At 43.2% G+C, this 72089-nt stretch overlaps 1 protein-coding gene across 1 annotated transcript; it reads right to left on the reverse strand.

Annotated features, from left to right (window-relative positions):
* Window positions 1-25923: 25923 nt before the first annotated feature.
* On the reverse strand, window positions 25924-30395 carry LOC133926744 (65-kDa microtubule-associated protein 1-like). The gene is made up of 10 exons (XM_062372803.1): window positions 30181-30395; window positions 29406-29466; window positions 29103-29306; window positions 28431-28688; window positions 28114-28329; window positions 27870-28025; window positions 27465-27776; window positions 27244-27331; window positions 26937-27085; window positions 25924-26552 (listed from the first exon to the last, which is right to left on the reverse strand). The coding sequence occupies exons 2-10, from the start codon at window positions 29448-29450 to the stop codon at window positions 26226-26228; spliced, it is 1755 nt and encodes a 584-aa protein (XP_062228787.1). The 5' UTR covers window positions 29451-29466; window positions 30181-30395; the 3' UTR covers window positions 25924-26225.
* Window positions 30396-72089: the final 41694 nt, after the last annotated feature.

Genomic DNA, 72089 nt, shown 5'->3' on the forward strand with positions numbered 1-72089 from the left:
ACCCCGCGAAAGCGCGTGCTGGTTCCTGAGCTGGAGGTCCCTGCTGGTGCTGTCTGGGCGCACCAACCCCCTGCCGAGTTCTACTCAGACGGACAGCTCATTGGCTACTTCGTCCGCACGTACCTGCTTTAGGGTCTGGGCTACCACGACACTCCACTCTACAAGGGAGTCAGAGTTCTGCTTGGAGGCCGTGATTACTCCTGGTCAGTGGAGGTGACCATGTTCGAGAAGCCCATCGACAACGGTCTTCGCCAAGTCCGCCAAGTCCACACCACCATCGCCCTTAGAGCTACCTTCGAGGCTGGGATCGAGGACGCCACCTGCCAGGCTCTAGCTATTCTCTGCAGGGAGAACAGACAGGATCTCCACCTCACTTAGTTTGGGAAGTTCCTGTAGCGCCCGTCCGGCAGTCTGGAGGTCATCTTCGCGCCTGTCAACAACGAGCCAGATCTCCGTCTGAGAGAGTAGGTCCGCCTCGCCGCCACCCTGTACGCCGAGCTTGACAGAGCCCTCGACGAGGTGTAGGATATGCATCAGTGTCATGCAGAGTAGGAGCAGAGCATCTACGAGCTACAGATTCTGTTGGAGGACCCCAAACCGAGGAGGCTCCTGTGCCACCCGTGGCTGCACCGCCCCGTTTCCCTCCGCGCAAGAAGCTTCATCAGGCAGATGTAGTAGGTCCTTCAGGCACAGTAGGAGAGGAGTAGAGTCGAGCTAGAAGGATGTCCCTAGCTGAATTAATCGTTTAGTCTCGTAGGTTCTAGTTGTCTAGTGTCGGTTGTGCTTGTGTGTGCTTGTGCTTGAGTCTGTAGTGTGAACCTTGTAATGAGTTGGATCTTTGCTTGATTGTTGGTGTGATGTGTGGGTTTTCCCTCTACATTGCATCAGTTAATAATATAATAATAGTCAGGAGTCCCTTTCTTTCTTTCGTGCTATAGCTATTCTTTTCTTGTCTTGTTGTCCTCCCTTATTCTTCCTTTATATTCCCCGCTCATGCCTTGGCTACCAACAGATGGTGAACACCAGGCGTAACAACAACGTCAACAACAATGTCAACAACGCCGATGACAATGCCGCCAACCAGCGCGATCTTCCACCCCCGCCACCTCTGATGGATGTCAATCAAGTGATGACCATCCTTCAAGGCTTGGTTAGGGCTATCAACCAGCGACCCCAAGACCAGCGAGCACCACCGTAGTAGTCATAGTCCAGGCTCAGAACATTCTTGAGCACTCAGCCACCCACCTTCTCTCAGGCAATTGAGCCTATGGAGGTTGATGATTGGCTGAAGACAATAGAGAGCAAGCTGCAGAGAGCTCTGTGCATTGGAAGGGAGAAAGTTCTTTTCGCATCTCATCAACTGATTGGTCCAGCTCAAGAATGGTGAACAGCTTTCACTACTGCTCATGAGGATCCCTAGGAAATCACTTAGGCAGAGTTCCGGGATAGCTTCCGTGCACACCATGTACCCACAGGTGAAGTGAAGCTGAAGGGGAGGGAGTTCTTCAGTCTGAAGCAAGGACCCATGTCAGTAAGGGATTACCTCACCATGTTCACCCAGCTCTCCCGCTACGCCCCCAATGATGTGGATGTTGATGAAAAGAAACAAGATTGTTTCCTGGAGGGTCTCAACGCTGGCTTACAGTATGCCCTCTTAGCCAACGAGTACCTCAGTTTCCAGAAGCTAGTGGACAGAGCGTTCATCATGGAGAAGAAACGTCAGAACCTGGGAGAAGAGCGCAAGCGCAGTCTGTAGGGTCAGTCTTCTGGAAGCAACACTCATCCCCGTTTCATCCCTCCTGTCACCGGTCCTATGTTCCACCGTGGAGGGTAGAATCAGCAACAGAGGCCACCACAGAAGATGCCTAATCAGGTTGCAGGGTCGTACAAGCCGCCAGTGTAGCCAATGCCGCAACAACATCAGCAGTCTCACCCTAATTTTCAGCAGCAGCGACTCAACAACAACCAGCCCCAGCAACAAAATTGCACAGGTCAAGGATCGGGCAACATTGGGCCATGTTTCAGTTGTGGCAACTTCGGCCACCTGGCCAATAAGTGTCCCAAGAAGCAGCAAGGCCAAGCACAGGCCCAGGGCAACAATCAACAGCAGTAGCCCCGACAGAATGCGATGCATGGTCGCGTCAGTCATGTTGTAGTGGAGGAAGCCCAGGATGCTCCTGACGTAGTGCTGGGTATGTTTTCTGCTAACTCTCACCCTGCTACAATATTATTTGATTCTAGTGCTACACATTCTTTCATATCATCTTAGTTTGTGAATGCATATAAATTTCCAAGAGCATTAATGAAAAATCGGGTACTAGTTAGTTCTCCTGGAGGAGGGAATCAAGGCATGTATGCCCTAAAATAAGTATATGCATAAGGATGGTAGATTTTCCTGCCAACCTCATCATTCTGGAATCCAAGAGAATTGATATCATACTGGGAATGGACTGGTTGACCAAGTACAATGGAGTCATTGGATGCACCACAAAGTCAGTACAGTTGACACACACAGATGGAACCAGGGTTCCAAGCCACAACAAAGTTAGCTATCAACTCCAGTCTCAACAAGGCCAATGCAGTGGAAGATAGCAGGGTGGTTGGTGAATTTCCAGACGTCTTCCCGGAGGATTTGCTAGGTATGCCACCTGATCGTGAAATTGAGTTCGTCATTGAATTAGTACCTGGAACGGCTCCTATATACAAGAGGCCATATAGAATGGATGCCATTCAGTTGGTTGAGCTTAAGGAGCAAATCCAAGAGCTACTAGACAAAGGGTTTATCCGCCCCAGTTCTTCGCCCTAGGGAGCCCCAGTTATCTTCATACTGAAGAAGGATGGAACCCAAAGGATGTGTATAGATTATCGAGCCCTGAATGAAGTAACAATCAAGAACAAGTACCCTCTACCCCGCATTGAGGATCTATTTGATCAGTTGAAAGGAGCAGGTCTGTTCTCCAAGGTTGATCTTCGGTCTGGGTATCATCAACTGAAGATTCACGACTCAAATATTCCAAAGACAACATTCGTTACTCGGTATGGTCTATACGAGTACATTGTAATGTCATTCGAGTTGACCAATGCCCCAGCTTACTTCATGTATCTGATGAACAAAGTCTTCATGTAGTACTTGGACAAGTTTGTCGTGGTATTTATTGACAACATCCTGGTGTACTCCAAGGACGAGGAAGAGCATGAGGAACATCTAAGAATGGTATTGCAGAAGCTCAGAGAAAATCAACTGTATGCAAAACTGAGCAAATATGAGTTTTGGTTAAAGGAAGTTCCCTTCCTTGGTCATATTAGTTCAGCAGGAGGTGTGTCTGTGGACCCATCCAAAGTAAGGGATGTTCTGAACTGGAAACCACCATAGAATGTTTCGGAGATCCGCGGTTTCTTGGGTCTAGCAGGATACTATCATTGGTTTATAGAAGGTTTCTCCAAGATAGCAAAGCCAATGAAAAATTGCTAGAGAAAGGAGCAGATTTCAAGTGGACAGCCACTCGAGAAGTTAGTTTTAATGAATTAAAGAAAAGGTTGACCTCAGCTCTAGTTTTGATCATGCCAGATACTCAGATGCCGTTTTCTGTGTATTGCGATGCATCTCGTCAAGGTTTGGGTTGTGTGCTCATGCAAGAGGGTCATGTTGTAGCATATGCCTCTAGGCAGTTAAGGAAGCATGAAGAAAATTACCCGACACATGACTTGGAGCTAGCCACAGTAGTCCATGCCCTCAAGATCTGGAGACATTATCTGATAGGTCAAAGATGTGAGATCTATTCATATCATAAGAGCTTGAAGTATATCTTCACTCAACCGGATCTTAATCTCAGACAACGCAGGTGGTTAGAGCTCATCAAGGACTACAATTTGGAAATCAACTATCACCCAGAAAAGACAAATGTAGTGACTGATGCCTTGAGAAGAAAATTTCATGTCAACGCTATAACTCTTCAAGAAGTGAGTCCCGAGCTATGCAAGGAGTTTGAGAAGTTGAATCTGGGAATGGTGTGTAATACCGAGATAGTTGCAATGGAAATAGACTCAACGCTTGATCAAGATATAAGGAAGGGTCAGCTTGAGGATGAAAAGATTTTGGAAATCAAGAAGCTCATCAAAGTTGGCAAAGCCCCAGATTTCACTAAAGATGAGCAAGGTACATTGTGGTACAAGCACAGGATATGTGTTCCGGACATAAAGGCTATTTAGGGTACAATTTTAAAAGAAGCTCATGATTTAGCATATTTCATTCACCCAGGGAGTACCAAGATGTATCAGGATCTTAAAGATCAGTATTGGTGATACGGAATGAAACGTGGAATAGTAGAATATGTGGATTTGTGTGATATCTGTCAGCGAGTCAAAGCCGAGCATCAGAGACCAGCAGGTCTGCTATAGCCATTGAAACTACCTGAATGGAAGCGGGAAGAAATCAGCATGGACTTCATAGTGGGTTTACCTCGAACTCAATCAGGATACAATTCCATATGGGTCGTAGTTGACCGGTTGACAAAAGTAGCTCACTTCGTTCCAGTCAAAGAATCCGATCGAGGTCCGAAACTAGCTGAGATGTATATGTCCAGAATTGTGTGTCTACATGGAGTACCTAAGATAATTGTATCTAATCATGGCAATCAGTTTAATTCATGGTTCTGGCAATGCCTACATGAATCTATGGATACAAGGTTGAATTTTAGTTCAGCATATCACCCGCAAACTGATGGACAGACAGAAAGAGTAAATCAAATCCTTGAAGACATGTTAAGAGCATGTGCACTGAAGAATGGTAACAGTTGGGACAAGAATCTGTCGTATGCGGAATTATCGTACAATAACAGTTATCAAGCTAGCCTAAAGATGTCTCCTTTTGAATCCTTACATAGAAGGAAGTGTAGAACCCTGTTGCTCTAGAACCAGACAAGGGAAAGTCAAGTTTTTGGTCCAGAAGTTTTGAGAGAAGCAGAAAGACAAGTGCAAGAGATCAGAGATAATCTGAAGACTACTCAATCAAGACAAAAGAGATATGCAGATTTTTTTATCAACGTCAAGAACTAACTTTTGAAGTATGAGACCTCGTGTATCTCAAGGTGTCACCGATTAGAGGTTTACACAGATGCAAGGTCAAAGGAAAGCTTTCACCTCGGTTTATTGGTCTGTACAAGATATTGGGAAGACGAGGAGAAGTAACTTACCAGCTTGAGTTACCACCTCAACTCTCAGGAGTACATAATGTTTTTCATGTGTCACAATTGAAAAAGTGCTTGAGAGTTCCTGAAGAACAGTTACCAGTAGAAGAACTGGATGTGTGAGAAGATCTCTCGTACTCTGAATATCCAATCCAGGTTCTTGACATATCAGAATGGGTTACCCGGAACAAGCGAGTCCGAATGTTCAAGGTGCAGTGGAAGCATCATTCAGAAGAGGAAGCAACTTGAGAAGATGATCTAAAAGCAAAGTTTCCCCATCTCTTCTCCAATCCTTCCGATTCTCAAGGGTGAGATTCAACCTAAGGGGGTAGGTTTGTAACACCCTAAATTTTAATCTTTTGCAATAGATTAAAATTTTGTTAGAAGTAAATAGGAGTTGCAATTTTGTTCAATAGAAAGAAATTAATTTCTAAATTTAATTTTGCCATAGGTTTTTATGTGTGGAAATTTTTTGCATAAATTCGCTAGAAGTCGCTCCTTTAAAACCCCTTTTGAAATTGAAGAAAAAACTAAAAAAGAAAAAGATTTCCAAATCTGGAAAATGCTATTGGGCCAAATCCTTCCTCCGGCCCACCTTTTCCCCCATCCCTCTCTCCTTTTCTCTCCCAGAGTGGGCCGCCTCCCCTTTCTCCCATGTGCTGGTCTACTAGGCCGAGCCGGCCTATGCCCACCCAAGCCAACCCCTCCCTGCCCAGTCCCGCTGCCATGTGGGCCCCTCCTGAGCCGGCTGGAGCCAAGCCACCCCTGCCGGAGCCGCGGCTCACCTTCTCCTTCCTCCTGCCGCCCGCCCTAATCGCCCCCAACCTCCACCAGCCATTCAAAATCTGAGCCGCTCCACGCCTTAAATTGCCAATTAAATCCTGTGGCCGAGTTCCTGCCCTCCAATCACTCAATCCCGACCGTTTTCCCCTCCAATAACCCTCTCAAATGTGAAAACTGTCGCATTTATCCCCATCAAGGTCGCCGGCCATTTTCTCCATTTCCCGGCCGATTCGCTTCCTCTCTCCCGCATTTAAGTCGCCATCCTCCTTCCTTGGGCCGCACCAAATACACTCTTTTCCCCTCTCTTTCCGCTCAGAAATCAACCTCGACTACGTCATCTTCATCATCTCCAGCGAGAGCACGGTCGCTGCCCCTTTTCTCCGCGACTGAGCCATCATTGATCCTTTTTCTTCTCTCTTCGGCATCGTAGGTGCTCAAGGTCCATTCTCTACCGCTCCTCGGTGCTTCTCCGCCACTGGACACCGCCCTCACCGAGCTCCAAGCTCGCCGGCCGTCCACCGCCCATCCCGGCCTTCGAGCACCCCTCGGTGATGATCCCCTCCGCCTCCTATCTCTTTTGCGCCGCTTCCCGTCGCATTCCATGGTCAGTAGCGTGATTTTGCACATCTCCGGAGATGCGCCAGCGATGCGCCGCTGTCAGCTGCCACCTCCCAGTGACCCAAAGAACCCCGGCCACCCGATCTCTATTTGACGGTTGAGATTAGATACCCCTTCAACCTCATAATTGGTCCACAGTAGACCTGTGGACCGGCCTCCCGGCTGTGGTTCACGGTCTCGTAAACCTATTTCGTGCACTTTTCCTTTAGAAATTAAATCAATTTTGATTTATAATGTCATAATTAGAATTTCTAGTATAAAATCAATTTGGGGTTTTCTCTGAAAATCAAGTAAAATTTGCACTTAAGCCCCTAAACTTCAAAAGCTTAATACTTTTTTGCTCGTAGCTTTGTTTTGGGCGATTTTCACGCTCAAATGTTCATAGCGACGTGTAGAATCTTTTTATAAGGTTTTTACCTAGATTCAATACTACTTGGTGTACTGTTATCAGTAGTTTCCGTTGTGTGCTTTTTCCGGTTTGTCGATTAGGAGGTGCGCAGTTTGAGAATCTTCAAGAGCAATTTTTGAAGATTTTGAGCAACCCTGAAGACAAGTATCCTTGACCATTTTGCCCCTGTTTTAGGATTCATGTGTAGTTTTATCCTTCAATTGCATGCTTGTCTAAATAGAATCCCACTTTAGGGTTTACTAGTTTTGTATGACATTTCCATGTCACCGTTGATGGATCATGGGGTAAAATGGGTAGTTTTTGCTAGTGCATTCATGAGTTGGGGAAATATTAATATTGACTAATGAACTATGCAACAAGAAATCAGGTAATGGTGATCTTGTAGCAACATGGTATAGGGATCCTACAGGATGGTTGGTTTGAGGTGGTGCTTTACAACAAGTTTGTGATTGTTCCTATATGGGGTCCTAAGGACCGGTTCTTAAACATGTAACCAAGTGAATCCGCACAACCATGAGGCTTATATGGGTACAGCCTGGTCAACTAATTAGCTACCCCTCTAACTCTGTGGGTACCGTTGGACGGTTAAGTGGCACAAGAGGGGGCTTCTGCAGTGATTTAATTATCTGTTAGCGGTGAAACCTCAGTGGGTGCCTGCAAGTTGGCAGGAGCTTTGTAAAGGCCTTGTAGTGAGACCCCGACTCTACACCCTGGAAGTGTGAACGGGAATCATGACTCGTGAGAAAAGTTGTGCAGACTCTGTAGAGTACCTATCTGGTCGATCGGCCATGCTCACGGACAAGAGCGAACTTGGACTTCTTCAGGATTAGATGGGATTAGGGTTTGGTATGGTTGGTTGGGTAGCCGGGTAATGGAATTACCAGGTGAGTCTTGGTAGTCAGATGAAATCCGATGAGTCAATCCTTTTATTATAACAGTGTCTCCACACCTAGTAAATAGTTTGCCTAATGTTGGAGTCGCAGGTTAAGTTTATTTAGTGCAGTTAGTCGTGTCTAACCTTTCCTTGACTTAAGCCCCATAGCATGTTTTTCCTATACTTGCGAAGTACATTTTTGTGCTTACACCCGTTGTCCCCTTCTTTGCATCCCCTTTGCTAATCAGAAGCCGTCAATGGAGCTGCTACCATCAAAGAGGACGACTTTGACCCAGAGTTGCTGTTCTAGGCTGGTGTGCCCCCGGTCGACGCCTGTGGAAGATGGAAGCCCCGCTGGCATTGAAGATCTCTTTTGTTCCACTGTGTTTTTGTTTAGACCTTTGGGTCCTTTTGTAATAAGTTTTATAGCGTTGTAATAATGGCACTGTGATGATACAGTGACGATGTAGCACATGTATAGAAACTTAATCCTGGCATACATGTGTTGTGCCCAGTTTTGTTCCTTTAAAACTGGGTGTTACAACAGTTGTACCACAAATATAAAATCAAGGGAGACAAAATATTTCCAAACTCTTGAAAAGAGGCTAGAAAATATTACGACAATAATTGGGCATGATACATTGATTGTCGGTTCCGGCCGAGCCATAATCATTCTCCCTATGGGTATTCAAATAGTAATCAAGAATACACTCATGTACCTTGATTCTGCACATACCCTATTAAATTACAAAGATATCTGTTAAAATTATTTCCATTAGAAACTCATAATGACAACAATGATGAATATTTCTTCATCACCATTACGGATATGACAAACAAATGCTTAAGAAAATTCCTTCATATTCATTAGAATTGTATCATACATATATTAATCATGTATCACATGTTACGTTTAAGATAATTTTTTAGAATCTTGATAAATCCAAGACTTGGCATGATCGCCTTAGTCATCTTGATTTACAGATGATCAGAAAAATTATCAGTAATTCTATTAGCACGATATCAATGTTGCAAAATTCCCAAAATCCTTAAAATTTTGTGTCACCGCATGTGCTGCAAAGAAATTAATTTTAAGACCTTCTTACCTTAGAATTAAATATGAGCCACTCATTTTCCTTGAACGCATTTAAGGAGATATATGTGGTTATAGTCAGCAATTATATTGACCATTAAGGTACTTTATGATGCTCATAGATGCATCTACAAATTTATTGCTCAAATTAAGAGCAAATTATCCTGAATAGAGGATAAAATCCATTGAAATGGATAATGCCATTGAATAAATTTCACAGGCCTTCAATGATTATTGTATGGCCTTCGACATTAATTTGGAGCATTGAGTACTGTATGTGTACCCAATCAAAATGATCTAGCTGAATCTCTCATCAAGATAATTTAATTAATTATACAACCATTATTTCAAAATTACAATTTACCAACCTCATGTTGAAAATCATAATGTCTTACACACTAGAGATTTAATTAAAATAAGATGAACTGCATATTATACAGCTTTTGCGTTGCAGTTAAGTACGTGGAAATGAAATAAGCATTTTTCATCTCTGATAATTTGGCTATATTGCATATGTACCGATATCACCACCGCAGCGTACATCAATTGGCCCTCACAGAAAATTTGGGATCTATATCAGGTAAGTTCTTCGTCAATCATGAAATACCTCATACCCCTAACAGCGGACTTATTCACAGCCCAGTACGCTGATGAGGAAAATTTATAGGCATGGGAGATCAAAAGGACCACAAAAAATGTCAAGAAATAAATTGAAATTTCACATGCTTTCAGTCCTTAAACATGGACATTCAGTCTATAGATCCAAGTACTAAAGCATCTGAAAATGAAGTTCAAAGATTCATAAATTTGCAACACATTATAAATTATCTGCCAGATACATTTACTGACAACAAAGGTGTCACTAAATCATATCTCTACACTTAATGCGCTAGAAAGAGTGGAGGTACATAATAAAACCACTCAACTCCAAAATGCAAATAAGAGGGGGACAAGTATGGTCACAAAGGATAATGCTTTTTATAAGCATCCATGAAAACAAAACAGCAAATACAAATCAACCTGAGGTTTATTGACATCTTATGGATACTCAGTATCCAAGGCCTATGGATGCTCAGTATCCACGACCTAGCACAAATGTGCGTACTAATTTAGGTGATGGGACATTAGAACACCATAACTTCATTATTGTGGGAAATCACAATGAATTATAAGGGGTAAAAGTAATATCCATACAATTATATTGATTTTGGAGAATCATACAATAGAAAGACTACAATTATCGATAAATATTTCTCCTCAAAAATTGTCAAAGATCTTCAACTGAATCCGGGCCAAAGTCAATGGCCATGGTAGAGTGCCTCAAGCACTCAGACTGGACTAGATAGAAGGAGGAAATTACGGTAGAATTACACTCGCTCAACAAAAGAGAGGTATTTTTACGACAGTAATACCTACTCCTCAAAATGTCCACCCTGTGAGATCAAAAGGTTTTTGTCCGCAAACGTTATAAACAATGAGATGGTGATACAAAGCGAAGCATGTAGCATAAGGGTTTAGCAAAGACCCGATATTGATTTTTGATGAAACATACTCTCCAGTTTTAAGTGGAATAACGTTTTGATATTTAATATCATAGGCAGAATCCAATCGCTTGCTTCGGAAATCTATATGAAAGTCTTAGAAGGGCTATAAATTCTGAATTCGAAAGTAAATCACAATATGTATTATGCAAAGTCACTCCATGACTTAAAAATAGTCGGATGAAATATGTACAAACCGACTGAATGATTTCCTTCTGCAAAAGGGTTACTCAAATAATGATGATTGCTTATATGTGTTTGTAAAGAAATCCTCAAATGGATTTGTATCATCTAAGTGTATATAGATGATCTCAATATCATCATAAATACACAAGAAGTATGTAGTCATCTTAAGACAGAATTTGAGATGAAGCATTTGGGTAAAACCAAATTTTGCTTAGATCTACAACTGGAACATATTCCTTTAGGAATACTTGTATAGTAGTTTGCATATACCTAGAAGATATTGAAGAAATTCAATATGGATATATTATAACCATTAAAACACCTATGATCATTCAACCCCTTGATATGGATAAAGATCCATTTAAGCCTCGGGATAATGATAAAGAGATATTTGGACCTAAAGTTCCAAATCTCGGTACCTTTGAAGCGCTAATGTATCTTGCAAATCGCACCAGATCTAATATTGTATTTGTAAATAACTTGCTAGCTAAATATAGCACAACTCCAATAAACGTTATTGGGCAGGAGTAAAGAATATCCTCAGATACTTCCAAGGTACAATAGAATCTTGGTTTATTATATCAGAAAAACCAATACATGACTATGGTTGAAAATACATATGTTGTCTATTTATTTGATCCCCACAATGCCAGATCACAGACAGACTTTGTATTTTTATATGATGGAAAAGCCTTCTAATAGAAGTCATTAAAATTAGACTCTCATATTCTGAAATAATGATATGAAGCATCACATGAATGTGTATGGCTTCACAGCATGATTAACCACATACAAAAATCATGCAGCATTGGTTCATTAAAATCTTCTAATATTATCTATGAAGAAAATGTTGCTTGTATTGCTAAAATACTTTGCAAACAATACCATGTGATAATCTTACATATTTATTCACAAAGTCTTTACCAACATATTTATTCCATTCATGGAATTGGTATGAGACGACTTCAAGATATGCAAAGTTCAGAGGGAGTAGATCCCTAATACATAACCTGTTATGATCCTCAGATCAGAAATATTACACTCTTTTCCTTTATGAGTTTTTCCAACATGATTTCTCATATGAGATTTTTAATGAAGCAATATCAATGCAAGCAGATATGCCACATCATTTTCTCCTAATTTTCCCATTGGATTTTTAAGGAGTTTTCGATGACATATTACAATTATTTCTCCTCATATTTTTCCTACAGGGTTTTGGGAGGAGATTTCATAGCGTTATATACAGATGACTAAATTGATCGAGGGGGAGTTGTCAAAGATTAGCCCTCAACAATATACCCGTAATTAAACAAGGGTACCTTTGAGATCAGAGATCGAGTAGAAAACAAGACACACGATGTATACAGGTTCGAGCCCCTAGTTGGAGTAATACTCTATATCCTGTGTGGATGATGTTGTATAGTGAAGGTATCGAGTACAAGCAATGTGGCTAGATCTATTACAATGGATGGGATTGGATCTAGACTAATCTAGGGCTAATGTTTACGACTAGCTGTGAGTCCCTTTTCACAAGTAGTCGTCTGATTTCAACTAACACAACTATACGAAGCCCGTTTACCAGTCCCTCGTATTCTGCAACATTGTTAGAAGCTTTAAATTCTAGTTGAATGGTGTACCTCAGTTCATCATCCATTAGACATTTGAGCACGATGACAGCCCCCGAGCCTTGAAGCATGAGAATTTTCTTGAGAAAGCAGGTAGCACTGATTATTACTTATTCGACTTGATTTGTCTTTTTGATTTCAGGTTCCGGTCTTCTATCGAGAGGGACAACATCCCCAAGGCCAGGGTCCTTGTTCTCGAGGATACCTCCTCCTCCTGTGCCAGCGACAAGGGGAAAGCACCGACCGATCAAGAGGTCGAAGGGTCTCCTTGATGCAAGAGATCATCCTCGCCATCCGACCCACCGCCCCTCAAGCGCGCGTGTGGAAGAAGTCAACTGGTGCTAAAACTGAGTCCTTAAAATGATCACTTGTGTAGTGGCTATTTTGATTATTGAGCGTATGCCGATTGATGCCCGGTCTGTATGGTGGCCCTTCATATAGAGAACAACTGAAGCTCCCCTTCAATTGCCTCCTCGAGTGACCGCCATGCCTGATGACTTGGTAAGAGAGGTAGCTCGTATCAAGTTGCCCCCTTACACTGGTCATTCCTCTAAGGATTCGCTGGATAAGTCTAGAATGATGATTAGTCATTGTGGGCGGGATTATTGCAGGCAATGGCTTTCATGGCTTCATCGGACCCCCAAGTTATCCCTTCGACACAACCGGTCCCAACTACCAGTATGATGAAGAAGAAAGTAACAATCAAGAGGCAGAAGTCGAACATCTTTTTGCACATTCTGATTGCCAAAAGGCTTGACTCAGGTATTAATCTTGACTTGTTGCCTTCATTTTCATTCCTTACCACGTCGATCCTAGGCCATTAGGTTTGGAGAAGTAAAAAGAGCATACGACAAGCGATTCAGCCATCCAACTGGCTCTGCTTCCTCTGACAGGCCGCTTCTGCCTCCTCGAGTAGAACAACCTCCCACAAATGCACCCGAACCAAGCCTGAAGGCCGACACAGCTGAAGCCCTTGCAACAACACCAACTATTGATATTTGGGCGGTGATAGAAGCTCATATCAAGACTGCAGGCGCCCAGATAGCAATTGCAAAAGTTCAGTATTTGGCGATCGACTATTCTAGCCTCTAAAAGGCCCTCGATGAGAAGGATGTCCTACTAGTCACTTGCCAAGAAAAGATCAATGGTTAGTTTTACTCACGGGTCACTAGTATATGATTCAAACATCGAGCAACTAATGCTAAACTATTTTTGTTTGCTTTCCTAGCTCTCAAAGCCAACTTGAATATCCAACTCGAGGTTGTCGTTGAGTCAATAAAGGTCTTCAAGAAGGATTCTAAACAACGAGAAGAACTCAGAGATGCTTTGAAAAAGGCAGAAGCTGATAAGGACGCCATGGCTGCCAGTCATGACACTGCAGTTTCAACGCTTCAAAAGCGGAGGGACAGACCCTCGACCGCATGAACTAGTTAGCTTTCGTTAGCGCCAAAATGATGCTTGGTCTCCTAAGAGCTAGAACCTCAACCTCGACATATCAGTAGTGACGAAAGGGTCTGAGTGCTCTGCGAAAGATACAACAGACATTATCCAAAACATTAGACCTCTGATCCCCGCCTTTGTCGAGTCCTTAGCACTTAGGTTGCCTCATGACGAAAACGAGGGCATCCCTTCTAGCTGTTTTCTAGTAGTTTTTGACTTGAAACATTTGAAACTTGATCCGCAATTTGGGGATGTTTGTAACATTACTTCTATTTTGCTTATCTATTATGCTATTGCCTACTATTTCCTTGTCAATGAAAAAGAGTTAGCATAAGTAGATGCAATATGGAATAGTAAATGTTATGACCATCCTCAAAATTGATTGACTGTATATCCATTGATACCTGAAAGCTCAACTAGAAAAATTACTAAATATGTTGGTCTTTGAGTAAACACTCGAAGTAGCCAAAGGAGTAAAGAAAACAAGACAAGTGTAGAACTAGGAATAGAAATAACATGATGGTTTTTGCAAACTTTAACCTACTTGCGAATGAGAACTCGATAGAAAACACATATGGGACCGACTTAGAACTTCATACCCTTATGGGCCATTAGGCGTGAGATGTCTGATAATCTCTGATGCCATTGTGCCTTATGAGGCGTAGTTGTCCTTCATCAACCCAATACATGCCTCTTATGGTTATATCTGATGTAGCCAATAAATTTTGCAAAAACATTTATTTATGAAATATGGTACTACTATGTAGCCCTTGACTCTTTGGTCGAAGAAAAGACTTCTCGACTGGAGAGTAAGAAAGAACATACATGTACCAAAAAAATACGTGGTAACCCCCGACTCTCTGCTTGATGACTGGATCGAGTGGAGAGCAAAGCCGTAGCATTGAAAGTATACGATGTAGGCCCTGACTCTCTGTTTGATGTGATAATCAAGATAGAGAATAAAATTGTAGCATCAATAATACAAGATGTGGACCCTGACTCTTCGCTCAGTGACTCGATTGAGTAGAAAGTGGAGCCTAAGTGCTGACATTATGCGATGTAGCCCTTGGCTCTCTGGCTGATGTGATCATTAAAACATAGAGTAGAGCACGAGCATCATAAGTACACAATGTAGCCACCGACTCTCTGCTCGATGGCTAGATCGAGTGGAGAGTAGAGCATAAGCATCGACTCTTTATTCTCGACCACATGCTGGAAGGTGTAAACCCACGAGCGTATGAATATAATTATTTCAAGGTCATTGAGTGAATTCGAACAGTTGGGTAGATGAATATGAAAAATCCACTCCTGTTCATGCTCGTTTTCACTACAACCTTTGATTTGACAGGCCATAATGACACAACATCCTGCTACACAGAGATTGGATGCGTTGCAATGCCTTAGTGAAGTCTCAGCTTCCACCTAATGCATCGGCCTACGAATGTCGCGCACCCGAGGCGATCTCGGAAATTAAACCGTCGTTATCGGATCTTGATAGCTACAAACCTTACCGTTTGACCCATTCTTGTGACTATAAATAGAGGGACCCGAGGCCGTATGTTTCTGACCCCTTCCCTTTCCTTCTTCCTTCCACATTGCTCAATAGCACTCGTACATTTTGAAATCATGGCCCCCACTTCACCGTTGTCTCTCAAGCAATACCTAGAAACTGAAGAAGTAGGATCTCTTGCCCTAAAGCCTCTCGCCATGGTTCTGCCAGAAGTCATCATCATCTCCTCCAACAAGGAAGAATCGAGCAAGAGACCTAGGAGAAGAGCGAATAGGTCCGTCAGAGATTGTTGACCCTTCACTCGGCACCTCTGGCTCTTCCAAGACGCTGATGCCTCAGAGGAAGCAGCACGGGAAATGGTAACACGGGCTGCATGGGAGGGGGGATGGTGATGGTGGTGATCTTGATAAGATCATGGACAAAGCCTCCGATGAGTTCTTCAGTGATGGATCCCCCGAGCCTCTGGTAGTGAAGAAAGTGTGGTAGTCTTCTCCATTGACAACCTCCAGATCGCTTCTGCATCCCATGAAGGGTCCCTCGGCATCACCGGCGCCGATCAGTAGCTCCAGCATGGCAGGATCCTCGTCTCGACCATTTTCTCTGGCCCTTTTGTTGGCCGGTGACTGATCTCTAGGGCAATCAGCTCCCTCCCCAAGGAGGAGCAGAGGAGGTTCCTCGACTCATTCCAGGATAAGTAGGGATCCACATACTTCTGAACTCTTGGAAGTGGTGGATGTTCACTATTTGCAAGAGCTAGGAAAATCCTTTCTGTCAACTATGGGCTAGCCACGCAGGTTGAAAACAAAAATATGTAATAGAATAGTCAGTCTGATCAAATGTAATCAACTTACCTTTAATTTACCTTATATATGAATGAAACTGTTAGAGTTGATCAATATTCCACAAGTGTTCGAGTATCTCACCGTTTGGAGTAGATAACTGCACTGATCTAGGTCGAGTGACTTCTACTACTATATAGGGCCCTTCCCACTTAGATGATAACTTGTGGCGCCTACCCAGTTCCTGCACCTTTCGTAGAACAAGGTCCTTAGTAGTTAGTTTCCTTGGCTAGATTTCCTGACTATGATACTACACAATGCTTGCTGATACTAAGCCACTCGAATGAATGCTCAATCATGGTACTCCTCGAGTAGATTGATCTCGTCTGCTTGTAATTGCTCTTGCATTTCTTTCGAGTAACTTTCCACTAGTGGCGATCCAAACCACAACTCATTCTGGAGCAGTGCCTCTGCTCCGTAGACCAAGAAGAACGGAGTTTCCCTGGTGGCTTTGTTAGTCAAAGTGCGAACGACCCATAATATCGAGGGAATTTCCTTCACCCTACGTTTCGAGTAGGCTTTCAACCTATAGAAGACCCGAGTTTTGATACTTAGCAATACTACACCATTAACGCGCTCCACCTGACCATTACTCTGAGGGTGAGCTACTGAAGTGAAACAAGTTTTGATGACAAATTCTTCACAGAACACAGTAAAGGTTCCACTTCTGAACTGGCTACAATTGTCTGTAATTATTCGATGCAGAATGTCGTATCGAGTAATTATGCTCCTCATGAACTTCTTATCCGCTTCTACGGCTATCTTCGCCACGGGTTCGGCCTCGGTCCACTTAGTGAACGTGTCGATCGCCACAAATAGGAACTTATAATTACATTGGGCCCTTAGGAATGGTCCCAGGATATCCAAGCCCCAGACAAAGAAAAGCTAAGAAAGAGGAAATGTTTTGTAGATCTTGGGCTACTCGAGTGGTCTACCTTTCGAAAAATTGGTAGCTTTCGCACTTTGTGACCAACTTGGAAGCATCTTGGAGGGCAGTCAGCCAATAGAACCCTTGGCAAAAAACTTTTCCGACCAAGGTGCGATAAGACACATAATTTCCACACATTCCTCTATGGATATCGAGTAATATTTTATTGCCCTCTTCCTAAGTGACGCACTTCATCAAGATTCTATTACTCCCCTTTTGATAGAGCTTGCTGTCTACCGAAGTGTATAGATTCTACTTAAGAGCAATTTTCTCTGCATACACTTCATCATCAGGGATCTCTCAATTTGCAAGATAGGCTCGGAATGGAGTGGTCCAAGTCAATTCACTTTCGAGTAGTGCAGCTCCCATGTCTGTGGGTTCTGCATCGCTAACCTGACCAGACTACTAGTCGGGTTGAGCAGCGTCTGTGCTCGAGGCTGTTGAGATAGACAATTTCAAGAGTTCCTCGATGAACACTCCCACAAGTGTTGGTGAACGAGATGAAGCGAGCCTTGCGAGTTCATTAGCCGTGGAGTTATCGCCTCTCTGAATGTGCGTGACTTCCAGCCCTTCAAACTTTTGCTCGAGCTGTCATACCTCATTAAAATAAGCTGCCATGTTGTCGTCCAAGCACCAGTACTCCTTTTGCACTTGGTTTACAACTAGTTGTGAGTCTCTTTTCACGAGTAGTTGCCTGATTCCAAGTGACACAGCTATGCGGAACCCTTTACAGGTCCCTCGTATTCTGCAACATTGTTGGAAGCTTTAAGTTCTAGTTGAATGATGTACATGAGTTTGTCATCCATTGGAGATTTGAGCATGATGCCAGCCCCCGAGCCTTGAAGCGTGAGCGATCCGTCGAAGAAGGACTTCCAATGGTCTTTGACCATGTTTGGCTTTATTTCTTCAATGTTTGTCCATTTGGTGATGAATTTAGCTATTAATCCCGACTTAATGCTTGTATGTGGTGCATAACCCACATCAAACTCGTTGAGTTTGACCGCCCATTGCGCAATTTGTTTAGTAACATCCCTATTGCGTATGACATCCTTCAGCCGATACGTAGCCACGATGGTGACCTTATGCACCTGGAAATAATATCCTAGCTTCTAGGAAGTCATTAGGACTGCGTACAACAACTTCTGCACTTGTGGGTTTTGTAACTTGGCAACGTGTAGTACTTCTCTCACGTAGTAACCCGGCTTCCGGACTATGGCCTTATTCTCAGGGCATTCCTGTTTGACCACCAGGATTGTACTTACAACTCGTGGGGTAGCAGCAATGTACAAAAAGAGCTCCTCTTTGTCGTTATATGGGGTTAGAATTAACGGAGATGATAAATACATTTTCAAGTCTTGGAAGCCTTCTCCGCTTCTTTCGTCCACTCAAACCGATCTTATTTCTTTGGTAGGTTGAAGAAATGCATCTCTTGCTCGCCTATCTTGGAGATGAATCAACTAAGGGTCGTTATGCATCATCTAAGTTTTGAAGTTCCTTCAGTGTTCGAGGTGACCACATCTGGTCGAGAGCCTCTATTTTACACGGATTGGTCTCAATGCCTCGACTTGACACTAGGAAACTGAGAAGCTTGCCAGACAGAATGCTGAATGCGCACTTCTCAGATTAAGCATCATAAGATACTTTCTGAGGTTGTCGAATGTTTCCTTGAGATCATCAATCAATGCATCTTTGGTTCTAGATTTGACTACAATATCATCGACACAAGCTTCAATATTACACCCAATCTGGGGTTTTAAACAATTTTGAATACACCATTGATAAGTAGCACCAGCACTCTTCAAACTGAAATGCATCTTTACATAACAAAATACAGCAAAGGGAGTAACAACCTCATCCTCTATTCCCATGCTAATTTGGTGATACCCTGAATAGGCTTCTAGAAAACGCATCAATGAACAACCCGCCATAGGGTCGATAATTAGCTTGATGCGAGGTAGAGGAAAAGGATCCTTGGGACAAGCTTTGTTGAGGTCGGTGAAGTCGACACACATTCTCCACTTGTTGTTGGCTTTCTTCACGAGGATAGGGTTCGCGAGCCATGTAGGATGACAAACCTCTCAAATGAAGCCCGCCAGTTTGTCAATATCTTCCTGGATGGCTTGCTTTCTGTCGTCCGCAAATCTTCGTTGCTTCTGCACCACAGATTTGGCACCGGGTTCCACAGCTAGTTGATGCTCGATCACCTCCTTAGGGACTTCAGGCATATCAGACAGCTGCCACGCAAACATGTCATGGTTTACCCAGAGGAAAATGATGAACTTGGGTTCCTATTTGGGGTCAAGGTTGCCTCTACCTTGACCGTCTTGGCCAGCTCAGATGAGCCAAGAGGCACTACCTTGACACCACCCTTGGCCTTCTTGTCCTTAGTGTCGTCGTTGGTCTTACCTTTGGTGGAGTCGTTGAACTTGGAAGTACCAGCAAGACTTATGAGCTCGGAGTCCCTGGCACTATTCTTGCTCTTGGCTGCGGCTTGATGCTTCTGACACTTAGACTCTGTATCTACTGAGGTGGTTGCTGCTCGGTAAAAGTGCTCGACCGTCTCCAGGCTCTGCTTGTCACACTTGACTGCTGCACGCTAGTCTCCTTTGATGGTTATGACACCTTTAGGACCTGGGATCTTAAGCACCTGATATGCATAATGCACCATGGACATGAAGTTACCTAGCATTGGGCGACCAAGGATCACATTATATGCCATCTCGAAGTCTGCAACGTTGAAGGTTAACTTCTCTGTGTGAAAGTTGTCCGGCTCGCCAAACGTGACTGTTAACTCGATCTAGCCAAGAGGCATGGTCGATGAATTCAGAGTTATACCATGGAAAGCTCAGCTCCTGCCTTGAGCTTCGACCTTTGGATTCCCATCTTGTCTAATGTTTTAGCGAAGATGAGGTTGAGTAAGCTACTTCTATCGACCAAGGTCCGATAAACCTTGATATTGAGGATAGTAGTCTAGACCACAACTCAGTATTGACCAGGATGTGGAATCGCAGCTGGGTGATAAGCTTGATTGAAGGTGATTGGAACTTCTGACCACTTGAGGTACCTAGGACGCCCGGTCAGAGCTAGGTTAACCTCCCTTCCGACTGCTTTGTACTTCCTCTTGGACTCATATGAGGTGGATCCTTTGAAGATGTGTGCCAAGTTCTGATCAGCCCAACAGAACTCGGGTTTATCATCGTTATTATCTGGTTTGGCATGTTTGCTATGCTAGTCGGCCCTCACGCTTCTCTTCAAGCTTCTTGTTGACAACCTAACCCTTATCGAAGTCGGGTTGGTTGGATCGATGTACCGAACACCACTTCCCACCACCGCGGCTCTGCCCTTATTGTCTCCATAGTTGCGTGACTTGCTTCTCTCAACCGCAGCTACTGTCATGTTTGGACCCTTACACTTGTCATCAGATTTTCCCTTCTTCCCCTCGTCTTCAAAGACTTGGGTTTGTCTTTGCTAAACTAAGGGTTCTTGGCATGTGCCTAAGCTTCAGCACGTTTCACAAACTTATCAGACAACTCAAAGAGTTCTTTGACCATATGGACCTTCCAGGTAGCTAGCTTTCCGACCAAATCTCTGTCCTTGATGCCTCTCTTAAAGGCAATGATGACCGACCCATCGGAGATGTTTGGGATCGTATTACGCCTGTCGTTGAACCTTCAGATGAAGTCCCAAAGAGATTCGTCTTTGCCTTGGTTCAGCTGATGAAGATTGTCTTCTGTTCCCAGACGCTCGAACATACCTTGGAAGTTGGCGATGAAATGAGCCTTCAACTCAGCCCACGACCGGATCGAATTGGGAGGTAGGTTCAATAATCAGGACCTTGCCGGTCCATTGAGAGTGGTTAGTAAGTAATTGGTCATTATCTTGTTGTCGCCACTAGCTGCTCGAAGAATAGTGGTGTAAATCTAAAACCACTAGTTAGGGTTGAGCTTCCCATCGTATTTCTGGATCGAACCCACTTTGAACTTCTTGGGCTATGATATCAACCGAAGCTCGGGTGTGAAGGCTTCGCAACCTCCGTCAAACTCTTCAGGATGTGATGGGGGAGGGCTATCATGTTTGTTCCTGGGGAGTCACGTCGACCATCTCATCCTGGAGATCTGTAGTTATTGTAACACCAGTCGTCCTCACGATGCTCCTCACTACGATTGTCGATCACTTCCCGTAAATTGCACCTGTAGTGAGGGATGCGGTTTCTCAGGTCTTCCTAGTTTATGCGTCTATAGACAGGGCAGTTGCAGTTTGGACTGCAAGGCTACGCTCAAGCTCAATCACCTGAGCTTCTCGCTTGTGATCCCTCACCTTCTGGGTGTCCACGTCTGTGGCTCCTTGATCTAGCGCCTTGCCATATGTGGTGCCTAGAGTCGCTAGGGTTATTTGCTCGAGCAGCTTGGATCTGAGTTGCATTGAGTAGAGTCTTCAGCTGGTTGACCATCGGGGTTAAGGGATTCATTGGATCCAACATGAGGAAGGATATTAGGATCATATGAGCACCATGATCTTTGCCCTCCAGAATGCTAAAGACACCACTGTCAAGGTTTGGGTGTGGTCAATCTGACGTCTCCCCATGATTGCTATCCCAAGGGAGTTCGTTCCTCGATCTTGAAGCTGTCGTTGGTGGGGGCATCACCTGTCCAGGAGGCATCCCCTCGATAAGTCATCATCGAATATAGGGGTTTACCTAATTATCTGCACTTTGTCGATGATGAGTGGTGTCAGGGATCTGAAAGGATCTAGCTGCGGATGTCCCTAGTGGTAATCCTTCGGTGTTGTCGGTACCTTGGGCATCGGTCGCCGCTGTTGGATCCTCAGGGATTCCTACATCATTGTTGTCCACAACGTTCGGATCTTCCACATTCTGCTCAACAGGTGAGTCACCAACTCCTCCAACCATGAACACAAATCGATCTGTTCGGTTGCTCTTGTTGTTGATGTAGTTGTCATTGTCACTCTCGTGACCTTCACCGTTGCTGTCGGTGTCCATCAACTAAAGAACGTTAGGCTCCTAGGGATCCCACTCGAGGTGTCCCATCTCACGGTATGCGTCCAATGGGTTGGACATGAGGATACCGGTGTGGATCAATCCACCTTGATTGTACCAGCAATAAACTATAGTTTCGAAGGTGATCTCAGAACCGGTAGGAGGTGATACGAAGATGGTTGTTGCCGACTCGAAGTGATCGTAGAAGCCGGTGTCGGAGAATCCAACATGGATGCGCACTTGAGACATGATCGGTCCTGAAAAAATAGATGAAGGTCCCTACCTGATGTGCCAACTGTCAAAAATTAGTGTCCGATAATATATCTGTAATTAAATAGGGGTACCTTCGAGATTAGGGATCGAGCAAGAAATAAGACACACGATATATACAGGTTCGGACCCCCGATTAGAGTAATACCCTACGTATTGTGTGAATGATGTTGTATATTGATAATCTCAAGTACAAGCAATATGGCTAGACCTATTACAATGGAGGAGATTGGATCTAGACTTATCTAGGACTAAAGTTGCCGAGTTTCTCTGATTGCTAGGGTCTTGGAGTCGCTTGTGTCGAGATGTGTATGCATAGATTGTTCTCTAGTTTTGTTGTAGTTGTCCTCTCCTGGGGTCAAGAACCTTGTCTTATATAGGGGTCAAGGCACCGTCTTAGTCCTGGTCATAGTCGATATCTAGTCTTTTATCTTGTCGGCCAAGGCAAAGAAGCCGAATCCGACCTGTATACTAGTCGTACTCGAGTTAGATAACTCAATCAAGACATTCCTGGTATATGTCTTCGAGATCTCCATGAATATTAGGTTCTGCAGATTCAGATCCGTAATATCTGAAATTACTAAGCATATGTACGATAGATCATGTCCATATAAAATGTATTTTTTATACGCATATATCTTATAGTTAGATATTCGACAGGAGTGTTACGACACAAATGATAATAATCAATTAGACATATATTAAAGAGAGATGTTTCTTCGAAGATATATGAACTTGTCTTTTTATTCTATATAAATTAGACATAAGTGCAATGAAAAAAAAAGAGTTCATTCTCTACCCTCTCGAGTTCTCTGTTTTACACTGTGTTACAACCGTTGCTTATATTTTTGCAGATGCCCCCTGCGCACCATTTCATTTCTTTTGTTGGGCGGGCCATCCCGTTGTTCCTGTTTACTGAGCACAAATTGGACAACGCCTTGAGTGGATTGGTGAGGCAATCGAAGGAGAATGGGCCATCGAGGACGACGGGACGAGTCGTCAGATGCTCCTCGCATGCCGGTGCATCAAGTGCATCTATGGCTTACGATGTTATTAGTTATCCGTATACGTTATTATCTAATATGAACTGTATACGTAGATTGAATAGAGTTAGATTTATTGAAAAAAATATTTGATTATTTATATTTGTTTAGATAAACTGAGCTGAGTTTTTATTTAATTGACTAAATCTGAAGTCGTATGAGCGGGTACAAAAACTGATATTTTGATTGGTACGTTATTATCTAATATGAACTGTATACGTAGATTGAATAGAGTTAGATTTATTGAAAAAAATATTTGATTATTTATATTTGTCTAAATAAATTGAGCTGAGTTTTTATTTAATTGACTAAATCTGAAGTCGTATGAGCGGGTGCAAAAACTGATATTTTGATTGGTTGCCCCTATAAAGATGATTTTATGATACTGACATGTGAGCCCGCTGTATGAGCGGATGGGCCAAGCTACGAAGGAAAGCTCGAATCCATTGGACCAAGCTGGAATAGTCCATACGAATAACTAAACACACTTCTCTATAAGATTATATGTATCCGTCGAGTCAGGATCTATTCATATAGGTAACCAATTACCCCCTTAGTGTTTAGTCCTTGTTTAATTTGAGATTTGGGGAAACTTTTAGGCGCACGGAGGGGCTGCGCGTGCTCGACCAGTATGGTCATTGTCGAGGAACATCTGGTTTCGATGTAATTTACTCTTTGGTATAATATATTGTTATAAAATGCCTAATGTAGCGAAAATATCTCTATTAGACTATAATTATGATTTTATGATTAATAACAATATAGTCATTGTGACTAACATGTTTGTCAAGATTATACGTTAGTATATCTCATTGATGCAATACATCAAGAAGTCACCGTAGCCGGAATAAAGATTGATTGAATTGAAAAGTTCCAAAAAAATTTGCCCTACCGAAAGGTCCAGTGCAGAGGGGTTGAATTTACCGGAGCATTATGTACAGAGACAAAGTGAAGGCTAATGACTTCACTGAAAGGTTTGGTGCTTTATGTGTTAAACTCACTAGATTATTTCTGACAAAGAGGGAGAAGGCTAGGGACCTCACTGGATAGTTCGGTGATAGACACTGAGTAACACCGGAGCATTTCTTGTAGAGAAGAATGAATACACCAGAGCATTTTACACAGAGAGACTGCAAAGGCTCGGATGGCTCAAGATAACTCATCGGAAGATCCAATGATGGATTTGAAGGCACACCAGAGTGTCATGGGTCCATAGAGATATTGAATAGAGTTTCAACGGCTAGTTTCTGAGTTATTACTCACCGAATGATTTGGTGTTAGTACTACTGTTCTCACCGGATCATCCGGTGTTAACAACTTTTCTAAGCCATTGAGAAAATGATTAGTTGATGGGTTTGAGGCTATAAATACCACTTCACTCAGTTATTTGAAGGTGTGACATGCTGCTAGAGTCTAGATGAAGCTCATACACACTCGAGAAGACATCTAAGCCACCAAAATACTTAAAGTGATTATCCAAGATGATTAAACACAAGATTAGAGAGTGTTTAGTTCTTATAGGTTTAGAGTGAGTTATAGCTAGGTGTTACAGCTTGAAGAAGGGATCAATGAGTGATCCTAGCTTGTACCAAGTGGTATATCAATGCCTTGGAGTCTTAGTGACTCCTCAGCATTTTACGCCTTGGTGGCTCAAGCTTGTTGATCCTCCGACTTGGTGTGAAGTGGCGGTAAGACACGTGTACGGGGACGCAGAGACCCTTGCTTTAGTGGCTCAAGCTTTGAAGGGATCACGACAGTAAGTGACTGGAAGAGAGGCTAGTGGTGAGACTTTGTCTTGATGGCTTATCGTGTTTGAAACCTTATCTTGGTGACTTGATAACTCGAGAGCTGTGACCAAAAGAGATTTAATAACCGAGAGTATATCCTCTATGAAGCTCCAATTTGAATTAAAATTGGCATTCATGCCATTGATATTATGGGATAAAAATCATTGTGCTGAGTTTGTCTCTTTACCCTATTTACGTTTTCATATTTACATACTTGTAATTTACTTTATTAGAGTAAGTTATAATCCTCTTAAACTATAGAGTAAACATACTAAGATAAACCTAAAATACATTTAGATAAAAATTAAGATAATTTTATATTATAAAGTTTTTAAAACTAATTTAGTTTATGTTTCTCAGTGTCTCACACCTCCTCTCAAGAGGTTACCGTTTCTCACACCTAACAATATCAAGTCACACACCATGTCAATTTCATAAACGATATATTTCAAATCAAAGGAGTACTGATTTTTTTATCAATTTTTCTACTACTGGATATGAATGTAATGTTCATAAACACCTTTGCATGTTAATTTTTCTAGGTACATATCAAAAATAACGAAAACATAAGCCATGAACTAGCGGGAAGAGTTAAATATATTTTATAACTAAAAATTGTCTGTGTCACAGGTATGCCTCAACTATTCCTGTTTAACAATCATTTTCAGGAGTTTGAAGTGTATGTATTATGCAAATTGCAACAAATCCATGTCTCGTCCCCGTGTGGCCCAATCCTAACTCGTGTGTCACTTGCAAAGAAAATGCGAAGTACGCTGTGTTCACAGGAGGCGGAACTCAAAGCAAGGGCACACCAAAGGCATTTTAACAACTTATACGTCTAGCAAACCGGTTAATAACAATACAGCCCAGTAAAGACTATACACCGTCTGATCAACCAGAAATAGTACGGCCGAGTGAACTAACCAAAACAAGAACACCGCTTACACCAGAAGTGAACAATCCTGGCCAAGCAGCAGCTGAAAGGTGGACGTCATAATTACTCCTCACTACGAAGGCACATTATATTACCACAAAACAATGGAAAGTATTAGGAAAAAAAGTCCCTTACATCTAATATCCGACGCTAGGTTAAAAGATCATGGTGTACTTGGAACCGGATCGGTGCCAGAAATGTAGGAGGCCGCGTCTTCCTTAGCAGCTGCAGCCGCAGATGCATTCCCAGGAGAAGCTGTCTTCACCGCGTCTTTCTTTCCATCCTTCCCTCCAGACCTGGTGCCATGGCCCCCGTTCTGTTGACCACCAATTGATAGCCTTCTGTTCGGAGGAGTGCCATTTGAGACGCTGCCGTTCAACTTCGGGCCAAGTACCTTCTTTGAACTGGCAGGTCGGTTTGGGCTCACTCTTGATCCAAATGGCCCTTCATGATCAGTGTTGAGTTGCTGTTCAATGTAGCGCTTTTGGTCCTGGCATGTGAAGGCACCATATAGAGAAAGAGGAGAGCTGAATCAGTAACTAGTACAAAAGCAACGGCCAAAACCATACACCACAAATTGAAAGTCTGGGCACACTCCACGAGTCCATTCCCCCAGTTATAATCAGGTGTAACACCACATTCCAAAATGAATAAGAATTCAAAGGATAGCAAAATGGCAAATTGGTGGAGAGGCAAATGCAAAATGAGTGAAGTTATATCAGACCAAATGCCAGTTGAAAAACACAATCAGCATACTGACTTCAAACATCGATAGAACGAAAATAGGTACAAACAGAATTTGATGGGACAGCACTTGAACATTCGGTATTCAGGAACCAGTGGCTTCTAGAGTTAAAGAACATGTCACACTTACCCGCATTCTTTTCTTCTCTTCTTCCCTTTCCTGTCTGAGCATAACATACTCATCCAACATAGCTAGAAGAGGTACACCATCATACATAAAGGACAGACCACGACTCTCCTCCCATGCCCTGGTCTTCGCCACCAGAGTTTCAACAAGTGCTAGAATGAAAGCAGTCATTAGATCAGAAATGAATAGAATAAAATGTATAACTACCAGAATTAGAAATAAGCGCCATGTACACAAATAGATCTTGCAAGGCATAAAATTATTCGCAGGTAAAGCAAAGGATATTCACTGTTACAATTTGAATTGGTACCTGGAATCTTGTTAACAAGAATACGAGCTTTTTCTGCACGTTTGAGATTCAGGTGGGCACCTCGGCTTGAGTTGTACCTGTTGTCATCCTGCAGAAGGATTTTTATCTTGTGGTGAGAAGCTATTCCACAACCAGCATACTTTGGTGTTATCACATAAATGATCACAGGATACATGTAGGAGTAAGTACTTTCGATTTGCTAGAACCAATCATTAACATACCCGGTTATAATCTTCAAGCCAGCTTTCTTCTTCACACGCAGACATCCATCTTTCAACCTTATCTAGTATATCTTTTCTACTCAATGCTTCTTCCTTTGCTTTTGCTATCTGGCCATCCATATCCGCAATTAGTTCCGATGGTTCTATGTTCCCTGCCTCAATCAGCGCCAATATTTTCTCATGGGCAGCAGCTGTGTCTATTACTATGTGAGCACCAGCGTAGATGTCTTCTAACTCAGTTTGCTTCTTGAAAGCTATTTCTTTCATCTTGCTGTATTTTAGCTGGTCTAGCCTTTGGACCTCAACCTCAGCCTGAATAATTGGGAAAGTAAATGTCAAATAGAGCAGAAGGAACCATTCATATCAAGCAGTAATCATACCAAACAATTTACTACTTAAACTCACTTGCTCAATTAAATCCAGGGCAAGGGCACCAGGTGCAGTGACTTCATCCACAGATGCTGATCTGTTGCAGGTGACATGATCAAACATACGCCTTTCTTCCTTGGGGGCATCCATGAGATCCCAAAGATCATAGAGTTGACTAGCAAGCTCTTGAAGCTGAGAATGTAATTGAGCCAATGGTGAGGTTGAGCATGCAAGAAGGGAGTGCAATTCACATCTATAGGACTAAGATATGCGCTTTTACCTTGCTTAGCCTTAACTTCTTATCTTCATTAAGTGTGGCTACCGCCTTGTCAAGTTTTGACAATGTATCATTACTAATGCTCTTACAGTTGTCACCAATGGAGTCATCTAAACTGGGATGAACTTCAGTCACTGTGTTGAGGAAATCCATCCCCAAGACAGTACAAAGTTTGTGTACGATGCTTACATACTCAAGAACCTTCTCCAACCTATTTCTCTGCAAACCAAAATTGAAGGCAAATATTTATAATGAAGCAATGGTAAAAAAAAAATGAAGCATCATAACAAATACGAAGGGAAGAGATTAATAAAAAGCACCTTCTCTTTCTCAAGCTCCTGGAGCTGAGACTGGAAATCTTCAAGTTTCTCAAGTGTCAAATCGTCCTCATTGACTTGAGGTGTTGCCACCTGCTCACCCACCTCTATGGTGCCAGCGATTTCACCACATATTAGATCAATTTGTGACTGTACATTAACAAATTCCCTTTTTCTTTCATTTTTCTTTTTAGTCAACTGCTCAAGTGTTGGCGCTATAGCAGCTAGCTGCTGCTTGATTGTTCCCATTGTCTTCTCAGGCTGTGTGGATTGAGTATACTCAATTGTACTTCCAGTAATATAGAAAACAGATTAAATCTAAACATTTTGAATGAGGCATCATATGATTTCTGAGCTAGAACATTACATTTTCTGCACAAGACATTCTACGGGCGAAGAATGTACAGGGGGTTGAGACTTCAAACAAACATTATAAGTAGGTGCCCAGTTTCACAAAGTTGGTATAACATGTGCCGATAAACTTTATAAGGGGTTCTCCAAAAAAATTATTAAGTAGGAACCAAGTTCCATTAAGTAGGCATAACATGTGATGAATAATATGTTGCGTCATGCATAGACATATACTAGTATTCGCTCTTACGATTCTTGCAACAGCATGCTTTGGATCAGAGTTACTCTAGGTATAAATCAAGCTATAAGCATATATTCACTTACGGTTCTTGCAATAGCCTTTTCTCCTAGAGCAGAAAGAAGTCTGGCAAGCTCTATCTTTGAGTCATCCAGCGCTTGGATCAGGAGATCCCTAGAGTTAGTGGCTTGGTCAACTTTCCTCTTGTAAACATCCAGGCACTCCTGATCTAGCTCATACAGGACCTTGTCACGGTCCTCCTCACTCTCACCCACTTCATCCCATACCAACTACAGTTGACATAGAGGTAAGTCATCATCAGTTGCACTGGTTGAGGCAAAAAAGTTTCACCCTTTTGCAATCTGTGGATCACAAGTACAAGCACATACCTGCAATTTTTGCAGCAAGGATCCGCATGTAATATCGCTGGCCATCACAGACCAGAGCAACCTGTAAGGATGCAGCATTACTTGAGAAAATTACAGCTTACACCAACTAGTACGAAGTCCAACACGAAATGTGCTTCCAAACTTGACAGCGCCACGCTAAATCAAATCAAACCACCCCCACAATCAAGTCGGTCTAAAGTAGGCATTAAGTACGCTACGCATCGCAAGCAAGACATCATGGCTGGCACTCTTGCTCCCTATGCCTCGTTAACAAACCGTCTCCAAATTAGTAGCACTACTGGTGATAATTAAACACTCAGCTAATGGCCCTACTGAGAATAAAATCCCCAATCATTGCCACTATTAAGAACTTTAGGCACCTAAACTTTAGGGAGGGTTCTACTTCTAAGATTTATCTAAAACCCAGCAAATAACTCCACTAACCACCCCACCCCCAAAAAAACCACACAAAAAACTACGTGAACCCCAAGTGTTTGACCACGTTTGACCGGGCATGAGAGCACCCAACACATCGCGATCCGCTCACGCAGCTCTCACCTTTCCGTTTTACCAGATCAAACCCCCACACCAGAACCCAATTGGAAGCAGATCCCCAGTCAAATCCACCTCCCACCGCCCCAAAACATAGAGAAAGCCCCGCCCGCACCACCGCATTTCATCGCAAGGCGCCTCGACAGATCTCAGCCTCCAGCAACACCCCACCACCAATTCCACCACGGAAACAGAGAGAGAAGGCAAGCAGTCCCGCGCTCACCAGATCACGCGGAGAAAAGGAAGGAACGCGGAGCGGAATGCGGGCGCCCAACTCGAAGCAAGGATCCGTGGGGCTTAGTCCTCAACTCCTCAGGATTCGTGGCCGGAGGAGCTCGCCAGTCGCCGGCCGCCGCCGCCGAGAGAGCCGGCAGTTTCGAGTGGGCTGAGCTGATGAGCTGAGACTGGTGTGGAGGCGCAGCGCTGCTGTTGTTGCCTCGACACGGGCAGCCGAATTAATTGGGGCGGGTGGGGCGGGTGGGCGCGCGGCTCCGCCGCTGGATGCGACCGGTCGGAGTATCAGACGGCCCAGATCGACTGGGGATTTACCGCGGCTGTCGGTGAAAAAGAGGTAGGGGGATGATATAAAGTGGGCCCACGTACACGTTGCAGAGTAAATTCTGCGAATTAAAAGTTTTTGCGTTTGGTGCCCTCGGGGCCTGTTAATTAGGCTCGTTGTGGGGCGTTGACCCGTCAAACCTGTCTCCTTGCGTTCTGGGTTCCCTATCCTGCGGTGTTTTTAATTGGGTTTTCCGAGATCAAGAGATTAGAAAAGAGCATAGATTTTGTGAACGATCCGACGGAAAATTATTTGAAATCTTCTGAATCGCAAATGCAAATGGGAAACGTGAGGCCGCTGCAAAATGCTTTGCTCTGTTTCCAAGGGCATTGGTGGGACGTGTTAAACGCCCACTTCTTCCTCTGCCAACGATCTCAATAATTTTGTCTCAGAGAATGCAATGTCTGTTTCGGGAGGGAGGAAACAGAAACCATGCCCAGTCCTAAAATACGAGTGCCTCCTCCCAGAGACCCAAACATCCTTTGGTGCAAACAGAGGAAAAGGCTCGCATTTTCTCTTCGAAGGGAGAGAGCAGACTGCAGGGGCAGATGGCAAATCAGTTATATAAGTAAAAAAAAGAAGAAAGAGCTGTCACGGTACTGCTCGTGTAGGTAAAGAATCCGGGATCAGATCCGTAGGCTTCTGTTACTGTTAGCACGAGATCAGTAGCCATAGCTGCTCCTTTATTCTTTTATCACAGGGCCAACGAGGTCTAGACTCCGGACCAGCAACGGCACAGTGTCGTCTAGAGCTGCACAGCACACAGCCAGCGTGGGGCATTCGTGCGCCGCTGCTCGGCTCGATCACCTCAGCCCTCAGCTGCCAGCTCCTGTTTTTTACCCGCCTCTGATACTTTCCCAGCCGATTCGCACCGGCCGGCCAGCTGCGACGGGAGCGCGTCAGCAGACCCCCGCTTTTGGCCTTTTGCGCGTGGCGGGGCCCGCGGGCACATGGCCGTCCACGTGCCGCTGCAGAGGTCTCCTCCTCGGCTCCGCGCGTCGCGGCTTGCGTCGGGCAGCGGCACGGCATCAGCCAGGTGGCAATTAAATGGGTTAGTTCCACTTAATTTTTTCAATCAACTATACGAGTAATCACTTTGTTATTATTTTTTTAAGCCGGTAGTGATTGTTTTTATTTTGTTTTTAGTTAGATTTGTTATAGATGTTGGAGGTCTTGTTAAATAATTTTATTGTTTTTTTTCTTTTTAGGTTTTTTTTACTTCTGATATTAAAAGAACTTGTGATCTTCTTGATGATATTTAAAGTATGTTATAGTAGATTTTTCTGTAAATTTCTTCATCATGTTAGTATGGTTATTTTGATGAGATTAAACATGGTTTTTGCCCTTTAATCTTATCAAGTCTTATGAGTTTTTCACTCTTGCTTGAGTTTATTATTTTTCTTGTGTAATCAGTTCTTTAGATAGTTCTATAAGAACATTCTTAACATATATCTCATTATAAATGGGTGAGTTAGATAAATTAATTAAATTATTAAAAAAGTGCAAGCATATACCTTATAATTGAAATTAAATAGAGGTAGATGCTTAAAAGGATCTTAGATTGAGATTCAATGCACTTAAATTTTGCTTTAAGCTCATCATGCTCCTTATTTAGTAAATTGAATTTGCTCAATAATTGTTCATAATTAGAAACAAAGATAACATGAATGTCATTAAGTATGTCGAATATCTAACTATATGGTATATGCGCATGAGGAGTATATCATACACAGACAAGATATGTACAATACATATTAGGCAGCTCTAGATATCACGGAACCGAATCAACGGTACCTGATATACCCGAAATTAAGGAAGTACATACTAGAAAGGTTTAGATTAGTTACCCAACTTAGAAAGATTAGTATCCAAAACAGATCTATCTACTTGGACGTCAAAAAAGACAACTCCCTACCTCACCCTTTATAAGGCGGAAAGGCTGGAGGGGGAGGGGAAGAAGGAGAGAGGCAAGCATCAAGACCCCAACAGAGGAACTACTCGGCAACTTTAGCGCTAAGTTAGATTAGATCCAATCTACTCCTTATAATAGTTTTAGCCACATTGCTTGTACTCGAGATCATCAATATATAGCAGCAACACCCCCACAAAATATAGGGTATTACTCTAATCGGAGGACCGAACTTGTATACATTATGTGTCTCGTCTCGTGATTAATCCCTGCACTCGAAGATACCCAGTCAATTTACAAACATATTATCGAAAACTAATCTTTGACAGTTGGCGCGCCAGGTAGGGGCATTCTTCTGTTTTGTAGGATTAATCACGTCTCGAGCTCACTTTTGCGTTGGATTCTCTGACACCGGCTTCTACGACCACTTCAAGTCGATGGCGGACATCTTCGAGTCCCCTCCCGTCGACTCTGAGATCATCTTCGGAACTATGGTTTTCCGTTGGGATGATCAAGGTGGACTGATCCACACCTGTACCCTCGAGTCCAGACCATTGGATGCGTATCACAAGGTGGGACATCTCGAGTGGGATCCCGCAGAGCCTAATGTTCTCAATTGTATGGACACCGACAGCGACGAGGGTGGTGACGGTGACTCCAACACTAGCCAGAGCAGCCGAACAAATCAATTTATGTTTATGGCCAGAGGCGACGACCCTCCATCGGCTGACCCAATGGCGGTGGATCCAAACACCATGGTTGACAACGACGCAAAAATTCTTGAACATCCAACGATAGCCATCGCTGCCAATGGTACCGGCACTGAGTTACACCCGAAACATCTGCAGCTGGAGCCTTACATGCACCCGACATGACACTCCACTAACGAACCATAGGAAGGCAGATGCCTCCTGGCCTTTCCCGATGACTTCCGGTGGGTATGCCTTCGCCCGTGACAGCCCACTGCTCAAGAGACAAGCTCCCTCCGAACAATCACCATGAGGCTTCATCGGCTCAACCGCAACTAAGCATTGGTAGCAATGTATTCAGTACTCCGGACGCTAACATGCAAGGAGCTCATCTGATTTTCAGATCCCTTCCAGAATTGGATCCGGTGAATCCACTAACTCCTATAGTCAATCAAGTCAAGATCCTACTCGATATGGCTCAGATCCAAGTTGCTCGAGCAAACAATCCTCGCAACTCCAGGCCCCCCAGTCAGTGCTGTCCCGGCTTGAGGAGCCACGGGCGGGAACGCTCTCGAGTAGAGGAATCTCGGACTGAAAGCTCAGGCGGTCGAGCCCGAACATGACACTATGGGCCAAACTGTAGCTGTCCTATCCATAGGCGCAGAAATCAGGAAGACATGAGGAACCATATTCCTCATAACCGGTATGATCTACGTATGGCGATCAAAAACCGCCGTGAGGAACGCTGTGAAGACGATCGCCACTACTACGACCATAGATCTACTTGACAAGATGGTCAACATGACTCCCTTGCTTGAAAAGACAAGCATGACAGTCCCTCACCACCTCTTCCTGAAGAGTTCTATGGGGACTGCGAGGCTTTCATACGTGAACTTCGGTCAATTTGGTGGCTCGAGAAGTTCAAAGCAGGCCCGATCCAGAAGTACGACGCGAAGATCAATCCAAATGAGTGGTTGCAGATCTATACCACTATCATTCGAGCAGCCAGTGGTGACAACTCGAGTAATGGCCAACTACCTGTTAACCGCCTTGATGGACTCGCAAGGTCCTGTTTGCTAAACTTGCCGCCCAACTCGATTCGTTCGTAGGCAGAACTTAAGGTTCAGTTCATAACCAAATTCCAAGGCACATTCGAGTGTCCAGGAACGAAGAACGACCTCCACCAGCTGCACCAAGGCGATGACGAATCCCTTTGAGATTTCATCCACCGGTTCAGCGACAAGCGTAACACGATCCCAGACATCTCTGATGAGTCGGTAATCATCACCTTCAAACGAACGAATGCTGCCCAATAGTTCGACGAACGAATGCTACCCAACTGGACCAGTAGTCTGGCCAGATCAGTGAGGCAAAACCAGCAGACACGGATGATGCACTACTCAAACGCAACCCGACATGGATGGCTCCATACCAAGCCCATCACGAGGAACGAGACACCCCTGATGATGATACGTCTGCAAAGAAAATTGCTCTTAAATCCAATGTCTACATTTTGGTAAACGACAAGCTCTATCGAAAGGGGAGTAACGGAATCTTGATGAAGTGCATAACTCAGGAAGAGGGCAGTAAAATATTACTCGATATCCATGGAGGTATGTGTGGTAATAATGCGTCTTCTCGCACCTTGTTCGAAAAAGTTTTGCGCCAAGGGATTCTATTGGCTGACTGCCCTCTAGGATGCTTCCGAGCTGGTCAAAAAGTGTGAGAGCTGCCAATTTTTTGGAAGGCAGACCACTCGATTAGTGTAACCTCTACAAATAATTCCTCTTTCTTGGTCTTTCTCCGTCTGAGGCTTGAATATCCTAGGACCGTTCCCAAGGGCCCAAGGTGGTTATAAGTTTCTATTCATGTCTATCGACATGTTCACCAAGTGGATAGAGGTCAAACCCATGAGAAAAATAACTACAGAAGTGGCCAAGAAGTTCATGAGGAGCATAATTACTCAATTCGGCATTCCGCATCGGATAATTACGGATAACGGTAGCCAGTTTAGAAGTGGGACCTTTATTGCGTTCTGCGAAGAATTCGGTATCAAAACTTGCTTCGCCTCAATAGCCCACCCGTAGAGTAATGGTCAAGTTGAGCGTGCTAATGGTATAGTCTTACAGGGCATCAAAACTTGGGTCTTCGATAGGCTAAAAGCCTACTCGAAATGTTGGGTAAAAGAACTTCCCTTGGAACTATAGGTCGTTCGTACTTTGACCAATAGGGCCACCGGTGAAACTCCGTTCTTCTTGGTTTATGGAGTGGAAGCGATGCTCCTGACTAAGTTGCAGGCGTTGCGTAGATATCAAAGTCAGAGAATTCAGCCCTGGAAACTCGTTGTTGGGGACCTCATCCTATGAAAGGTGCAGAAACAGGATCAAAGCCACAAGTTATCACCTAAATGGGAAGGACCTTACATAGTAATCAAAGTCACTCGACCAGGATCAATACGGCTATCTACTCCAAATGGCGAGATACTCGAGCACTCGTGGAACATAGACCAACTCTGAAAGTATTATTCATAGAAAATGTAGGTTATAGGTAAGTCGATTACATTCGATTCGGTTAGCTACTCGATTACATAATTTTCTTCTTTTTCCCTCTAATTTGTGTGGATAGTGCAAAATTAGCAAAAAGGATCCAACTAGCTCTTGCAAATAATGAAGATCCACAACCTCCAAAGGTTTGGAAGCGTATAGACCCTCATTCACCCTTGTACGAGTCGAGGAACCTTTTATACTCCTCTCTTGGGCAGTAGCTGATCACTCCAGGAACCGGTCGTCAACCAGCATAAGGATCAAGAAAAGTGGCCAAGGCGAAGACCCTGCTAGAGCTGCTGACCGGTGCCAGTGATACCAAGTGGTCTTCTGCTTGGCACGAAGGCGATCTGGCGGTTGTTGATGGAGAAGGCGACTGTGCCTCCTTAGCTAGCAATGACTTGGGGGCTCCACCACCGAAGACCTCGATGGCGGCTTGGTCCATGATCCGGTCGAGATCACCACCATCCTCATTCCTCTCCGGTGCGGAGTGCTGCGCCGTCTAGCCTGAAGCATAGGTGATGAGCCCATGGCTCCTTCGGATATGATCAATACCACTAATAATCCTCCAATTACAAGAGCACATGCACGATAATTAGACCACCAGGTGAACTCGTTCCTTGCTATTCGTGTTTCCTTGGATGGATTACCACTAAATTCTTGTGATGTTTTATTGCATAGGAACGTGGGAGAAGCACCACAAACTTACTCAAACGTCACTCCTTGAAGGCCAAGTCTACTCAGACTCAAGGCTGAGCTCTAGTCATGGTCGTGGTCGAAGTCGAGTTCCAGGATAGCACGTTAGTAAAACAGACATAACTCTCTCATACGAAGTCCGTTTTAGGCAATCTTGGACATTCTGGAAAGCTTACGATGAGCCCTTTCTAATGGATATGAGATAGACTAAATATTCCTTATAGTTTAGTTAGAGTCAAAGGAATAAGGTGCTGCATCACCGTTTTGAACCCTACCGGGTTTTGTAATCGTGTCGGTGTCGGAGTCCAGGTTGTGCACGCCTCTCTCTATGGTTGCACAACCCTAGGGCGACCTCCTCACGCCCCCTATATATACACAGTAGCCATCGTAGTTTAGGCTTAGGTTTAGCTTAGATTATTCTATTTAATATAGTTTTGTTGTTTATTGGTTTGTTGAATCCCAAACTCGAGTGCTTTATTGGTAATTAGCAATATTCAGATTGCATCTACCTGTTCTTGCTTGTGTTCTCGATTCGCTTGCAGGAAAAACCTTCTTGGCGAGGTCAACCGCATCTTAGCACAGTTGATAACCACAGAGTAGTGGTGTAGTGGTTGCGAGGGTTCTTGATCTGTTCTGATTAGAGCCCTGGGATCATCAACGTCGAAACTCCACTAATCGATTTATCATATTACCTTTGGAAGATCTGACAAACGCGCATCAATAGGTCTTGATGTAATGATGAACACGCTGAATGAGGGGACGACAACGATCTATGGTGGGTGCTTCTTCCCTCTACTTCTTAGGCCCGTCACTCAAGACCTTGTCATCGGAGAGGTGATGATGATGACCTAAAGAAGTACCATGGCAAGAGGCCTATGGGAGAGAATTTCTGGGATTGGCTCAAGAGGCGGAGATGGAGTGGAGGCCATGGCTTCAAGCTCTATGAGTCCTAGGAGGCAATGGGCAAAGTAAACAAAGGATACGACAGACAAATGGCTTCGAGTCCCCTCTATTTATAGCAGAGGAAATGAGTCATACTATGTACACGTAGCTGTCAAGATCCGAAACAATGGCGTTGCCTCGGGCGCGTAGCGTGTTTAGCGGAAGTCAAGAATGTCACGATGGCATTATGGCTTGTCTCGTCTCTACAAAGAGAGATGGGCGGCTATTACGACGTGTCAAATCAAGGTTGCAGTGAAAACAAGCACAAATGGGAGTTTACTCGATAGCCACATTGTAGTTAAAACCATAACATTCGGGGGCTTGCATTATCGAGTATTCGGTCGAGAACGAGCTTTACTCTTCGCCCGACTCCGTCATCGAGTACATAGTCAAGAATGAGCTTTACTCTTCGTCCGACTTTATATCGAGTACATAGTTGAGAGCTATAACGCTATTCTCCGATCAATGGTACATGTATGTCATTTTCTACTCTTTAATCGAGTAATTTCTTCCTCGACCATAAAGTCAGAGGCTACATTGCAATACCATATTTCTTTTATATGTTTTTTTGCAAAAATTTATCTGGCTCTAGGTCGATCACGTTAAATAGAACCAACGAAGGCATGTGTTGGGTCGATGACGGACAACTATACCTTAGGAGGCATAACGGCACAGAGATTATCAAACATCTCACGCCTAACGGCCAAAAGGGTTATGAAGTCCTAGTCTGCCTCGCATGTGCTCTCTATCGAGTTTATGTTTGTATGCTGATCGAATACGCAAGTTGATAAAAGTTCGTAGAAAATTTGATATGCTGTTTCTTTTTCTAGTTCTGTATTAGTCTTTTCCTCATTATTACAGTGTTCTCGAGTATTCGAGGGCTGCGTATCTAATGGCTTATCTAGTTAAGATTTCAGGTGTTGATAGATGCGTAATCGTATGGTCTTGAGAATGATGACAACATGTACCTATCAGTTATTGCATCTACTTATGCTAATCCTATTTCATCGATAAGGAAATAGCAAACAAAAGCATAATAGACTGGCAAAATGTAGTATTATTGCGAGCATTTTCATATCATAAAATATGTTTTAAAAGTGTCAGATCCAAATGGATCATTAGTGCGAGGAACTCCCCTCACTATCATCACTAGGCAGACTAAGCCTTAACGACTCGACGAAGGCTAGAACCACCGGCTAAATGCTTTCAACAAGTTTTGTGGCCTCCTGGCTAATATAGTTGAACCCGACTGTCACCAATGAGGTATTGAGTGCGGGATTGTAACTCTTGAGGATACCTAGCATTGTGGCGGCGCTTGCAGAGGTTGATTGGGACATGAGGTCGAGTGTCTGCTCCTTCAGCTCTTGAAGAGCAAGGACCGCAGCATCCCGTTGGGCGATGGTAGCATCCCATTCAATCATCATGGCCTTCATTCCAGCTCGCACGATGTTCACTTGATTCCTAAGTTTCTCTTGATACTTGGCATCATCGTCAATTTTCTTCATTGCGTCAGAAAGAAGTTTTTCTTGTTGTTATAGGAGGACTCAAGGCCTAAAGAATGTAAACCGGAAAAATAACTTTTGTTAGTCACCCAATAATCGAATCACGCACTTGTGATCGGGGATAGACTTACGTTCAATTTTCTCCCTCTTGGCTTCGAGCTTCTTATGGTGGTTGGCCTTGGCGGCAGCTACCTGAGCACTTGTAACTTGGAGAAGAACCTTTATCGCTGCCTATGGGTCATTGGCTGGGATCGATACTGAGGTTTCATTTCCCTTAAGCTACGAGTCTTCTTCAGGCCGCTCGAGGTAGGATCTTTAGTGTGAGGAATTGGAGCCGAGGATGAGTCAACCGGGGAAGTCAGTCCTGGATGACTGGTCGAGACGTTGGCAACCTAGGTTTTGCCCGTGTAGATAGTCTGCAATCAACATAATAAGGGAAGAGGAAAAGAAAGACTACCAATCGAGATTAGGATTCAAGTCAAACCTCTTCGAAATTGGGAAGTGCGAAATGATGCTTGACTTTGGCCTTTTGGTGGTCACCTTCTTCGTTCTTGGACTGGTAGGCGGAGCCGGTGGAGGAGTTACACATGGACCAGGCAAAGCCAAGGCATCTATAGACTGCAAAGAACCAGATGATAAAAATTTATTATCTTAAGTTTATCGAGGGAAAGTATGACCAACTAAAGAGCGATAATTCGACTGAAATTACCTCTCTGGTTGAGTCATCAGGCATGACAATCCCTTAAGTTGGCGATTGTGAGGACGCGCCAGACATGCCCTAAAAAAGCCACCCACGCAAATTCGTCATTAGTAGAATGACCGAGAGAAAATCAATAACTCGAGAAGAGTTACCTTTTCGGCCAAGTCATTGAGTGTTGCGGTTGCTCGAGGAGGTGATTCGGCGGGTACGCTCGCCGTCCCCTAACAAAAGGCCACTCATCCAAACCGAACACATTCAAGTATCCACTTGATAATTTGAAAGAAAAATAAGAAGATAATAAGAATTTTGATTTCAATACCCGTGGGCGCTTTCGTTTATGCTTGAGAGGGCTCGGATCAAGCAGCTGGTGAGAAGATGAGGACGATCTCTTCGATCGAAGAGACCCCTCGGCCTCCTCATTGGCTGATCCTTTCCCCTTGTTGACAGCATCAGCAGAAGAAGTGCCATGGAGATCAAAGACCTCGCTCGAAAGGATGTGCTCTTGGCAGAAGACTGGAGCCTGCAGTCATACAAATAGGTCATATCAAATAGACAATGATCGGTCCTAACTTTTTCATTAAGAAAATACTTACATCTGGTCGAGGATTCGTGAAGGAATAAGACAGAATGCCACATCCCAGTGCTTCGGAAGAGAAGAGCTTGTTCAACCAGGCAGTGACATCCTGGGCAAGCAGGGCTGAAAAAGAGAAGAAAGGTTATTCGACAAAGCTAGAAGGTCATAGCAAAATGAAAAGGGCAAAGTGCTAACTAAACCTTACATCTGGCCGCGTCCCTGGAAGCATCCTCATCCCCACTGTATTCCCAAGCCAAGCGCGTCCGTGCCTTCAAGGGGCTCAATCTCTTGCTAATAAAATCTTTGGCCACATGCCACCCAGTTAGGCCAAATTGCCTTAGCATGCAAATTTTGTTTGCGTAGTAGGTGGTGTGGTCGAACTCTCAGTGCTCTTGTGTCTAAGATAGATTTTGGACAGGTAAAAGACCTCTATACAATAAAGGAAAGCCAATTGGATTGGGATTGCAGATGTAAAACTAAAGTTTTTTCCAATCCTTCGACCAGGAGGAGGTTAAGGGAACCAAGATATAGGAATTTTTCATTCCATTCCTCAATTGGAAACCACACCCCTCGACACATTTATTCTCTGTAATCCTCTTCAGTTTATAAAAGTACTAAAGAAGATTTAAACTTGGCACGATGCCAAGGAAAGCCTCACACAGATGGACAAAAACACTCGGCATGGTGACGGAGTTGGGGTTTATGTGGTGAAGCTCAATTTGATATCAATCGAGCACATTGAGAAGAAATTTGGAAAGAGGGATATTAAATCCGTAACGGAAGAAAGATCCAAAAACTACAAACTCGTGCTCGATCTTGCAAGAAGGGAATCTCTCACCAGATGCCGTCCTCCATTCAACCAGGCTGTGTGGTGGCACGACTCCTTTCGCTTCAAGTTCTACCAGCCGAGACTCTTTCATCGTTGAGGGTGTCCAGCCTCGATCATGAACCGTGCTTCGTCGTACTAATCGGGCGAGGCACTGGTAGCTGCAACGTCCGATCGCTTCTCAGGCGAAGAGGAAGTCAGGATCTTCGAAGAAGAACCGGGATCCATGGATCTAAATTTCTTTTGGCGGTGGTGCGTGCTGGGGCGGAGAAATCCGAGAGGCTTGTGCAGGAAGACTGGTGGCAATGACGAGGAATGGCCGCTATAACTCCGGGTCATACAGGTAAATAATCAAATATTTACTATCTCTTCGACCACTCTCACCTTTACAACGCTTCGACCAGCGCGAAAAGAGGAATGATGACGACATGTGAATCTCTGCACGCCCTTCTTCCCGCATTAAATGTGCCTATACCCGTCGTTTCAAATTTTGAAAGATTTTTTTAACTCTACTCGGATTCTAGTGTCAATCAATTGAGTTCTTTAATCTTTTTCTTCAAGTCTCAAGTGTGGTTAGCCACAGGGCACTCGACCCAACTGAGCTTCCAGTCAATACTTGAGGAAGGATCTATCCATACTCAATTCTTTCGACTATAAGCCTGATCCATTCTACTCGACCAAGCTTAAACTTGATGGCACTCGAGTGGACACTTATGAAACCTCTCCTCCTGGGTAGAGTTAGGGGGCTACTGTCGAATATCTAACTATAGGGTATATGCGCATAAGGAGTATATCATACACAGACAGGGTATGTACAATATATATTAGGCAACTCTAGATATCACGGAATCGAATCAGCAGTACCTGATACACCCGGAATCAATGAAGTACATACTAGGAAAGTTTAGATTGGTTACCCAACTCAGAACGATCAGTATCCAAAATAGATCTATCTACTTGGACAAGGAAGACAACTCCCTATCGACTATGACTGGATAGGAGTCGGTACCTCACCCCTATATAAGGCGAAAAGGATGGGGGGAGAGGAAGAAAGAGAGAGGCAAGCATTAAAACTCCAACAGAGGAGCTACTCGGCAACTTTAGCCCTAGGTTAAATTAGATCCGATCTACTCCATGTAATAGTTTTAGCCACATTTCTTGTACTCGAGATCATCAACATACAGCAGCAACACCCCCACAGGATGTAAGGTATTACTCCAATTGGAGGTCTGAATCTGTATACATCATGTGTCTCATCTCATGATTAATCCTTGCACTTGAAGGTACCCAATCAATTTATGAACATATTATCGGGAACTAATCTTTGATAAAGTGTATTGAATTTCTTAAACTCTTTTAATTATTTCTTAAGGGTCATTTGTTGCTCATTGATCAAACGAAGAAGTTCATCATAGGAGAAAGAATCATGATTAGATTCATCATCATTTACATCACTATCCATACATTTAGCCATAAGACACTTGTGAGATGACTTGCATGTCGACTTACACTATGATGAACTTAAGGAAGAGCTTATCTTGGAGAAGTACGCGGTGAAACTCTCATCACTTGAGGTTGAATCTTCATTTTCACTCATTAATCTTCTCATGCTTGCAAATATTTTGGCTCTTCCCCTTGTCTCCCTCTTGCACTTAGTCTTCTTCTCTTTCTTGATGCGATCAATAGTTTTGACCAAGTCTTTTATAGAGATTCGATGGTCAATCATGGTATTGATCTTCTTAATATTCTTCTCCACTTGAGAGGTGAGTTTGGTAACTTCGGGGTCTATTTCTTCATCACTTGATGTGTTTTGCATATTATTTTCATTTCTCTCTTCATTTTCATCTTCATCTCCATTATTTTTGTTTGAACTTGACTCTTGCTCTTGCCTGCTCATCTTCGTCTTCATGTGTGAGCATGGTGCTTACTTGTGATAGCAATGTTCTTATGGATAAGGAAGAGGCTTTCACCCTATGTTTATTATCATCTCATGGGCGGTGATCTTACCGACCACTTGACTTGGAGTCATCTTTTTGATATCGTTGTTGTCATAGATGATGGAGACTATCAATTTGTACTTGGAAGAAGAGCTTAAAGTACTTTTCTCACGGCTCGATCATCATCAATTGGCGTCAAACTTAGCCCATTGATCTCATTGACAAAAATATTCAAACGTGAGTATATGTCATTAACACTTCAAAAATACATCTAGCCCCCCTATATGGGTTTTGGCTAATTGATGATAAATGATTAAGGGACTAACGTGTTTATTGAGGTTATGAACAGGTTTTAGTCCTGATGGAGAAGTTAAATGATGGTGATGTCCCTCAAAAGAAAAGAGAAGTGGCATGTAGTTATCCAATAAGTTTTAATTCGGCATGTAGTTATCCAATAAGTTTTAATTCGCTTTATTTTCGAATTTGAGTTTAGGAATGCCGTTCTATCAAGAAGGACGCGTATTGATAGTTTTGATGGTTTCTTAGTGCTCAAGTATCCTTTTACAACCAAAAATTGAGAGACACAATAATTCGCGGACACTGGGAAAGTGATGTTTTTGTCTGAACCCGAAGTCTCCTGGTTGGACTGGATACTCCGGATTCTGGACAGTAGCCCGGAGTATCAGGGTAGAGCTCCGAGCCAGGCTCTCAGGATGGGTTTAATGTTTTAACCCGGAGTTGCTGGGTGATCGAAGTCTCCGGACTATACTCCGACAGAGAGTCTTGGTTATAGCCTAAAAGTTTCACCCGGACCATCCGGGTTGTTGTGTTCATCCGGACCCTCTGGGTTGGGTTCCAGACAGACTCGTGGCTGTGCGATTTGTGTCAACCCGAAGTCTCCGGGTTGACTCGGATACTCCGGGTCAGTTCATAAAGCACAATATTGGCTAGTTTTTGAGGGAGTGGATATAAATACTCCCTCACCCCCTCCTTCATTTGCTGCTGAACAACTCGTGGACAATCTCATTCATAGTCATTCAATAGCCCTCCTAACTCTTCTGAACCTTAAATCTTAGAAGATTTGGAGAGTAGGGTTGTGAGAGTGAGACTAAGAGCTAGTAAGCTTAAATCCAATCTTGAGCACTTGAGTTCATCGCTAAGCCATCAATCCGCATTATTTACACTTGAAGCCTTGGGCTTCTAGACGGTTAAGCGTCGCCCGGAGAGAACCCAAGCTTGTACAGTGCCTTGGGAAGTTTGTATTACCCCAACGATTTGAGTAAGAAACTCTAGCTTGACCTTGGTGGTCGCTTAAGTAAGGAAAGGGTTGAAAGAGACCCTGCTCTTTGTGAGCTCCTCAACGAAGATGTAGGCACTTCTTTGTGGAGTTTTTGAACTTCGGGATATAAATTCTTGTCTCCTTTACTTTCTTGTATACTTTCTTGTTCTAGTTGATTTTGGGCGATTTGCCTCAATCTACTTGCATGTGAGTGTGTAGTTGCAGGTTGTTGGTCAATAGGTCTCGAGACATCTATTAGAACATGTGGTAACTCATAGGCCAAAGTAGATTTGCTTAAAATTTCTTAGTTTTTGATTTCCTGTTCAGGCCAGACTATCCTAGTTCACTCGGAGTATCCGGGTCTGTATAACCCGGAGTCTCCAGATTGACCCGAAGTATCCGGACGCTGTAATCCGCTGCGAAGTTTTAAATTTCAAATATAGCCTATTCACCCCCCTTCTATGCGACATCAAGTACTTTCACACTTTCATGGGAAAATTCTTTAATGCTATTGAGCTTAGTAACAAGCACATGATATTTCTCATTATACATAACTTTGTACCTTCATGTATTTCAATAAGACTATTCTAAATATCATGTGCATTGGTGAGAGAATAAATCGATTAAATGCATCAGCATTTAAAGATGATAAAAATATACTCTTTGCCAATACATCTAATTGCCTCTCCTTGTTTGTGATGCGATGTATCATCCTTTTCTCGGTAACTCTTCAAACATCTAAACCTTTAGCTTACAAAAACAAGTCATAATAATTTTCCATGGGAGAAATTAGTGTCATCAAAATATGGAGTGTTGTGGGTATCCATCTCAACCCCAGACATCACAACTCTAGGATGTTAAGCTTATCAAGAGCACGAGGCTCTGATACCAATTGAGAGGAACGTTGACGTTCTAAGAGGGGGTAAATTAGGACACTTAGAAATCTAAACCAAATTGGCTCAAAAAACTTCACAAGATAAACCTATCTTAATTTATATCTAAATATGCAACCTCAAGAGGATTGCAACATACTCTAATAAGGTAAATTACAAGTATGTAAATGCGAAAACATAAATAAGGTAGAGAGATAAACTCGGTACAAGTAATTTTTATCCCGTGGTATCAATGGCATGAATGTCACCACTAGTCCATGTCGAAGCTCCACAAATGGTATGTTCCCGGTCGCCAAGTCTCTTCCGGTCACAACTCTTCAGCTACCAAGTTATTAAGACAAGGTCTAGAGCATGATCAGCCACGAAGCTCACCAAGGCAAGGTCTCACTATTAGCATCTCTTCCGGTCACTTGTCGCTGTGATCACTTTGGAGCTTAAGCCACCAAGACAAGGATCTCTGCGTCCCCGTACACGTGTCTTGTCACTGCTCGACACCAAGTCGGAGGACATACAAGCTTGAGCCACCAAGGCCCAAGATGCCGGCGAGTCACCAAGACTTTAAGGTGCTGACATATCACTCAGTACAAGTTAGGATCACTCCTTGATCCCTTCTTTAAGCTGCAACATCTAGCTACAACTCACTCTAGGCCTATAAGCACTAAATACTATCTAATCTTGTGCTTAATCACATTTGATGATCACTTTAAGGACTTTGATGGTTTGGATGTCTTTTCAAGTATATATGAACTTCTTCTAAACTCCAGCAGTATGCCACACCTTCAAATAACTGAGTAGAGGGGTATTTATTGCCCTAAACTCACCAACTAGCTATTTTTCCAACGGCTCAGAAAAACTGTTAACACCGGATGATTCGATGAGAACAGTAGTACTGACATCGGATCATCTGGTGAGTACAAACTCAGAAACTAGCCATTGAAACTCCATTCAATATCTCTATGAACATCGAACACTCTGTGTACCTTTAAATCCATCATCGGACCTTCCGGTGAGTTCTCTTAAGCCATCCGAGCCTTTGCAGTCTCTCTGTGTAAAATACTCCGGTGCATTCATCTTCAGAACACGGGACATTCCGGTGGATTATTCTTCATTCTTCAATACTTGCAGTTGTCTTTGCAAGAAATGCTCCGGTGCTATACTCCGGTGTGCACAAACCAAACACCAGACCATCCAATGTTACCTAGTGCAGATCACCAGACTATTCGGTGAGATCCTTAGCATTCTCTCTCTTTGTCTGAAATACTCCAGTGACTTTAACACAGATAGCACTGGACCATCTGGTGAAGTCATCAGCCTTCACTTTGCCTTTGGACAAATACTTCGGTGAGTTCAACCCCTAAACACCAGATCATCCGGTAAAGTTAATTCTCCTGAGACTTCTCTAATTCATTCAATCTTTATGCTAACTGTGGTGGCTTCCTGATGTATTACATCCATGAGACCAACTAATACATATTCTTGACAAACATGTTAGTTTCAATAACTATATTTATATTAATCATCAAAATTATAATCATGGTCTAATAGAGTCATTTTCGCTATACTCAGCTGCTGATGGCTGATCGGAAATGCACATGTACGGGCTGCTTGGGCTTGGCTGGTGGCCTAGGGGTTGTTTGACTGTCGACTGATTAAATATTGGTTATAGTCAAATTTAAAATATGGCTAAATTTATCGAAAAAATAATACTTGGTTTTAATTGAGCCAAAGATAGGTCTCTGCTAAAATCAAAGGTAAAATTTATATTTGGATGCTACCCGATCAGAATATTGTAAAATTGTAAGTATAATATGTAGGGTCTATATGTTATTAATTTTTTTTTATATCAAAATATATCTAAATAGGGTCTTGTCTTGTAGATTAAATTATAAGGAATACAATAATATAAATGCATGACAAGTCGGATAGGTGGTTCTGAAAATATTGGTGTTTCAAGTTTGCGATTCCACAGACCAAATGCATTTAACACAACCAATCAAAAAGCACCACCTCAGCAGCTACTTGAGGAGCAAGGAGCAGTCAAGCCAAATCCCGACCGCCGATTTGCCAGCCCGTGTCCTGGCCAAAGATTTGGCGTGTGCTTGTATGGAAGAGGCTACAATTTTCTAGGCAATACCAAATGTTGGCATTCAAAATATCAAGGTAGGATCGAATTTTGGCTTAGCACAGTATCGCCTAAACCAAACAGGCCCCTGATGCCCCGTGCGGGGTTTTTGCTTGGTCGACCAGTACCGTGTCAGTCTTGTACTGTTCGATGCTGAGCTGACGGTGTCGTGGGTGGGCTCGGCGCTCCATCGGCTGCCTTTTCCTTGGCAGTGTCTGCCTGTCACCGCACGTCGATCTGTCCACGGGGCCGGCGCCGTGCCTGCAGGCCTGCTCTGCCTCGATCGGTCGGCTGCTGTGATGAGTGGTGCGGTGCGGCTTTGCTTCCGCTGTGGGTTTGGTTTCTGCAGGGCGGGGTACGGTGCCCTCTTTTGTTAGTGGAAAAGGAGGGTTCTGGAAACAGAGCTGGGTCGTGGGGAAAGCAGAGATGAATGTGAAATGTAAAGATCAGCAGGCACTGGTGATCTACGCGCAGGAGGAAACTGTCCGTTTGCTCGATGATCGGGCATCAAGATTCGAGGACCTTTTCAACAGCGTCAGTAGGTTCCCCCTACGACAGCGACGGGCAAACGCAACGACTTGCAAGTTGGAATGGAGATGGCTGGCCATGGGCCCAAAGTAAACGAGAATGTCCACAAGGGCGCCCGCCCAGATCCACTCACCATTAGGGGGCCCAGCCCATGCGTGTTATGGTATCATAAGGGGCCAATCGTGTTAGGAATGACAATTAACTCCATTTCTTGTTTTTGGAAACTAGTATGAATTTTTGGGACTGTCTACCGGATAGTTAGGTAATTTTCAAAACAATTGTAGTCGATTTTTGCACCAAAAAGAAACTGACACATAAGCAGACACATTAATGCCTCAGAATAGACATCGTCTGCTTTTTTTAGTTGTTTCAACTAGTTTTTCATTGGCAAAGCATAATATTTTTTTTTCATTGCATTAAGTTTTTTGTTTGCACACAACAACAAGGATCGAATGAAATCACTCATGAGCAATGAAAACCGTCACGCGTACCCCTCCTTTAACATCACGAGGGAACAAAGGATCCCCCTCTGACGTAGCCCCCAGCTATGTCACGGTGCAGTCAGCCTCCTATCCGCCGTCCAGACGATCGAACGACTCTCAACGACGCTTGCTTCGTTACTGGCCATAAGCACGGCCCCTTGAGGCCCAACAGCATCTCTTGGTGCATCATTAATACCTAGATCCCTCCACGTTGACATCGGAGGGTCGAGTTACACTTGAGGCCATCAGACAGTCCTTCTTTGCCAAGCCAGGACAGATGTTGTCTTTTTTTTTCTTAGAAGATATCAAGTGCTGTAGAGAAACAACTATATCAACTTCGCGATAAATACTTAATTTGCTCTAATCTAGCCCCCGTGTGGCGATGACATACACAAGCAATCAAGGAACCACGGTTCAAACGCTGCAAGATAAACATATAGTAAATCATCCGTGCATTGCAACGAGTTTTAAATCTCATCCTTAATATTCAGTTTGTTTCTCACATAATGCGAAAAAAATATGATGTTGAAGACAATACATAAGTCCACTCGCCAGCCTCATCGCAATAGTCTTGGGCTCCACAGTGTGCACTAGAGCTAGAATAACAAATCAAGCATCTATCTACTTTTGAAAAAAATAAGTAAACATATGGTGTAAGACCTGCAAGGAAGCTCTAACAACAAGGAATCCATCAACATCTGGCTCATCTGCAATTTCTTTGCAATGACACCTTTTTAAAAGGTAAGAAGTTGTCACTCTAATGACAAAGATTTAGGTTATCTCTCGTTTCAAAGTTCCACAACTAAGACTAGAGAGCACTTTCAAGATATAGAGATCGAAGACAATTACAATTGTCAGACCTGCATATATTCCCATCGTAGATTCAACGACTGCATCACATTAGGGTCTGTTTGGTTGCCCGAATGTACTCAGTCTGGTTCGTACGAGTCATACAGGCTGAGTTGAGTCAGGCTGAGTTGATGCATGAGGGTCTGTTTGGTTGGCTGTATGTGCTGAGTCTGGCTGAGAAAAGATTGTGTTTGGTTGCCCGCATGAGTATACGTTACATTACAAAGAAACTCACTTTTTTACCAAACAACCTAGGTTGAAAATATTTTTATAAATTAGTACATCACAGGATAAGAATATTAGTGATTTTTTTATAATTTTTGAAGAATTTTAATTAAATATTGACTTAGATTTTTTGGATCAAATTAATTAAAATGGGTTGCTAGTGAGCTCTAGTTTACTCACGAAAACGTTTAGAATTTTTGGATCACTCTTATACCACTAAATAAAATCTAAAGTTAAATAAAAAAATTATCACGCACAGTATTTTTTGCACCTGGCGAGCCAACCCCGACGCGTATGCCCGATTCTGGCGTACGCGTGGAGCCAGGCTCGCTCGATGCGTTTGCACGCGCGGGTGCAGGTAACAGAACTAGCTCAGGCAACCAAACACACGCTGAGCAAAAACGACTACACGCACTGATGCAAGTATGAGGGGGAGCCGACCATCTAAACACGCCTTTAGTGTGTGTAGTAGCCACTTTTCTTAGATCATCATATACTACCTAAAATACCATGCAACTTTCAAACATCAAAAAAATAGTAGAATCAAATTATCATTGTTATATTTTTGCAAAGCAAGAATAACTATCATCAGTTGTCATTGATATCTTTTTGTCAAGAAAGATGAACTCTCAAATAATATAGGGAAGACAGCGTTATCGAACAAAATAATGCAACATCTGAAAAAGATGTTCATCATTCAGTTATTGTTCTTATTTCAAATGTTATGCCTCCAGAACCTGTGCAAGGTTGTAACCATGTGATAGACCAAAAGCCCAAACTGGTTCATATGCCAATACAACATTTGTTTTCGTCTAATTTGACACCTTTTCTGAAAAAAAGAGAGACAGTAAATTAGTGAATGGGAGAAAAGGAAGGCTTTTCTGATTGCAGTGGTGCCATAAAATGCAAAGCAATATGTTCTAAAAAAAAAAATGCAAAGTGACAAGTTCTCAAAAAAGAAAAAAAATGCAAACTAAGCTAAAAAATGGATTCAACCAACCAAAATTGCTTTTGTTTCCTTCGGAATAAAAATATGCACCCAAGATTCAAACTTTACTCCCAAATCAATATTTATGATTACCTATTAAAAGCATGATAAATTATTTTACATGGCTTAAACAACATATAAGAGGCTGAAAACACTTACGGAGGGAATATGCAAACCTAAATATGTTACTATTGCGCTAGCAGGACTAAAATAACAAAATATGTGACAATGTGTAGAATATGATATTTCCACATAACCATAGTCCATGCAAAGGAATGTCATACTTAAATAATCATTTAAGCTTGGTAGCACTATTAGAGTATCAGTACAAGAGAGAAACTTTCCCAGGAAAAGAAAAGCCTAAATTTAGGCCTCGTTTTGTATGGTTTCATATTCTTCTAGAAACGTTCGGGTTTGGTTTCTTCTTAGAAACATTTCTAGGGTGAATCAGAATCAATTTATGCAATCGTTTGTCTTGTTTAGTAGATTTGGATTTCTGAAGATTGTATGTGAGAGGAGGGAGATGATTGTAGTGAGAAATACCATTTTGGGTGATTCTCGTGTTAGTATAAAAAACAGAAACATTTCTCTTGGTTCTTTTGCCGAAAATCAAACTACCTGTTTGATAGGGATTATCCTGTCTGTGGCTAGAAATTGGAGCGTTTCTCGCTCGCAAATGCACCCTTACACATGAATACTTTATTACTCTTTTGTTGACAACAACCCAATCTGCAGAGTATACTAATCCAGCCTACTCAAATTAATGTGCAGCAATCATTTTTATTTACCATTTAAATGGCAATGCAAATACAGAGCATAGATCCACTCCTATGTTTGGGCAATGCACACTACAGTCAGATATGCATCTTGTCAACTGAAAAGAAAAGAAAGTGGCAATTGTCAATGGGCAGTTTCTTACATGCCTACGAAAACAATTCTGTAGTTAATAAAGCTCACATCTCGCTAGATAAACTTTTCTATGATTCATTCATTTGTCTAGATATCTCTGCATAATCATATGAAGCATTGAATCATTACTCATAGGCATAACATCATGAACATCATAGAAAGTAAAGTTGGCCAGTTGGGTCGTGCCTATTGGGCTGGCTCAAGGTCCATTATTGTAGGCACAGCCCAGGCACAGCACGACTAAGCCCCACCACGGTGTCGTCACGCTGTCACCTAGCCTAGCCCTGCCCCGGTCGCCCCCAACGTGCCACCACCCAGCCCCGCCCTAGCCGGCCTCGTGTCGTGCCCCCATGCTTAGCACGGTGGCCGTGGGCATCCCTAGGCTTGCCCGACACGACACTGTGCTCCACGGGTCATGCCTTTGGTACACGGGCCGGCACGACACGACTCGGTTAGTTAGCCTGTCATATTCTAAATCTCATAGACATATCATTAAGCATAATAATGCATCATGAGCATTATATTTATTTGTTGAGCATTTGTTGAGTGCTTATTAATTCCAATTGTGGCTTAACATTTGTTAAGAGCTATGAAAATACCCACGTTAGAGTTTTCATTTAGTTTAAGTTCCGCATAGGCGTTGTGGGTGAGTCCAATTAAAATGGGTTCATCTCATTTGGTAATCGCTGCACAAAAATTCATAGAAAATTTGGAGCTCTAGAGCATCTCGGTTTGGGTTAACAAAAAGAGAGAAGGAAAACCTCTGCCAAAATGGAGAGACTCCCAAAACCTCCACAAGACAGAGAGTCTTACAAAACCTCCGCAGGACGGAGAGTCTTGCAAAAACCTCCGCAAGACGGAGAGCCTTGCAAAAACCTCCGTAAGATGGAGAATCTTCAAAAAAAAAAACCCCCGCAAGTGGGAATGTCTTCCAAAAACCTCCGCTGGACAGAGAGGTTCTAAAAAACCTATTAGACAAAATACCCCGACATATTGAAGGCAAGCGCCTCCCTACCGGAGGGGTGCAAAACCCATTAGCCCCTGACAGGCACAGACAATAGACCAAAGGGGTATAAATCCCCCTCCCAGTAGGAAGATGTATGACTTGCATGACTCAATCACGTATGATAAAAGGTAAAGTCATTACCCTACCGTCTCATCTAAGACATGATTCATATGTCGTTTATGAAGATCATGCTAATATTAAGTAAAAGCCCACTCTGCGTGGCACGGAAAATAGTATGGAATCCCCAACTATTTATTGCAGGAGCCGGGCAGCGGCTAAGGGCTAAGGGGGTCGAGGATCACCTCTCCCGTCTAATCTTCGACTTCGCCTCCGACACACCGTCACCAGGCTCCAGGTGGATTACTTTGGAGCTAGACAGCGGCTAAGGGCCGAGGGGGTTGAGGATCACCTCTTCCGTCTAGTCTTCGGCTCCGCCTCCAACACGCCGTCGCTAGGCTCCGGGCGGATTACCTCCAGAGCCGGGCAATGACTAAGGGCCGAGAGGGTCGAGGACCACCTCTCCCGTCTAGTCTTCAGCGTCACCTCTGACACGCCGTTGCCAGGCTCCAGGCGGATTACCTCTGGAGCTGGGCAACGGCTAAGGGCCGAGGGGGTCGAGGACTACCTCTCCTGTCTAGTCTTCGGCTTCGCCTCCGACACACCATCGTCAGGCTCCAGACGGATTATCTTCAGAGCCAGGCAGTGGCTAAGGGTCGAGGACCACCTCTCTCGTCTAGTCTTTGGCTTCGCCTCTAACACGCCGTCGCTAGACTCTAGGCGGATTACGTGAAAGTGCATCTAGATTCTGTAAGTGGGTTTTGGCTTATTGATAACAAAACGATTAAGGAACTAATATCTTTATCGAAGCTATGAACATGTTTTAGTCTCATTTGTGAAGACTCACGACGATTGATGCCCCTCGAAAAGAAAAGAGAAGCGGTGTGTAGTACTCAATAGGATTTAATTTGTTCTATCTTTGAAATTGAGTCTAGAATAGCCGTACTATTAAGAGGGTTGAAATTGTTAGCTTTTATGGTGTCTCAATGCTCAAAATAACCTATTAGAATCAATAGTTGAGAGACACATTCACCCACTGACACCGGAAAAAATAGGCAGTGTGTACTGAGTCCGAAGTCTCTGGTGTTCACCAGATACTCCGGTACTCAGTATTTTAGGCTGGAGTCTCCGAGAAAGACTTCGCCAGAGAGCCTTGGTTCTGAATATTTTTAATTGTCCAGAGTCCCCAGTATTAAACGGATACTCCGGTAGTTGGTGAATTTTTGGCCGGAGTCTCCGAGAAAGTCTCCGGCATAGAGCCTCGGTTAAGCTTTTATTTTTAATAGAAAAAGACCGGAGTCTGAACACCGGATACTCGGGGAAGAAAAAGTTTTTGGCCGGAGTCTCCAAGAGAGACTCCGCCAGAGAGCCTCGGTTAGCATTTAATTTAAATGACTGGAGTCTCCGGTGTTCACCGGATTCCGGTACTTGGAGAGGCCGGAGAGTCCGGCAAGTCTCCGGACTATTTATTCGTGGTGACTAAGTCTGGCCTGGAGACTCCGGGCAGATCAACAGAACCGTAACGGCTAGTTCTGATACTGTTCTGAGCCCATTTTGGATTTCAGGCCGGAGACTCCGGTATTCACCGGATACTCCGGGGTAGGTATGTCAGAACAGTAACGGCTAGTTTTTAAGGGTGAGCTATATATACCCTCACACCCCCTAGCATTTATTGCTTGTTGTTGCTGCTGAGCTCCAATTTCACAAATCTTCCCAAGAGCATTTAAAAGCCCTCCAAACATCTCTACTGCTTAGTTTTGCGCCAACTTTAAGAGATTGTGTTTGGAAGTGAAGTTGAGTCATTGAGCATTGAGTTCATCATCGAGCTTACATTTGTGATCATTTCTCTTGGAGCCTTGTGCTCCTAGACGGCAAGGCGTCGCCCGTAGAGCATCCAATCATTGTGTAGTGCCACGGGAAGTTTGTAATCGACATCGACTTGAGTAAGAAAATCTAGGTTGATCTTTGTGGTCGCTAAAAGAGGATAGTGTTGGAAAAGACCCGACTCTTTGTGAGTTCCTCAACAGAGACGTAGGCACTTCTTTGTGAGGTGGCCGAACTCCGGGATAATTTCTTGTCTCATCACTTGTGCAAGTTTTACTAGTTGTGTAGTTTTGGGATTTTTCCCATATATTAGTTTTTGTGATCATCTTGCTATTAACTCTTGTTGTTTAAGCTTTGTACTTATAATAGCACTAGTGTTATCTTTTAGTCCGTAGTTATACTTGTTTAGCTTCAGTTGTTCTCGAGATCCTGTATAGACCGGATATTCCGGACTAGACAAGATACTCCGGGCAGACCAGAGTATCCGACCTTCACCGGAGTATCCGGTATCTATTTAATCTGCTGTTTAGTTTTAATTTTTAGAAAAGCATATTTACCTCCCTCTAGGCAACTTTAAGTACATTCAATTGGTATCAGAGCCTAACCTCCTACAAGGCTTCACCGCTTGGAGAAAATCGATATGTCAACATCCGGAAGCCCGAGGGGTCTAAAAGATGATCCGTCGAAGAACGACGATGGTAGTGGTAAGCGAAAGGGAAGTGAAGTTCCTTTTAATTATGATCGTTTAAATTCCTCGAGCAATTACATCTCCGTGCCATCTGGGCATGCACCATTCTTTGATGGTACACATTATGCCGCTTGGAGGCACAAAATGAAAATACATTTAATATCTCTTCATCAAAGTATTGGAAGATTGTTTGCACAGGTTTTGACTTACCGGATGAAGATCAAGAGCTCACTTCAAATGAAGAGCAAAATATACAGCACAATGCTCAAGCTACAAGTGTATTGCTTAGTGCCTTGAGTCTGGAGGAGTTCAACAAAGTAGGTGGACTTGAGGAGGCTAAGCAAATTTGGAACACTCTCCAAGTTGCTCATGAAGGCACTACAAGCGTGAGAGAGTCCAAGATAGAGCTACTTGAGGGCAAGCTAGGAAGATTCGTAATAGAAGATCATGACACTCCTCAAGCCATGTATGATCGGATTATGGTGCTTGTAAACAAGCTAAGAGGGCTTGGGAGTGAAGACATTGATGATCACAAAGTGGTGAAAAGATTGCTTAGAGCTTTTGCTCCTAGAAATCCCACTTTGGTGACACTTCTCTGAGAGAGAAGAGACTACAAAAGGCTTACACCAAGCGATGTACTTAGAAGGATACTTGCCCATGAGCTCATGGAAGAAGAAGCTAATGAAGTGAAGATTCATGCCAAGCAAAGCTCAACCTCTAAGAACAAGGAGGTTGCATTCAAGGTAAGAAAAAGCAAATAAATTCAAGAATCAAGTACAAGTGAAGAAGAAAGCTCCAAAGATGAAGAGATGGCCTTCTTTGTGAAAAGATTTAAGAAATTCATGAGGAAGGGAGGGTACTCCAAATACAAGAGAGATATGCCTAAGAAGAGAACATCTAGAAGGGCATGCTATGAATGTGGCGAAATTGACCATTTCATAGCCGATTGTCCCAACAAGAAGAAGAAAAAAGACAAGGAAGACAATAAAAGCAAGCCATATAAGAAGGACAAATACAAGACCTACAAGAAGAAATATTCGGGTCAAGCACAAATTAGAGAGGAGTGGGATTCAAATTCCGACTCCGACTCCGATGATGAAGGGGTTGCCACCATTGCCATCCGTGAGCCTACACCAAGAAAATCACTCTTAATGAGTGATGATGATGATAACTCCCCCAAGTGCTTCATGGCTAAAGGCCGCAAGGTAAAATCTCCGGCCAAATCTCAATTCAAGCTCCTAGATAGCGATAGTGAGTATGATAGTGATTGTGATAGCTTGTTTAAGGGCTTAAATAAAAATGTCATGGCTAAGATAAATGAGCTAATAGATACAATAGATAGTCATGAGGAGACCCTCGAGAGACAAAAGGACTTGCTCATCCTTGAAAAGGAGAGAAACCTTGAACTCGAGGAGCTCTTTGATAAAGAGAAGGAGAAAGTTGAGAAATTATGAAATAATTGTGATTTGGCCAATTCCTCAATTGCTAATCTTAAGAGTAACAATTCTATTCTTCAAGAGAAATTATCATGTTTGGATAAAAATTAGAAAACTCTTGAAATGCAAATTGATACCCTTAAGAGTGACTCATCCAACTCTAATGAAGAAAACTTGCTATCTAGTGCATCCACTAGCAATGGATGCTCTCGTTATTTCAATATTGATATAAATACTTGTACCACTAATGTTGAATCTTTGCAAGCATTACAAAAAGAGAATGAGAGGCTAAATACCTTAGTCAAGTATGGATGCATCAAAACTTATAAATCAAAAGATGCACTCTACAAGACCATTCAAGCTAAAGACAACAAGCTAAAGAGAGGACTTGGATTTGACCAATATACGAGCAAGCCAAATGGTCGTGTGATAATAAATGGAGTGGAATGCCTCAAGTTTGTCAAGGGAGGCAAGCAAGATGGTCACATGACTCAAGCAAAACAATCAAAGGCTCTTGCTCCTCAATCCACATTTTATGCCTCTTATATGCTCAAGAGAAACTACCGTGGTAAAGTGGTTGCTCTCTATGTTGGTCTCCGCACAAAAGATAGAGTTGTCAAAAGGAATGTGTGGGTACCAAAGGTGCTTGTGACTAACGCTAAAGGATCCAAACAAATTTAGGTACCTAAAATAAAGGCATAACTTGTTTTGTAGGTATACTCCTCCGGTGGATCAAGTTGGGTCATTGATAGTGGATGTACAAATCACATGACCAGAGAAAAGAGTATGTTTTCTTCTTTTGAAGAAGATGAAGGACCTCATGAAAACATCGTATTTGGCGATAATGGAAAAGGAGAGGTAATAGGATTAGGTAAAATTGCCATTTCTAATGATCACTCTATGTCAAATATTTTGTTAGTCAAGTCTCTTAATTATAATTTATTATCCGTGTCACAATTATGTGAGATATGTTAATTGTCTTTTTACTAATGAGCGTGTGATCGTCTCTAGAAGGGAAGACACCTCAATAGCTTTCACCGGTAAGTTGAAAGGTAAAGTTTATCTTGTTGATTTTTCAACAGATGAAGTGAAGCCTAAAACTTGCTTGATGGCTAAATCTAGCATGGGTTGGCTTTGGCATCGCTGACTAGCCTATGTTGGCATGAGGAATTTGTCTAACCTTCAAAAGGGTGAGCACATCCTAGGACTAACAATATTTCTTTTGAGAAAAATAGAATTTGTAGTGCTTGTCAAGCGGGAAAATAAGTCGGAGCACCTCATCCTGGCAAGAACGTGATGGCAACTACAAGACCATTGAAGCTTCTCCACATGGATTTATTTGGGCTGATTGCCTACATAAGTATTGGCGGTAACAAATATGGTTTAGTTATTGTTGATGACTTTTCACGTTGCACTTGGGCGGAAGCAATCAACACCGCATGCCATGCCATCAATCGGTTGTATCTTCACAAGATTTTGAACAAGACCGCATATGAGCTCCTAACCGGTAACAAACCGAATGTTTCTTACTTTAAAGTCTTTGGTACCAAATGCTTTATTTTGAATAAGAAAGCAAAGAGTTCTAAATTTGCTCTAAAAGTATATGAAGGCTTTATGCTTGGTTATGGATCAAATGCCTACGCCTACCGTGTTTTCAACAAAACCACCGGTTGTATTGAAATTTCGAGAGACGTAACATTTGATGAATCTAATGGCTCCCAAGTGGAGCAAGTTGATCCTAATATACTAAGTGATGAAGAAATTCCAAGCGAAGCAATCAAGAAGATGACAATTGGTGAAATCAAGCCTCTAGAACCACAAAAGCTACAAGTGGCTCAAAATGATCAAGATCAACCATCTTCATCAATGCAAGTGGAACCATCAACATCAATTCAAGATCAAGGTGATAAACAACCTCAAGACCAAAATAAAGCCTATGAAGACTCAAATAAATTCTTAGATAATGAAGTGGAAGATATTCAACATCAATCTCAAGTGCCACACCCACGTGTTCATCAAAGCATCCAAAGAGATCACCCGGTGGACAACATACTTGGTGATATATACAAAAAGGGGTAACTACTCGCTCAAGAATTGCAATTTTTGTGAATTTTACACTTTTGTTTCCTCTTTGGAGCCTTTGAAGGTAGAAGAAGCCCTTGATGATTGGGTGATGGCTATGCAAGAGGAGTTGATCAACTTTAAAAGGAATGAAGTCTGGTCCTTATTGGAAAGACCAAAACAAAATGTGATAAGGAACAAGGCAAGGTTGGTTGCTCAAGGGTTCATGCAAATTGAAGGTTTGGATTTTGGTGAGACTTATGCTCCCATATCTAGGCTTGAGTCAATTCACATATTATTAGCCTATGCTACTCACCATGATTTCAAGCTATACCAAATAGACGTGAAGAATGCATTTCTTAATGAATCAATTTCTGAATTGGTATATGTGGAGCAACCACCGGGTTTTTAAGATCCTAAGTATCCTTCACATGTCTACAAATGACATAAGACACTCTATGGGCTAAAGCAAGCACCAAGAGCATGGTATAAATGCCTTAGAAATTTTCTTATTAAAAAGGGCTTTGAAATAGGCAAAGCTGATTCTACTCTTTTTACTAAAAATATTGATGATGATTTATTCATTTGCCAAATATATGTCGATGACATCATATTTGGTTCTACTAACCAACAATTTTGTGAAGATTTTAGTAGGATTATGACAAGAAGGTTTGAGATGTCAATGATGGGAGAATTAAAGTTGTTTCTTGGATTTCTATTGGATTTCAAATCAAATAACTCAAGGAAGTAACTTACACCTTACCTTGGCTTATGGTATCCTAAAGGGTCATCCTTCGACCTTATCGGCTATTTGGATTCCGATTATACCGGTTGCAAAGTGGATAGGAAGAGCACCTCGGGGACTTGCTAATTCTTGGGTAGGTCCTTGGTGTCTTGGTATTCAAAGAAACAAAACTCCGTAGCCCTATCCACCGCCGAAGCCGAATATGTTGCCGCAGGAGCTTGTTGTGCTCAACTCCTATGGATGAGACAAACCTTGAGAGATTATGGCCACAACATGTCCAAAATTTCACTTTTGTGTGATAATGAGAGTGCCATCAAAATAGCCAAAAACCCCGTGCAACACTCAAGAACCAAGCACATAGATATTAGACATCATTTCTTGAGAGACCATGCAACAAAAGGGGATATTAACATTCGCCATGTGAGAACCTAAAGACAATTAGCCGATATCCTCACTGAGCCACTAGACGAGCAAAGGTTTTGCGAGTTGAGAAGTGAATTAAATATCCTAGATTTTCGCAACGTGGCTTAAACTGTTGCATACATTTTATTGTTATAGTGTTATAGCTTTCTTAGCTAGGAGTTCGCAAAAATTGCATTTTGTGTGCTATTTTTTTCAAACAATTTGATTCTTTGATCTTTCGATCATAATTTGTTACTTGTGATCATGGTTATGTAATGATGCTTGTTGGCTGATCACAAGTGGTAAAATTGTCTTATATGTCCAACTATTAATCTCCCGAAAAAATTCCTTCTCGAATCTCAGCTATTTCTCAATTCTGTCATAGTTTCAGGTGCCGGAATGTCCGATGTTCATCGGAGTATCTGGTACCTGATACTGTTCATGTATTCGTTGATTTCTGTCCAGACTCCAGAACTCGGAATGTCCGGTCTTCACTGGAGTATCCAGTAAAGTGTCAGGTCCGGAGTCTCCGGTCTACACCGGAGCCTCTGGGCTCTCCAGATGTTTTTATCCCTATCCTTCCCGAACAATTATCTTTCTTCTTCACACACATTTTCTCTCAACCTCTCTCTTCTCAAGCAATCCCCTCTGGTGATTTTCAAGAGTAACCAAGGAGTTTCATCATCTCTTGTTGTTTCTATCTCAAATCCAAGGTCGGAATCTCCAGACTTCCCTATTCATCGAATCTCCAGAGTATTTTGCCCTAAAAGGTACTTTTTTGAAAAATCTCCCGATCTCTCAATGCCCTTCTGTAGAATCAACATCCTTTGGTAGACCAGCTCATTATCCATCTTAGAACTTATTGCTCCAACAGTTTCATCTTTTGTTGGACGAATCTCCTAGAACACCGGATACTCCGGCCTCTGTCAGAGTTTCTGGAACAGCCCTTTCTTCAATCATATCTTGTGGCCTCTTAAATCCTTCTCTCTCATGTATCTCAGGGATCTCAATATGGTGGGAGATAGATATGTGCAAGGTCACACATTTGAGAGAAAGAAGAAGCAAAGAAGTGATCTTCGTGCACAAGAGCAAAGTGCACCGGCACAATCTGAGGATAGTGGTAGCGGACATGCAAGCGGCGAGCGAGTTCGGAAGGTGGTGAAGAAAGTGAAGTCACCTCAAGCCACTCGACGTGGCATTCGTCTTGAAGAAGGCACTTTTGATGAAGGGTCACAAAGAACAAGTGTTGGTCCAGGCAGGACCAAGAATCAAGTTGGCAGAGGTCGAGAAAGTGGACGAGGAAGGGGATCAGCCCCTGTGACAGTGGGAAGAGGTGGAGGAAGCATGCCTTCTCGAGAAGACAGAGGCGAAGGTATTGCCATGGGGAGCAGCTCTGAGTCTCCTGATGCTTTTGAAGAAGAACATGAAGAGGAGCGAGAAAAGGATAATGTGATAGGGCCTCTGAAACTTCACAGACCCCTCAAAACAGCTTCACCATTTTATACTCCAAAGCAAATAATCAACTACATGAAGCATGTTTCGAAGGTGAACTCTGAGAGGCATATAAATCCATTTGAATATGAGAAGAATGTCACTAACTATCGTTTCTGGAATGACTTCCAATCGGATTTTTACGAGATGGTCATTCTCACCAAGAATAAGCCTATAACCCATATGCAATGGATAGATTGGGACTATATGGCACAGAAGGATGATTCTGTGTTCAATGAGGTTATAGCTGCATGTGAGAAAAAAAGGTGAAAAACATCATGGCATTCAAATATGATTGGTGTGAAGAAGTAATTGCACAATTATATGCCACAGTCTGGTTTGATGGAGCAGAGAACCCCTTCATGCACTGGATGACAGAAGGAGAGCAGTACAAAGTGAGTTTTAGAGCTTCTGCTCACCACTTTCGGTTTGATACTCATGACACTTATAAAGATCAGATTCACAATGAGCATCAACTTACTTTGGAAGAGTTAGGCTTCATGTATCTCAATCATGGAAGGGTTGAGTTTGGAAAACTCACCAGTATGAGGCCTTTCTATAGATGTTTGAACTCTCTATTTCGACTCACGCTGGCACCCAAAAGCGGAGATGCAACCACAGTGCAGAGTATCTCAAGGAATCTTCTCGCAGCCATGTCCAATGATCATGCACCTTTTAGTGTTGCATACTTTCTATGGGAAGAAATAGTCTTTACTTCAAAATCACCTGTCAAGAGCTGTGGATACGCTCCTTACATCATGTCCATCATCGAGCGTGTATCCAAGAAGACTTTTGTGAAAGAGATCAAACACGAGCCATATTGTATGAGGCCTCTGCATATTAAAGCTCCATCTCCTTCGCCATCTCCTCCTCGTGTCCCACCGAGCACTAGAAAGATTGCTTCAAGACGTGCTCCACCACGAGGATCATCTTTTATAAAGAGCGCTCTCAAGGCCATCTTCAATGTGTGTACTCATAATTCCACTCAGATTAAAGAGTAGAATGCCAAACTAAGGAAGATGGAAAAGCGCCAAAAGGCAATGTATGCTTCAATGAACCTTCAGCCACCCTGCTCTCCTATTGCATCAGACGAAGCAGAGAGTGCACCTGTTGAGTTTGAGAATCCATGGGCTTGGTATGATGAAGCCCAAGAGGCTGCTGAGAGCTCTCAAGTGCAGCATGATAATGATTCCTCCGATGCCGAAGACGTCCTTGCAGCGAGCTCTTCTCACAATGGTGAACACGATGGAAGTGGGGATGACGACGATTAAAGAGCAGTGATTAGTCCCTCTCCTCTTTTTGGTGCTTGATGCCAAAGGGGGAGAGATGTCAGTTTATTTCTTTTTTAGCTTTGAACTCTTATCTTTTCATCGCAGTTGGACATTGAGACATATCTATTGTTTGTGATGAACTATGTTGCTTTTAAAAAAATTTGTAAGACATTTTATGTTAGTGTGATGATTGTCGAGTTTGTCGTACTTAATTTATTAGATTGAGTGATATATATCTTGTCATATGCATCTTGAATACTTTTGTATACTCAATCTTGCATCTCACGGATCCTAGGATATAGGGGGAGCTCTTGCAAATTTTTCTCTTAAATATGTGCATTTGAGCTCAACTTGATTCTCAATCAATGCATATATTTAGGGGGAGCTCGCCATATCTTCTAGAATTCAAAATCCTTTTCATTCAGCTATCTTTTGTAAGCTTTAATCGTGTTGTCATCAATCACCAAAAGGGGGAGATTGAAAGTGCATCTAGGCCCCCTAAGTGGGTTTTGGCTTATTGATGACAAAACGATTAAGGAACCAATATGTTTATCGAAGCTATGAACAGGTTTTAGTCTCATTTGTTTTATCTTTGAAATTGAGTCTAGAATAGCCGTACTATTAAGAGGGTTGAAATTGTTAGCTTTTATGGTGTCTCAATGCTCAAAATAACCTATTAGAATCAATAGTTGAGAGACACATTCACCCACGGACATCGGGAAAAATAGGCAGTGTGTACTGAGTCCGAAGTCTCCGGTGTTCACCGGATACTCCGGTACTCAGTATTTTAGGCTGGAGTCTCCGAGAAAGACTCTGCCAGAGAGCCTCGGTTCTGAATATTTTTAATTGTCTAGAGTCTCCGGTGTTCACCGGATACTCCGGTAGTTGGTGAATTTTTGGCCAGAGTCTCCGAGAAAGTCTCCGGAAGAGAGCCTCGGTTAAGCTTTTATTTTTAATAGAAAAACCGGAGTCTGAACACCGGATACTCCAGGAAGAAAAAGTTTTTGGCTGGAGTCTTTGAGAGAGACTCCGCCAGAGAGCCTCGGTTAGCATTTAATTTAAATGACCGGAGTCTGCGGTGTTCACTGGATACTCCGGTACCTAGAGAGGCCGGAGAGTCCGGCAAGTCTCCGGACTGTTTCTTCGTGGTGACTAAGTCTGGCCCGGAGACTCCGGTGTTCATCGAAGACTCCGGACAGTTCAACAGAACTGTAACAGCTAGTTGCAACACCGTTCTGAGCCCGTTTTGAATTTCAGGCCGGAGACTCCGGTGTTCACCGGAAACTCCGGGGTAGGTATGTCAGAACAGTAATGGCTAGTTTTTTAGGGTGAGCTATATATACATTCACACCCTCTAGCATTTATTGCTTGTTGTTGCGGCTGAGCTCCACTTTCACAAAGCTTCATAAGAGCATTTAAAAGCCCTCCAAACATCTCTACTGCTTAGTTTTGCGCCAACTTTGAGAGATTATGTTTGGAAGTGAAGTTGAGTCATTGAGCATTGAGTTCATCATCGAGCATACATTTGTGATCATTTCTCTTGGAGCCTTGTGCTCCTAGACAGCAAGGCGTCGCCCGTAGAGCACCCAATCATTGTGGAGTACCACGGGAAGTTTGTAATCGACATCGACTTGAGTAAGAAAATCTAGCTTGATCTTTGTGATCGCTAAAAGAGGATAGTGTTGGAAAAGACCCGACTCTTTGTAAGCTCCTCAACGGAGACGTAGGCACTTCTTTGTGAGGTGGCCGAACTCCGGGATAATTTCTTGTCTCATCACTTGTGCAAGTTTTACTAGTTGTGTAGTTTTAGGATTTTTCCCATATATTAGTTTTTGTGATCATCTTGCTAATAACTCTTGTTGTTTAAGCTTTGTACTGATAATAGCACTAGTGTTATCTTTTAGTCCTTAGTTATACTTGCTTAGCTTCAGTTGTTCTCGAGATCCTGTATAGACCGGATATTCTGGACTAGACCGGATACTCCGGACAGACCGGAGTATCCGACCTTCACCAGAGTATCCGGCATCTATTTAATCCGCTGTTTAGTTTTAATTTTCAGAAAAGCCTATTCACCCCCCTCTATGCAACTTTAAGTACATTCATTACGTCCGGAGCTGGGCAGCGGCTAAGGGCTGAGGGGTTCGAGGACCACCTCTCCCGTCTGGCCTTCGACTTCGCCTCTGACACACCATCGCCAGGCTCCGGACGGATTACCTCAAGAGCAGGGTAGTGGCTAAGGGTCGAGGGGGTCGTGGGCCACCTCTCCTGTCAAGTCTTTGGCTTTGCCTCTGACGTGCTATCGCCAGGCTTCTGATGGATTACATCTGGAGCCGAGCAGCGGCTAAGGGCCAAGGGGGTCGAGGACCACCTCTCCCATCTAGCCTTTGGCTTCTCCTCCGACACGCTATCGCCAGGCTTTAAACGGATTGCCTCCGAAGTCAGGCAGCGGCTAAGAACCCGAAGGGTCAACTACCACCTCCCCCAAAGGTTCTAGATGGACTTTGTTAGGTCAGAAATCTGGAACAAATTTGGAAGAAGGCCCTACCAACGCCGAACCCGAGAAGTACGCAATGACCGGGAACGACGAGGTTGCCCCTGCTTCGCCCTGCCCTCCCTACATGTCTACCACCACCAGATTCCCGAGGCCACCTCTCCCCTGGAAGGAATGAAACCGGCTATGATCTATGCGAATGCTCGGTACCTCAGTCATCTGAAAAACTAGCCATCGCCTACAAAGGGGACAAAGAAGCGTGGCTTGAAGGCACAAAGGCACACAGACATACGATCCCCTTACACTTCGGCCCAAAAAGAAATACAATCGCCCCTAAAGGTCCAAATTATATTATTAAACAAATCGTGCATCCGGAGGAAACGTACAAAGAAGCAAACAGTACAAAGGCCACTACGGAGGAGACAGACCCTGAAAGAGCAAACCAAGGGGAGAAAGAGTACAAGGTGGCAAAAGGCAACAATGGCCCGTGGCAGGGCCATAGTCGAACAGCAAAACAGGGATGCCCATGAAGCACCCCTGAAGGCCACTTTCGCCTCCGATGGATCCCGGCAAGGGCCGCACATGGAGCGGCGTATGCACTTCATCCACGGCCTGTCGCCACAGAAGCTGATGCAGTAGCCAGCCCCAGAGATGTCGGAAGATACTGAAGGAGACAACGTCGAGGCCTCCTCCCGCTCTTTCCCAGCCCCTTCCCTTGACGCCGAAGCTTGCTCCTCCTCATCACTCTCCCTCCGCAGGAGATCCCAATTGATCTCCTCATCATTGTCGGAAATATTGAGGATCTCGGCAGGCGTGGTCTCCCAAACCAGGGATTGGACAGGAGCGACAGTCAGCTATCCATGCCGCAGAGGATGAGGAAGAAGATGATGCCATATTCAAAATCAAGGTTGAGTGCTCGCTCGTGGGGCAGTGGTAAATCCAGCCGGGTGACCCCAGCTTTATATCCGGGCCAAGCAGCCATGTACACCCAGGAGGTGAGGCGGAACCAATGTGACATCGCTCCATGGCGTGCCTCATTAATCTCTGGGGGCTCGTGGCCATATCCCGGTCACTCCACCGACACATGGCAACATCCCATGGTAACGCCTCGTTTTCTTACACGAACATCACGTCATGTTAATGACCTAGACTCCTTTTGGTGCATGCCAGAGGCGTGGGCACAAGACCCTAAACGAACCCACGCATTATCCAGTCAGAACGTGCCAGTGACACATCCCATCCTATCATCCTCAAACTGGCGAATGTGGGGATTCCTCGATCCCACACGTAATCCTCAACTCTGACAAACTCAAATGGCGAGAAGACACATCACCAAAAAAGTTCGAAGAATCTAAATCAGCATCGGCATGGACCCCAGAGCACATCACCTCCACTGACGCCCCTCTGGCCTCGGGTCCCGATACCGCATACAGCAATTCCAACAGGCTCCGAAGCATGCCTCCTCTGCTAATACATCTTTAGTATTTGACTTCAACTTCGACGCCGACCGCACTTCCGACCTCAGCATAGCCCCAGGGTGTACCGCCACCACCAATGCATCGTCAGCCTTCAGCTTCACCATCAATGCCCACAGTTCCCGCCGAAAAACTCCTCAAGGACGGGGAATGGCCTTCGGGCATTCTTGTTACAAACCCAAACTGGAGTTGGTTTTCCTATACATCCTCTGACCCCTCCAAACATCGAGACCAGAGAATGAGGGGGTACTATTGGGGGAAAATAGACTAGCCCGAGGATAATAGTTGATGATCGCTATCAAAGGTCCCTCCAGAGCCTTCGGTCTCTGGACCCTCAGCGGGAGGCCTGGCCCTCGGAGGCTGCGGACCCCCTTGGGCCACCTCTTCGGCACGTACGTGGCCTTCCGAAGACTCGAAGCTACAATCAGTCCCTCTAGAGCCTTAAGTCTTCAGACTCAGGAGGAGGCCTTATCACTGGAGGCTGCGAACCCCTTCGGACCACCTCTCTAGCACATACGTGGCCTTCCGAAGACTCGAAACTACAGTAAGTCCCTCTAGAGCCTTTGTCCTCCGGACTCAGTAGGAGGTCTTATCCCCAGAGGCTGCAGACCCCTTCAGGCTGCCCCTCTAGTGCCCATGCGGCCTTCTGAAGCCTAAAGACGCAACCGATCACTAGAGATAATATCAGGGAAGAAAGGACACCCCCTACAGCTGACCTAACGTGAGGTGATGGGCGATTAATGCCGGTGCAAGTGGTGCTTATCCTGACACCCCCAGCACAATGCAAGTCATCCTAACACCCTCGACAGAGTGGCGCTGGGCCACAATTGGCAACCGGCTCACCCCTCAGGGAGCAAGCACCACAATAGTTACCATGGTAGACATTTATCTTCTATGTAAGATAAAAAGTAGTTATCCAGGATAAAGACCCAGTAATTTGGTCAGGTCCTAGATATTTGTACATCGTCATAACTTGTATACTAAGCTACGTATGACCCTATAAATAGAGGTTCATGGTCATCTGGGAGAGAAGGTCACAACCAGCACACTCAACACAGCACAGATGAACACAATCACAAAGTCTTCCTGTGACACCCCCCTAGCCCGGTCCATATTTTTACTATCAATACATTTGCGGTGTTCTTTCTCTCAAACTTTGTCTCCAAGCTTGAGTCTCCACCTTAGAAGGAACTCTCACCGTACTTGTTGGGGGCAAGACGAACTCTTGCTCCAACAGATGAAGTATGTTGTAATGGCTTGTGTTCTGATTTTGGGTATAAAATACTTGCTGAAACTATCAGGATTAAATTATGGTTAATCATTATGGTTATGATTATGCAAATGATCACCCTAATGATTTATTAGAATACAATTAGGATGATTCCCCACATAACCGGACCTGATGGGCCGTGCCAGGACAGGTCAGCCCGAGAGGCCCATTTGGTCAGGTCTAGTATCAAGTAATTTTGGTGCCAAATCTGTTGCTGTCGAGTCCTACATGCATCAATTATTATTTCTACAACACAATGTAGGCATCTAAGATTCAATTAGTGTAAATTAAAAAGTCATCAAATGAACCAAGATGAACTCTGAGAATTTTAGTGCGTCTAAGAATAAAAAGTAGTCAATTAGTAGAGATTAGAAGAAAGTAAAAAAGTCAATTATGTGCCCATAATTAATAACAAACAATGGAAGTATGACACATCAAGGGTTAGGCAGTCAACGGATCGGGTGAGAGGTAGTAGTGGTTGGAAAGAGAGACAAGATGCTAATATATGTGCGACTCCCAACGGTCGATCCTCTCGTCGATAGTGACGCCCCTGTACTGTGAGCTTCGCGACCTCGGCCTCCACCAGCTCTTCTTTGTGGCAGCTGTGGTAGAAATTACCGCAGGTGCAGGCGCGGATACCAATGCCCAAATGGCTGCTTTTGCACCAAGATTCTTGGCGCAGCTGTAAGAACCCAATTTCCAAAACCAAAAGAAATATAAACTATTTTATAAAGAAAATAAAAACTTCTACAAAGTCAAATAAACCCTAAATATGTATATATTCATATATGTTTGTATACATGCATATGAAGGTATGTATATACATGTATAAGTGTGTGTGTGTGTGTGTGTGTGTGTGTGTGTGTGTGTGTGTGTGTGTGTGTGAAGGGATTTGCTTTAATTTTTATGAGAATAGATAAGTATATACACCCATTAATAAAATAATTGCTTGTTGGATTTCTTATGAGGGCTTATATATAGCATATATTGTATGTATGTACCAATATACTAGTATGTACAATAGAATGAATATAAGTTGGAAGGAAATAGAAAAGAAAAAAGAAAAAGAAAATGAGATGCACCAGAATCAAAAAGTACGGCTGCGGGATGAGAGTTCACGAGCAACGTACCCACAAGAACATTGCCATCTTATCAAGCCTCTTCGGCGGTGATGTGATTGACTTGACCGCACTTGGGAGCTTGCGTGTACTCAAATTCTTGGAGTGGTGGCTGCCCTAGAGGTGATGTGGGCTGCCTTGGGGAATTCGCCATACCGCCCTACTTGGGGAAGCTACACTCTTGCGCCAGGTGTCCAGTACGACCATAGTTGTAGCATGGGCCAATTGAGCCACCGCCCATATTAACTTGATTTCCGGTGGGCCTTTGTGGTTATCCTTGTTGAGGAGAAGGGCATCGAACAATTCACATAGGCTACAGAGGAGCCTAAGATGTTGCATGGGGTGAAGGAGGAAACCCCATACGTGGACGTTGCGAGGTACTTCCTGCTGGAGGAAGTAGAGCTCTCTTGCACTTCTTCTCCTCCTGGTGGTTTTTCATTTGGTACTCCACTGTGATAGCCGTGTTCACCAACTGGTTGAAGTCAGTGAACTCATGAGCCGAAAGCTTATCCGTTGGTGTTAACTTCCTCAGGGGCATATTGAGCTAAGTAATTAAAGTATCGCCCATAGTCCATCACGGATTTATCCCTCTGCTTAAGATCCTTGAATTCATGCCTCTTGATATCCAACACCCCAGAAGGGATGTGGTAGGCACGAAAAGCTTCACAAAACTCTGTCCAAGATATGCGATGATTGGCCAGCTGCATGGCGAGGAAGTTCGTCCACCATGCCCTGATTGCTCCCTGAAGTTGGTGCGCAACATAAATGGCCTTCTCATGGTCCTCGCACCGAATAAGGGCAAGCTTTTGCTCAATGGTGCGAAGCTAGGCATCAGCATTGAGGGGGTCCTCGGCGTGAGTGAAGATAGGCGGACGAGTGCGAAGAAAGTTGGAGTAATCGTCATGACAATGGGCTCTACCTCCACCATGAGGAGCCATATTCCAAACCAGAGCTTCGAGAAGTTGGGTTTGGTCTTGACGGGTTTGTTCAATTCTCATCAGCACCTCTGCCATGGTTGGCGGTGGGGGTGGGCTCTGTTCACCTGAGCCTTTCGGTTCACCGTCTCCAGAATTGTTGCAGGTTCTTATCCTATCGTCAAATCCTAAGTTAATGGCGACAAGGATGCTCTAAGAGGTCAGTTAGTTTTAAGGACTTTCGGACCATTTCGAGGAAACAAAACTAGTAACAAGCAAGTGGAAGAATCATTCCAACTTGATAGTTACGCATGAATGCACAATGAGCTATGAGGATGATCATGACCCTAAACTACGCGTCACTCATATAACGATAAGTGTACAAATACATTACACTTAGGAGCATAAGATAATGGATTAAACGTTCAACTGGTTTCCCCTTAGCGACCTAATTTTCTTAATACAGGAGTCGTACTCCTTGTCAATATACCCATACTTAGCCCATGAAAGAAAAGGTGAGTTAGAGATTAAGACATTTCCATATTAAGGGTGAAGCAATAAGACGAGAACAACTCCAGGATAGAGAAGGAATAAAATAGAGCACCCATGCTAAATTTCAAATAGTAGCTCTAGTTTGCGAAGTTCTCAAATTTTAATTAACCCACTTACTAACTATGCTATGGTTAACTCTATCAACCTTAGCTCTGATACCACACTGTCAGACCCACCCAAATTACACCCGGCTTAATTGATAATTAAGTTGATTGAAACAGAGATAATTCTGACAGTCTCGATATATGCTCAATAAATCCCAAGATCACAAGATACACCGTTTACAACATAGTTTCATCACCAGATATGAACATGATGCAAAAGTTTTAAATTTATTACATATCTTGTTCCGAGTTCCAGTTTCTACTTGGATCAGAGTTTTCATATGTAGTGGAAAGATATTAATAAAACAAATGGTCAGTGGTACCAATGCCCAAAAGGCACCACCGGAACTAGCTCAGACATTCAATCTCTACACCTGGCCATCTCCAGCATCAGCGGGATTAAAGTACCCATATATGGGTTCATCATTACCTGCATCAACTTAAGGGTAGCATCCTAAGTACGAAGGTACTCGCGAGACTTATACAGTATGGGTATATACTATCCCAACTCCAAAGATAATGCATTGAGTTGAATAGCAAGGAAATAGCCACAAAGTTAAATTGACTCAACAAAAAGTACTTTAACCAATATACTGATATGAACAACTAGAATTGACTAATAATAAATATAATTTTCAATAAAGTAAACTTTGCTCAACTTAAAACAAGTATCAGCACATGCTTCTCCCAGAAGCCTACATATTTTCCCGTCCTATTCTCCAAACCGAATGAAACTCTACGATTGACATCCAATAAAACTTAAACATGCTCATGACCGAGAGCATGTCAATTCAAATTGATCTTGCACCCTGCAAGGGCTACATCTTTACCCACATGACTTGGGTCCATCCTTTTAGCCATTGAGACAACCTTTCTCATACCCGGAACTATCCTCTTGCACATGCCCCTATGACACCGGGGTTACCGCGAGCGTGTCTCAAACACCTTCAGTTCTCCATCACTTTGCATCTCCTCATACTTTTTCTTCCTGTCATATGGCCACAAGGCAAGTGCCAGCATGGCATATGATAATCGACTTATCTTACCATTAGATCGACATGTGAAAGTACGGAAAGTGATTAAGCCAACGACACCAACGATCGGTGCTTAAACGATACAAGCAATCTATGACACCCGGTTCTCCTCTCCCGAACTGCCCCTAGCACCCACTCACATCTCATCTCAATTTTTTTTTTCTAACTCACCATCCTAGCTTATCATTCCTTTGTAAGTGTAGTTGAAATTCCTGTAACTCACGAACGATGGTGACATCCATCGTTCGACTTCTACCGAGGACCTATACAAGGCCAAGAAATTACCGTATCACTTTTAAGTTGAACCATGTCATGGAAATACCCAGATTATAAGGATCAAATTAACAACTTATCACAGATACGATGCAACAAATAGGATCTACCCAATTTTCTGACATCGACTCCTTATCACATGCATCTACGACATATAGCAAAATCTAACAGATTGACCAAATATTCACCAAACATAGGAGAGATATGATAGATAATTGCCTAGTGCTTCCCTGATACTTCCTGTGCAACACTCACAGAACTCTGCTTTTTCGCTTGTGGTTTTATCCACGCGAAACCAGGCGACACTCCAAAGCGTCAGTTTCTAAATAAAGATGACAGTACATCGCAAAAATAAGTATAATGACATGCAATGAAGGAGGCTCCACAGTGTATGACAACAGTGGAGATGCAATGCTTCATGACATGAGTTTATATCATTAAGGATTTCCTTAAATTAATATTATTAACATTTAAAAATTTATGGATTAAATTAATCTTAAACCAAGATTAATTCAATTTAAAATTTTAACTATATTTAACATGAGTGTGACTATTTTTAATGATCAGGGCATAATATAACAAAATTGGTCTCACCAATTTTGGACTTACCAATAATTAATTATGAATAAATGAAGAGTAAACACATTTAATTAAATAGAGAAATCATAGTACACATTTTATGGATCCTAATATTTTTAACTTGTAAATAATGATCATACAAAGCTAAAAAATTGGTCTCATAAGTTTTGGATCTATATTTAATTTTCT

This window comes from Phragmites australis, chromosome 8, assembly GCF_958298935.1.
Source record: "Phragmites australis chromosome 8, lpPhrAust1.1, whole genome shotgun sequence".
Taxonomy (NCBI): domain Eukaryota; kingdom Viridiplantae; phylum Streptophyta; class Magnoliopsida; order Poales; family Poaceae; genus Phragmites; species Phragmites australis.

Bases quoted from the DNA above. Each gene is read 5' to 3' on its own strand.
- LOC133926744 (XM_062372803.1), bottom strand. From the start codon at position 29,450: ATGGCCAGCGATATTACATGCGGATCCTTGCTGCAAAAATTGCAG. The intron at 28,689-29,102 runs GTAAGTGAATAT...CAATCCACACAG, and splicing joins AAAAGGCTATTGCAAGAACC to CCTGAGAAGACAATGGGAAC. The intron at 26,553-26,936 runs GTAAGTGTGACA...TTCACATGCCAG, and splicing joins AAGAGAAGAAAAGAATGCGG to GACCAAAAGCGCTACATTGA.